Source organism: Nicotiana tomentosiformis, chromosome 5, assembly GCF_000390325.3.
Source record: "Nicotiana tomentosiformis chromosome 5, ASM39032v3, whole genome shotgun sequence".
Lineage (NCBI taxonomy): Eukaryota > Viridiplantae > Streptophyta > Magnoliopsida > Solanales > Solanaceae > Nicotiana > Nicotiana tomentosiformis.
Window position 1 is genome coordinate 33,777,526 of NC_090816.1, and position 72,089 is coordinate 33,849,614.

Below are 72,089 nucleotides of genomic sequence, written 5' to 3' on the forward strand. Positions count from 1 at the left end.
AATAATTGACTTCTGTTTAATTTAATTTGCTTAAAAATGGTTAAGATTATTTTAACGTTGTCTTGCCTAGCAAGTGAAATGTTAGGCGTCGTGAAAATTTCGGGTTCTGATACTAACAACTAACTGTGGAAGATCAATACTCGAAGACCCCATATGAGATCTCGTGGGGTTGTTGGTGTAATAGAACATGATGAGGGTAAAGAGTGCTTTGTCCTATAGTTACTTGATCAAGGGTCAATCAAAACTTTTTAGTGGATAGCATAATGTCATTCCTCCATAAACTTGGTTTAATTTAGCAAAGGATACAGTATAACAAATTTTAAACAATACCATCAAAATGGGTTTGGCCGTGCGACCAGCTTAACCTAGTCCACTGCTTAGGTAGGGTTGGGTAGGATTTTTTGAGCTCATTTGAAAGTGAGACTTATAATTGTGATACAAGTTAGTCCGCTAGCCTTTGAGACTTGACTGAGACTGGGTCTATGCCAGTCCGTGAGCCAAAAGTCTTGTTAAATTCAAATATAAATATTTAATATATAAAAGAAAAAGTAAAAAATTTTAAAAACTATTAACTAAAATCTCCAATCCTCAACCCTAGATTGTTCATTTGCCCTTCCATATTAACAATTAATGGATGATATTAGAATTTAGATTTTTGATATACATGTAGTATGATTAATTTTTCTTTGCTTAGTTAATAACGAACTAGGAAAGTTTGAAGTGGTCAATAATGATTCTTTTTTCAAAAAAAAATATTCTCAATGATCAGTTTGAATTATTTTAATATATTTTAAATAATTAAACTGCTCTCTAGTCCATGAGATGATTAATTTTCCATACTTAGGAAAAAATTTGACAATAGTAGCAAATTCCATAAATTTTAAAAGTTTTATGGATTATGATGATAAAATTAGCAAATAAACTAAAACCCAAATTAAAAGACCTCATTATATAAATTTATCGAAGCAATCCATGAAATTGAGGAATTTGAAAAAACAAGCATTAAAAAAATTCAAGTAACGTTAGAAAAAGAGCTAGAGATATAGAATTGCATTTTAATTACGATATTCATTTTGTCAAATATCAAGCTTCTTGTACGGCTCTAATAAAACAAATGTTATTTCGAGATTAGGCGATTATGTCACGAAGAAATCGAAGATTTGAAAAAAATAAAGGATCGGCCCGTCGTAGCTCGCGACCCTCTTAGAGTGGGAGAAATTCAAAAATAGCCAGATTTACAAGTGGTAATTGAAAAATAGCCACATTTTTAAAAGTAATCGAAATTTAGCCACTTTTCATGTAAAGATAAATCTGAACGAAAACACTATTCAAAATCCGAAAAATATTCTAGTATAATATACTGGAGTACTGGAACTCCAGCATAATATACTGGAGTTCCAGTATAATATATCGGTCCAGCATAATATGTTGGAAGTTTATACAAAAGTGCTCCAATTTCTAGTATATTATGCTGGAACTTTCTGCGTGTTGGAGTTCCAGCATAATATACTGGAAGTTCATACACAGGTGCACTAATCTCCAGTATATTATGCTGGACCGGTCCGTGTTGCAGTAAAATAGTTGCTATTTTTCAATAACTTTGCAAACGCTGGCTATTTTTAAATTACCAGTCCGAAAACTGGTTAGCCCGTGCTATTTTTACTCTTAGAGTTGGGTTGGGCTAACATTTTTAAGGCTCATTCAAATGGCGGGCCTAGCCCACTAAATTCAAAGGCACGTGAGGCTTGGACTGCCGTTTTGACAGCTCTATTCTTACTTCCATCTCTTTACAAACGATTATTTGTATATATAAACTACAATGTTAATATATAGAAGCTAAACTCTTATGGTAAATGGGGGCATTTTGCTGACCCGGTTAATAAGCAGAACAGGAAATAGAACATGTAAAAAAACAAGTACTAGCTGCAAACATGCTACTAGAATTAGATAAATAATTGGTGGCTGAAACCTTTTAAAGAGTTGTATTGCAGGAGAAGTGTGAAGTAGCGGTGGTCAATAATACAAATCATGTCTCCTGCGTGTTATGGTTTAGCAACGGCTTTAATTAGATGTGTCAATCGATATTTAAAAATCGACTAAACCGATCGAACCGTACCATATTGAATTGATTTTTAGGTTTTTTTTTAATAAAATCGTAGGTTTTTATATAAATCTACAAACGTACCAATAATTAGGGTTTTTTTAATGAAAATAAACTGAAAAAATACCGAACCGTACCGAATAAATTCAGATGTGAAAAATATATTTATATATTAAGTTTAAAAATATAAATTTTTTCTTGGCCCTTTGAATTATAAAAATAGTTACTAGCCAACAAGTAATTAAAATCAAAATCTTAATTCTCAAACCTATTATGCTACTCCTACTAAAACTAAGCCCCCGTTTGGCCATAGATTTTGCCAAATTTTTTTCAAAATTATTTTGACAAATACTTGTTAGTTTATAGATTTTATCCATATTTTTGCAAATATTCAAATCCCAAAACCAGCTCAAGAGTTGTTTTTGGCCCAAAATATTATATTTGGTTTTTTTAAAAAAATTCAAAAACTGCCCTAAACTTTTATATTTTATAAAAAAAATCCACTTTCTGTTATTATGACCCAACTAATCCATATCTACCTATTTTTCCCTCATTAAACTCACGTGGCTTTGCCCTTCTCTATAAACAAAAGAAAATCTTCGCCAAAGTTGTTGTGCCAATCTGTGGCAATCTACTGCAAAAATAAAATTTAAAGATAATTTGCTAAAATCTGCTAATGTTTGTATAAATTTTCTTCAGATTTGTTTCTCTTGTTTTGTATGAATTTTTTTCAGATTTGTTTCGCTTGTTTTGTATTTGTTGGGTATTTTTGATAGTTTTTAAAACTTATGGGTATAAGTCACATTTCATATTTTTTAAAGACAAAATTGAAATATGTTTTGAAAAATTATGTCCAAACAGATTTTCATCTTCAAACCAACCTTCATCCAAATCAGATATTTTAAAACAAATTTGGGAATTTATGGCCAAACGCTAGCTAAATTATTTCTAGCATATTCATTAGCAAGACACAAAGTATTCTAGCGATTATGAGTAGCAAACTACAATGTATTGAATATGTTTTCTTTCGTATGATTTAGATTTATCTTTTTAAATATTTAATCTTTTACAGACTTTATTCTTGAGTCTCAGCTTGGTTAATATCTTTCTACTCGTGTGATTTATCTTTTCTTTGTCTTTGTTTAGTTTATTTACGTTGTTGTAGAGTAGTTAATGGATTTATATTCTGGTCATCTTTCATATTTTCTTAATTTATCACCATTTAAATAGTAAAATTATCTAGAGAGTTTGCTAAGTCCTATGTATGTATGTATGTATGTATGTATGTATGTATGTATATTATTGCATTCTACTGTTACTAGTGACTTGTACATGATATTTAAAAAAATACCGAAAATTAAACGAACTGTACCGATACCAAAGAGCAAACGATATGATTGGTATGGTTTCGAAAAGTCTAATTTTAGTTATACATAATAGACTAATCGAAAAATTGGTATGATACAGATTTTATAAAATAATCGGCCGAACCGAAGCGTTGACACCCCTACTTCTTAGAACTTAGAGGTTGAACTCGACCTTCCCCCTTCTTTTTTACCAACTAGTTCCAATAATAGTTCACTTCACTTGGGTGAAAACTAATACTTCATTTGTCTCAATTAATTTGTTATGCTTTCTTTAGTTTATTCCGAAAAGAATATCAAACTCCTTTATTAAAAAAAATTTAACTTTAATCTTTTTATTTTAAACTTAATGAAATAATTTATTGTCAAACAAATGTTTACAACTTGTTTTAAACCTAAAGTAGTCTTTCTTTTTTTCTTATAACTCCGTACTCAGTCAAACACTATCACATAAATTGAGACTGAACTTTGAAATTGTGATGACCTAATATACCATCTTTAATTTTAAATATTTATTTCATTATTCTGAGATCTCAAAAAGTACTATTCAGTATTCCTCGACTTACGTGCGCAGTCCGTAAATTTTTACGAAAAGTTTTTATATGAAAAATTGATTAAAATGTGAAATAGAGCTTTAAAACACAACTGAGTTGACTTCGGTCAACGTTTTGAGCTAACCGACCCGGATCAATATTTATGACAGTTTCGGTTGATCTGTATCGTTATTTAGGATTTGGACGTATGCCCGAAATCAAATTTGAAGGTCCCTAGCTCAAATTATAGGCATTTAACGGAAACTATAAATTTAAAGGTTTAAGAATTTCTAAATTTGGTCATAATTGGGTTTTTGTTGATACCAGGTCCCGATTTAGATTCCGAGAGTTCGATCAGCTTCGTAAATATATTTATGACTTATGTACTAAATTTGAAGTTATTCCGAGGTACGTAGGCATGTTTTCCGTTAGTTTTTGAAAAAAAAAGATTTGATTTTATAAAGCTTGAATTTCTAAAGTTTGACCGGAGATTTGACTTTTGAGCAAATGACCCCGGAATGAAATTTTGATGATTTCAATAATTTTGTATGGTGATTTCGGATTTAGGCGCATGTTCGGATTTGGATTTGGAAGTCCGTAGGACAATTTGGCGCATTTTGGCGAAAGTTGAAAAATATAAGACTTTTGGAAAGTTTGATCGGGAGTTGACTTTATTGATATCGGGGTCGGAATTTGATTCTGGAAATTGGAACAACTCCATTATATCATTTACGACTTGCATGTAAAATTTGAGTTCATTCTGAATTGATTTGGCATGTTTCGGCGCGAGTTATAGAATTAAAAATTTCATAAACTCATAAGTCCGAATTGACGCGCGATTTGTAGTTTCGCCATTGTTATGTGTGATTTGAGACCTCGAGTAGGTCCATAATATATTTTGAGACTTGTTGGTGTGTTCGAAAGGGGTCCCGAGGGGCTCGGGTGAGTTTCGGAGTGGTTTCGGACCATTTTTAGGTCATTTTTAACTGTTGGTTTTTCACAGCAGTGTGCGAAATTTCTAATGCGCAGAGTTGACTTTGGAAGCTTATATCTCGCAATCTATGAGGAATCTAGAAATTATCAAAACATGAAAGTTGTAACCCTTTGATTCTAGTTTCTAGAAAGTAAACCATTCATCGTTTGGACATTTATACAGAAAGTTATGATCGATTGACTGAAGGTTGGTACCGTAATTTTTGGCTTGAAAATTTTGAGACAAGTCGCATCTCACATATGCGACTTGCCTGGACAATATATATGTCCAGAGTCCGATACTTTTGTTCATATTTAGAGTTTTAGACCTCGATTTTGGGCGATTTCATAGGCATTTTTTACGAGTTTGAGTTGGGTAAGTATTCTTTATCCGAAATTAGTTATATTTCATGATTCCATACTCATTTACATCATGAATCAAATTTTTATAAAATCTTCCAAAAATAAAAATTTAAGATTTGAAAGCCAATCCGATATCAGAATTCGATAATTTTTGTATGGTTAAACTCGTATCGGAACGGATGTTCAAATTTCGTGAGTTTTTCCTGGATTCGAGACGTGGGTCACACTGTCTGTTTTTAAAATAAATTTCGGATTTTAATCCGAAAAATTAGTAATTTCATATATAATTAATTCCTACGGTTCGTGTTCAGAATATTGAATTGTTTGTGACTAGATTTGAAGCTTTCGGACATCAATTCGCGAGGCAAAAGTTTATTGGAATCTTGAATTTGGTTGCGAAGCGAGGTAAGTATCGTGGTTAACCTAGACTTGAGGGAATAGAACCCTTGAATTATTGTTACGTGAATTTCATGTGTAACGACGTATAGGCGAGGTGACGAGTGATTATACGTCATCAAATTGATTGTTTGCACATTTATCTGAAAATCATAAATTATTTTAAATCATGAATTAATTATTATATTAATTATTTTTCTCATATTCCTTGCTCAATATTATGCCTTGAATCCATGCTATATTTGCTACATGCTTATTTGATTTATGTGACTTAATTATTACTTGACACTTAGCATACTAAATATTAAATTGCCTATTTCCTCCTTAATTTTAACAATTAATTGCTACTTGTCATCACTTGTTTCTAAATAAATCATAATTATTATATGCTTGTTGTCTTATAATTTCATATTAATTGTTGCATTTATTGGAATAATTTCTTTTATAAGAATTGGTAAATTATATTATTGAGGAGCGGGTTGCACGCCACAACAGAAATTAAAGTGAATATATTGGAGGAACGGGTTGCACGTCGTAACAGAAATTAAAGTGAATATATTGGAGGAGCGGGTTTCACGCCGCAACAGAATTGATTGAAAGTGAATATATTGGAGGAGCGGGTTGCACGCCGTAACAGAATTGATTGAAAGTGAATATATTTGAGGATCGGGTTGCACACCGCAACGAAATTAAATGAAAATAAATATATTGTGGAGTCGGATTGCATGCAGTAACGGAATTGAATATGAATATATTATGGGATCGGGTTACACGCAGCAACGGAAAGTGATTTAAGTAATAATTGGTTATGACTGCGGAGTTGGATTGATTGTTGATATGATTTACCGATTTAATTTCTATTCTTGTTCTCCTATATTGTTGTTGTTATTATTATTATTATTATTATTATTATTATTATTATTATTATTATTATTATTATTATTATTATTATTATTATTATTATTATTATTATTATTATTATTATTGCGTACATGTTAATGTAAGTGACATGCCTTAGCCTCGTCACTACTTCGTCGAGGTTAGGCTCGGCACTTACTAGGTACATGGGGTCGGTTGTACTCATACTACACTCTGCACTTCTTATGCAGATATCGGAGTTGGTCCCAGCGGCGTACAGTAGATTTGCTCGGATTCAGCTATCCAGAGGAAACTTGAGGTATAGCTGCACGGCGTTCGCAGCTCTAAAGTCCCCATCTACTTTATTTTAGCTGTGTATTTCTGTCGGACAATTTTACTTTCATTCAGACCCTTATTTGTATTATTCTAGTAGTAGTTCGTGCACTTGTGACACTAGATCTGAGATGGTATTTAGACATCGTTATTACTATGGTTTACTCACTTTATTTCAGATTGTATTCCAGTTATTAGTTTCTTTATTATTAATTAAATTAAATTGTTAAAAAAAAATAGTTAAAATTATTCCAACGTTGGCTTGTCTAGCAAGTAAAATGTTAGGCGTCATCACGGTCCCGAAGGTGGAATTTCAGGTTGGGACAGAAATACTCTGTTCCGATAATGAAGTAACTGAAAACAAGCAGAAAGTTTTCGACCGAAAATAGATGCATTTGCAATGAAGTGCCATTTATCTCTAGCCATTATATTGGGACTTCAACATTGGGAGGGCCCGACACAGTAAATCCTCTGTTAAAAAAATTGTAAACGTCATAGTGCAGTAGAAAGAAAACAAGAAAAATGTTATCCAGATTTCTCCATTTTACAAAATGACATACCAAGTCAACCCGAATTTTCACTGGTCGTAGCAATACTAACAAGATCCAGTGACCGGTTGACTATGCAGAGTCATTTGTTTTTCTAGGAGATTTACAAATTTTCTCATATCTACATTCAAAATGTTTTTTTTTATCTTGTTTTCTTCTTTGGGAAAAGAGGGGTTCAATTAATACAAAAAAAAAATGGAAGAAAATCTAGTAGTCTATAATGGGTTCTCCAATGGTGAGATTACGCTCCAATGTCCATGGTAAGTTGAAGATCTTGGCTGTAATGAACTTGAAGATCTTATTCACATTTATATTGTAGGTTGCACTTGAGAAGAATAAGGTTGCGTTTAGTGCCTTAGCATATGCTCTTGCCTGTTCAAAGAATCATTGGAACACAATGAGTACAAATTGAGTTAAGCTTAACCGTATTGACTGACATAAAAAATTACAATCACACCACTATTAAGTTAATAACTAGTAAATTTCTATGAAAAGTATTAACTGTAACCTAGTAAAAATAATAATTAACATGCAAATTAAACAACATTAACAATTGATAATCTGAATTTTTTTTATATTGTCGATGCATATTGTATCTTAAATCTATATCGAAATTCCTAAAACTTGTTAGCAAATGAACTTTATTTTTTCTTAAGCAATACTTTAGAATTCAATGCTTTTCATCCTTGATTGGTGTCACACATAAATTAAGAGAATGATACCTGTAAAGCTATCGTCCATTGGACATCTAATGGTAATTGGGCAAAATCATCAAACTTGGTCCCTATTAGAACTGGAATGGCTGTCTGAAAACAAAATGGAAATCACATTAACATATACCCTTTAATATTTCATCTAGAAAGAACAAATTACAGGAAACATAAATCAAGAAAATATAAAAGGAAACTTTCGATCTTCTTACCTGATTCCATTTCCGTGCGTGTTGATACCAGCTAATGACACTGTTATTCACCAAGATAATCACAGGTAATCATCCTCTAGTTAATTTCATCTTCTTAAAAAGGAGGAAAAAAGAGACTCATACCTATTCAACGTACACCGACTTGTGAGATCAAACATAAACAACATTGCTACTGAGTCTTTACAAGCTACTGGAATATGAGAAACGTCACCTGCATTATAATTATCGAATCGTCAAGATTAATTTAGAAAATCTCTCCTTAAACAATTAGTTCTTGTTCACATTGTTGTACCTTTAGAATGCTACTGCTTAAGATAAAATAAATTAAAGAAGGAATTGGATTTATATACCTTCGACTTCCCAAATGCTATAGGAGATCCTAGCACCTCTAACACACAGAGTTTTGTCCATATGGTTTAACCCTGTTATTGAAAAACCTTCTTCCCCTTTCTCCTTTCCTACATACTTTGTCTGAATGAAAAAAAAACATGATTACATATGGAAATAACGAGTTTCAAGCTAGAGAGATCCAATATATAAACTCGAATAGTAAGAATACACACGAATATATAGAATACTAGAAAAAATGTTCTAAAATATGCAGATGAATTAAGATGTGGTGAAATAAGGAATTTATATAATAATGGTTGATATGTAATTCAAAAAATTATTTTTCTCCTATTCCTGCAGTCTAATTTTCAAGCGAATGAAATTCATTAAACCTATTATATTGCCTTCCTTTACTTCCATCCCTGGGTGCACCTATTACATTTAAATTCTACATCTACCTCTGCATGCCGATAATGTTGCATGGAAAGATAATTCTAGTAGTAAGGACTAACCAAAAAACTAGTCTTTCCAATATGATAATCACCCAAGAGGCTGATCTTCAAAGCAACTAAATCCTCCATGGAATCCTTTGAGTTATTGGTGCAACATGGCGAGGCTAAACTACCAGAAAAACCGTTATCTGAGGTGGCGACACCGACCGGAGAAGACGACATTATATGACGCTGGTGGTGGTGGTTGGTGGTGATGGTGGTGATTCTTAAGGGTAGGATTTGTGTGTTGTGATAATTCTTGGAAGCTAACTGGTTTTTGGACGAGTAACGGTTGACCGATACCGTGGGGAGAAAAGTGTGTTTTTGGTTTGTTTATATATTCAAAAAGATTAGTGTTGAATCCGTGGCTAATTCTTGGGACTGAGTGAATCTCTCAAAGTTAGTGTTGATTTCTCACGAGTGAGAAATTCTTGGGAAATGAGTGACTATGTGAATGTTTGTTGGTTTGTTTTAGGCTGTACTACTAAGGAAGGTAGATCCAATTTTTTTTTTTTATTTTATCAAAGGGTCAAATATACTCTTGTATTTTCGAAAATGATCGGAGAATACCCCTCGTTATACTATTGGGCTATATATACTCTTCTCGTCATATTTTAGAACAAATATACCCTTATTTTGGATGGAGTGCCACGTGTCAGCACCAGATGAAAATGACCCATTTCATTTTTTTATCCGATCCGTTTTTAAAAACCCACCACCCGACCCGTTTTAAAATTCAGCTTTTTTAAAGCATATATTTTGTAAAAACTAGATTTTATTTTGTAAAAACTGGAAAAAAAAAAAGTTAATTTGCAAAATATATATTTTTAAGTCTTTTCAGTATTTTTAAAGTATTTTTATTGTAAAAACTGGAAAAAAAATTAAAAATGCTTTAAAAACTGAAAAATATATATTCCGTAAAAATTGGAAAAAAAAAAAGGAATTTATAAAATATATATTTTTAAGTCTTTTCAGTTTTTTTAAAGTATGTTTTTTGTAAAAACTGGAAAAAAAGACTCTCCTAAAGCAGTGGACTACATATGCATTAGTTTTAAAAAAATAAAAATATTTTGCAAAATCTTTTTTTTTTCAATTTTTACGAAACAAATACTTTCAAAAACTGAAAAAACCGAAAAATACATATTTTGCAAATTCCTTTTTTCAGTTTTTATAGAATATATATTTTTCAGTTTTCAAATCATTTTTAAAAAAAATATTTTTTTTTCAGTTTTTACAAAAAAAATACTTTAAAAAAAATAAAAAGACTTAAAAATATATATTTTGCAAATTACTTTTTTTTTTTCAGTTTTTACAAAAAAAAAAAATCTAATTTTTACAAAATATATGCTTTAAAAGAACTGAATTTTAAAACGGGTCGGGTGGTGGGTTTTTAAAAACGGATCGGATAAAAAAATAAAATTGGTCATTTTCATCTGGTGCTGACACGTGGCACTCCATCCAAAATAAGGGTATATTTGTTCCAAAGTATGACGGGAAAGGTATATATAGCCCAATAGTATAGCGAGGGGTATTCTTAGACCATTTTCAAAAATACAGGAATATATTTGACCATTTGCCGTTTCTTTTTTCTAGTCTCCTTCCATTCACTCTTGACCTTGCAAAACCTTCTAGATATTTAATATTGTTCTACATCTAATAATTTTTTAATTTACTTTATCTCAATTTATGTAATATACTTTTTTTAATCTGTTTCGAAAAGAACAATCCGGAGCTGCCGTAACTTGGGCTCATCATGAAGGAAAAACGAGCAATCTAAGACTAATATTAGATGTCTATTCAAACTATGTCATATAAATTAAAATAAAAGGAATAAATGTTTTTTGAAAACTACAAATTCACTAAAACTACTGTTAACTGTTAAGCCTGCTACCTTTTGTACCAACATCCATATGTCAAGTGTTATTTTGGTCTTCTATGTGTGGTGGCATTTCCACAGAGTTAAAGGAATAAGAAGGAAACATTGAGGTTATACATTAATTAAATTATTGGTGGGTTTGCGGTAGGTATGCAAACTGCTAGACGTCTTGACAAATTAGACAGTTTAACAGAAGTTGGTTCTTCGCCAAATATATATTTTTTAAATAAAAAAGACAAAATTACAGCATTTGTGTGACATTGATTCATAAACAAATCAGTATATAATCGTCCTTTACTTTCGTTTTCCTTTTAATTCTTTTGTATATCCATAGCTTCTAATCATGTTCAAACGCCTGGAAACATGTAGTGAATCATACTTTTGAGTTTTGACTGCCCTTTTGGGACAATTCAATGATCAAGAAATTACAAATTCAAATCACAATGTTATGAGTTTAGATTTTAGTGGCTTTTTTAACCACTGGTGTCCAGTTGCTCTTCTTATGTTAATTGTGTATATAAAAATATCATAGTTTGATTATTATAGTTTTCCCGACATTGAAGAATGAAGAAAGCTCATAAGACTCTTAATCCTTATATGAAGATGATATCAAGATTCACCCATTTTTACCTATTTATGCTATATTATTGTTGGGACCAAACACACTCACGCAAGTATACGTGGTCGTCAAGTAATAGAGTAGTGAATAGAGTATCGTTCCCACGAGGACTTATGATTAACTTTTGACTAATTCAAACTCAAATAGCTTATCGATTCAAGCGATTTCTTATAAAATAGATAATTGTCTAATTTACTACCTAAAGACTATCAAGTAATGAAATACTAGAAATCAACACAACACTTAAATAGTTTTAAATAACAATCAATGGGAGATAATATTCCAGGGTCACGGGTTATTTAACAATCATGTTCCATTCTTAGCTTAAAATAACTAATTGATTTATCTGGATTGTTGGTTGACAGGGTTGATATTACTCATAAGAATCTGTGGAGCCCTTATTCGCCTATTCAAGCTAACTTAATACCTATATGTCTATGGAATTAAATTTAACAAGAACGCATTTACAATTCCTGTATTGCAACCGAGCAAGGCAATTAGGTATATGTCTATCCCAATTGCAAATCCTTTCCCCGATGCCCGGGTTTAAGAACTTGCTCTATTTAATTCTATATGCAATCTAGAGTTCCCACTTTCGAGTTCAACTCTAGATTCGTAGATAGTATTTCACTGTTAGCTACTCAGCAAAATAATTAAAAACAGAATTAAATAAACAACCCAATATGATAAAATCAACTTCGTCAAATTAAACTTCAAACATCAACATTCATGTATACCCATGACCCTAGAACAATAGGGTTCTTAGCCACTCATATTCAGGCAATCATCAAAAATTCACAAGAGTGCATAAGAATCAATAAAAGAAAGAGAGAATAGGAACTCAAGACGAATTCTGTGGTTTTAGAACTTTGTTGTGCCTCTTTCCTCTTCTCCAATATGTTAGATAACCTAAAGGAGGCGTTTTTGGCTTATATATTGCGTACAAAAGTCGTGGGCCAAAGCTCTCCTATTCCTAGTCCAAATCGGCTTCAGGGATTGATGCTAAGGTGGATGCGACGCATCCACCTCGTCCTCCATTTCAATTTTGCCTGCGAAGGTGGATGCGACGCATCCACCTTGTCCTCTATTTCTCAGCTTTGCATGCGAGGGTGGATGCGACGCATCCACCCCTAGTTCCTCCATCTCAGCTTTGCCCAGGTGCGGATGCTATGGCGGATGCTATGGGCTGACTTCACTGCTAAGGGTGCGCGAAATCTGATCTTTTTTCTAGATTGGATGCTACGCATCCAATCTCTCTTCCTCTACCTAGAGCACCTTTTCTTCATATTTTTGTACTCCACACACCCTAATTCACCACACACAACTCAATTAGTCATAAAACCAATAATTAAACCATGTTGGGCATTTTAAAGATCAAATAACATCAAGAAGCGGTTAAAATATGGGTAAAGTAACATCAACACATATCGAAATATGCCAAACATCACTACCCCACACTTAAACCTTTGTTCTTCCTCGAACAAACCATCCTATAATAGACGAAACAAAATTAAGCTCTTATCATTCAAAACACACTGCACCTATGACCATGGTTATTTGCAACAATTAGGCTCTAGACTATGCATCACACACACTTCCCTTTACTTATGCCCTTCTTTAAACATATTCAAATAAAGACAACATGCTCACAACAATCCTAACCTCAAAAACTGACTCAATATCACAATGTACTCATGGCTTGAACAACCAACATCATAGAGAAGTCTAATAACATTACCTATCCCTCGTGAAACCATGTGCCCTCACAACAAGAACAAGAGAGCGAGTTCAATCCACACATTCGAATCTCATGATCAAATATTTTAATGACTCACATATATCAAAGAAAATCGCTCACTCTCACAGAGAAGTCACATGCATGCAATTGGTACCATAGGCTTGCCCTTAATGTAAATCTCTACTAATGTAAGCTCGCTCGATCTAAAATCAATTAGGACTTTTTCATGGTTGTAATGTGGGCTAAGGGAAAGGTAGGATATATTTTAGGAATAGTGACTCAACCTCCTAAGCACTTTAACACATCATCAAATAACTTAAGCGCAAATTCTTCAACACCACTTCAATTTCACAAATAATATCACCCCAACAATATTTCCTCTTTCTTTAAGCACTACTTTAATTCATACCCACTAGCAAGAACAAGACAACAATTTATTCCTCTATATTTTTCTTTTTTTCTTTTTTTTTTCCAGATTTTTCTCTTCTTTCCGCTAGTGGTGTATTATTTTACAAAATAAGTGCACCCTTCTTTCTTTCATTGGTTACACTCAAAAGTCACCCCACACTTAGTCCCTTCTTACTTCTTTTAGCGCTCATCTAACAATTAAAGTGCTTTAAGAGGTAAAAGGATCAAAACAATGTCAATTAAGAATAAAAAGGGTATAGGCTTGTAATGTGGGTACCAAATAAAAGGTCTACAGGCTCAAAAGGGTTAACTAGGGATAGATTTTATTTGTGATAAGCAATAAGCTCAAAAAGATCAAAGAAAGCCTAAAATTATTTTTCAAACCGAGCATCACCTAAAATTTCGCTTCAACTCACATACCGGGCAAGTTCTAGACACAAGTACAATACATGGACAACACAAAAATCTCACCACACATGGCACATGACTCACTAAGGACGATCACATTCCGACTCTCAAGTAATGCAAGTATTCATGGAGCCACGAGATATTGAGCATGAAGCGCAAAGTGAACACAAGTCAAGAAAACAAGAAATAGGTGCCACAAAACATGCTATCCAATTTATAAAGGCTTCATGATCAATTTTAAAACATAGGAAAGGCACTACACATGCCAAAACCTGAACATGCTACTATCAAATAAGTCAAGAACCCCTATGAATCTCATATTTCTTCCTCTATTTATTTTCTAAACTCTAATCTATTCTCAAAGGAAAGAAAGAAAAAAAAATTAAAATTTTTACTACCCGGTTCAAAATACATCCCATGGAAAAGAACCGATGCACAAAGAAAAACCACAAGGGATTATTACTACCTACACAAAAATTTTACTAATTACTCAAGGCTACTACTCTAAAAAAAATTATTATTTTTTTTTAATACTAAACTAATTTCAAGAATCAACTCTGAGAGTTACTCCATATAGATGAATTTATTACTATTACATGCCATTAATCCTTACAGCCCCCAACAATCAAATTGTAACAGTTTAGTACATTCATCCATACAAAAAACAATATGAATAACCTCCACCCCACACTTAGAACTGTGCGTTGTCCCCAATGCACACAAATAAGGTAAAGTAGGGTGAGAAGAAACTCCCTCAAGTCAAGGTGGAAGGCTCATCCGCAGTCTGTGGAAGAGCATCGGCATCCATGGCATTCATCAAGACCCCCTCCGGCCTTGCAACATCATCCTCACGCATATGGAGGGCTGTCATTATCCTATCATCACCAACTGGAGCTGATTCTGTAGCAGGTGGTACATCGACCTCAGTAGGCCTGGTGTGTGGAGCCTCAGGGACTATAGGAGGAACAGGAGTGGATGGTCCGGCAGTGGACGATGCAATCAGCTGTGAGATGTCTATATCTGTACGTTGAACTAGAGCTCTGAGGAGTAATGATATCTCCCTCATCATCGTTGCCTGCTCAATCTGGACTCGGCTTAGATCCGCACGAGTCTGACTCAACTCATCCCTGGTGGCACTCAACTCGACACGAGTCACTATCAACTTAGCCCGGTTCTCTTGCATATCTGCCTACATCTGCTCAAATAACTGTTGAATGGTGAGCTTAGAAGACCTTCCCTTGTTCGGCTCTAGAACATGAGTGACATCGTATGGTCCTGGAGCTTTAGCCTCAATGTCGTCATTCTCCTTGTCCCATATTACTCCCATCTCTATCAAGAAAGTCGATAGGGTATTTGCAAAGAACAGCCTCCACTTGTAATTCATCCTGGTGCGCTGCATTTGATCATGCATGATGGCTCCTAAGTTGAGCGGTATCCCCTCCAATAAAGCATACAATACTAGTGCGCGGTGACGAGGGAACATCAGTTTTGTGTTGGCATGGCATCAGGCGGTTGCATATGAAATTTAGAGCCACACGTGCTAACGCACTCATGAATTCCTTGGCTATAGAATGGTACTCCATACTCCCATGCTTCCAATCTGCATCCTTCCTGGTAGGGCATAGGACAGACTTAATGTGTGCATAATCTGGTGTTTTACATATGGAGTCAAACCTATCTGTTAGTGTGTGTGGCACCCCTAAGAAATTATTCAGAGCTTCAGCTGACACATTAATATCTACCCCTCTTACTCTCACAATATTGCCCCTGGCGTGACGCCAATTGGCGTAAAGCTCTCTAACAATAGTGAGGTTGGCTTTGCCGTGACCCTTCAAGATGGGTCCCTATTGTTGCACCTCGCGAATTGATTTCAGAAACTCTGGGTACTTTTTCTTAAGTGTTCCGATGTTGATCGGCTTTTCTGGAATGTACTTCTTTGAACCCAGTATCTTATTATAGGCTCGGAATGCCTTCTCATTAACAAAGTTCTTCTCCCAGGCAACTCGGTCTATGGGTTCACCCTCATCTTCATCACTCATGTCGACATGTAGAAGGTCATTATCCGAATCGGATTCGGATTCAGATTCTGCAGTAATCTTCTCCTTTCCCTTCTCAGTCGGATCACTCTTTCTGAAGGCTTTTCTCTATCCCTGTGCTTGGTGGATTTAATGATGTTTTTGTAATACCCTTCTTCACTGTCCTCCTGACTAATGGTTCCTCTTCTTATTGCTCTAAATCATCACTTAACTGCCTAGGCTGCAGTTCTTTTTCCTTCTCCATCCGCTTCCTTTTTTTCTGTGGATTTGGGGCACCTGCTGCCTTTCCGGTAGGCTTTTTGGGCGGTTGCTTGTTATTATCTTTGTCTTGTTGCTTGGACGGTTTACTCGTTGCTGCCATTTTACGAACCTAATTACCTGCAATGCAAAGAAATCAACAATTAGTGTATAAAACAGTGAAGTTTAGCTCTTAAAACAGTTGCAACAGCTTACACTTCTAATTATTCGCAGAGTCATGCCATTCAATACTTCATGAAACTATAGCTCATGGCTATATAGATATCATTATGCCCAACATGAGGTTTATCCGAGCGACGCTCACTAATCATGTTCAATTGCACATAGCACCTCACTCGACCCCACACTTATTCTCACGACATATTATTACGCATAGCGCTCACACAATGTAAATCGAGTAACACTTTATAATTCAAGATGTCTAGCATGGGCCGGATGTTCAATTCATTTAGACAATATATCATAGGCTCAAAACATTGTTGTACACAATCAACACAAACAACCTCACACTTATACACAAGCATATACCAATGTTGCTCGGTTACTCAGACTTCACCGGCGCCCAAATTTACCTCACGGTCAATTCATCGAACATGTGATATGCAACAGTTGTGCCTAGTTCATTCTATCAGTTGGGTAATGCGACTACCCTCCCAAAATTAACGAGATGAAGGGAATTATAGTTTATCATCTCGCAACCATTACAACTAACAAGAACGACAGCCCTAAACCTCAGGCTTTTTCAGTTCCTCTCTTAATCACATGTGTGATATTTGAAATTGGCAAAACCTAACTTGTTGCTACCATTGAGAGAGGGAAGAGAGGAGAATTAGGAGAGAAGAAAAAGAAAGAACGAAGAAGATGATGCGTACCTGTCACGTTTGGATGCGTCGCAATTGGGATTAAAGAAAGAACGAGGGAGACGGGCTTTTTATGTTAGGGTGTCGTGTTTGCTCTTATGTTTGAATTTTGTTTTTGGCCTACGATGTGTTAAAATATAGCACTTACCTGTGCGTGCGAGCTTGGACGCGACGCATCCCCTCTGCTTTCTCCAAAAATTGGTTGGACGCGACGCGGACGTGATAGACAGACTTCACTGCCTTGAGCAATTGGTCCGTCAATTTTTTTCATGCTGAGGGGGATGCGACGCATCCCCTCTGCTTTCCCATATCTAGACCGAGTTTTTTTTTATTTATTTTTTATTTATTTATTTTTTTACATACATGATCTAATTCCTACAAAACAATGAACTAACTAACTTGGGTGGCCTCCCAAGAAGCACCTGATTTAACGTCGCGGCACGACGCAACACGTTCTTCATGCCTCCACTAAATCCATCGAGGTCTTATGACGTGAAATGTCACCACCCCAATAGTGTTTTACTCTCTGGCCATTTACCAAGAATGTCGCATTGGAACCTGTATCACGCAATTCTACCGTACCATGAGGTTTCACACTAACCACTTCAAACGGACCCGACCATCAAGATTTAAGCTTTCCTGGAAAAACCTTTAGCCTTGAATTAAACAAGAGAAATTCTTGACCTGGCTCAAACTCACGATGTTGGATGTGCTTATCATGCCACCTTTTGGTCTTTTCTTTATACAATTTGGCATTTTCATACGCATGCAATCGAAACTCATCAAGCTCGTTGAGTTGTAGCAATCTCTTCTCACCGGCCAAGTCCATCTCCATATTTAGCTTTTTAATCGCCCAATATGCTTTGTGTTCAAGCTCGACGGGCAAATGGCATGCCTTCCCATAAACCAACCTGTACGGAGAAGTACCTATGGGGGTCTTGCATGCAGTGCGATACGCCCATAATGCGTCATCTAGCTTCCCGGCCCAGTCCTTTCTATTCCCACTTACTATTGTTTTCAAAATCTGCTTTACTTCTCTGTTGGAAACTTCTACTTGACCACTCATTTGGGGATGATAGGGAGTGGAAACCTTGTGCTTAACTCTATATTTTGCAAGAATATTGTTCAGCAATTTGTTACAAAAGTGAGTTCCCCCGTCGCTTATCAACACTCTTGGAGTCCCAAAACGTGTGAAGATGTGCTTCTTTACAAAGCTTACCACTACCTTTGCGTCATTAGTAGGAAGAGCAATGGCCTCCACCCCACTTAGAAACATAGTCGACCGCCACCAAGATGTACCTGTGCCCATTAGAATATGAGAATGGTCCCATGAAATCAATCCCCCAAACATCAAAAAGCTCTACTGCTAGAATATTTTGCAAGGGCATCTCGTGTTTCCTCGTGATAGTTCCGGTTCTTTGGCATCTATCACAATTTTTAACAAAGGCATGTGCATCCTTAAACAATTTTGGCCAATAGAAACCTGATTGTAGCACTTTTTGGGCGGTTCTATCCCCGCCGTGATGACCTCCATATGGCGAAGCATGGCAGTCATGCAGTATAGCGTTCATCTCTTCCTCAGGAACACACCTTCTCACCAACTGATCTGCGCACTGCCTATATAAGAATGGCTCATCTCACATGTAGAGCCTTACATCATTTAAGAATTTTCTTCTATTGTCAGGTGTCAATTCTAGTGGTGTCACCCCACTTGCAATAAAATTCACATAATCTGCATACCATGGGGCTTCACCTGAGGTGACTGCTAATAATTGCTCATCAGGAAATGTTTCTTTGATTGACCCTCCTTCAGCTACATGGTTCCGACTTTCTAATCTGGACAAATGATCCGCCACTTGATTTTCTGTCCCTTTTCGATCTCGGATCTCTAAGTCAAATTCTTGCAAGAGGAGGACCCAACGAATCAGCCTCGGCTTGGCGTCTTTCTTTTCAAACAAGTATCTGATAGCTGAATGATCTGTATAGACGATGACTTTGGTTCCCACTAGATAGGATCTGAACTTGTCAAACGCCCATACCACTGCAAGTAACTCCTTTTCAGTAACTGTATAATTCATATGAGCTGGATTCATAATTTTGCTCGCATAATAAATGGAGTGAAAGATTTTATCCCTCCTTTGCCCCAAAACCGCTCTGATTGCTATGTCACTTGCATCGCACATCAACTCAAATGGTTGTGCCCAATCTGGGCCAATGATAATTGGTGCGGTCACCAATCTTCCCTTCAGCTCCTCAAATGCTTTCAGACATGCATTATCAAACTTGAAGGTGACATCTTTCTCTAGAAGCCTGCACAAAGGAGAAGAAATTTTCGAAAAATCTTTAATAAAATGACAATAAAAACCTGTATGACCCAAGAAACTGCGAATGCCTTTGACGGATGTCGGTGGGGGAAATTTCTCAATCGTCTCCACCTTTTTATCCACCTGTAGACCATCTTTTGACACCTTGTGCCCCAAAACTATACCTTCACGTACCATGAAATGGCATTTTCCCCAGTTTAGCACCAAGTTTGTCTCTTCACACCTAGCAAGCACTATATCAAGGTTCATCAAGCAATTATCAAAAGAACATCCAAACACAGAAAAATCGTCCATGAATACTTCTACAAATCTTTCAACCATGTCAGTAAAAATAGCCATCATACACCTTTGAAAAGTCGCAGGTGCATTACAAAGGCCGAAGGGCATTCTCTTGAACGCATACGTGCCATAAGGACATGTAAATGTAGTTTTCTCTTGGTCCTCTGGGGCTATAGCAATCTGATTATACCCCGAATAACCGTCCAGGAAATAGTAGTATTCCTGGCCAGCTAACCTATCAAGCATTTGGTCAATAAAGGGAAGGGGAAAGTGATCTTTCCGGGTGGCATTGTTCAATTTTCTATAATCTATGCAAATTCTCCATCCAGTGACAGTTCTTGTAGGAATTAAGTCATTATTTTCATTAACTACTACAGTCATCCCCCTTTTTTCGGCACACATTGAACGGGGCTTACCCATTTACTATCAGAGATTGGAAATACAATACCTGCATCAAGCCACTTAATCACTTCTTTTCTTACAGCTTCTTTCATGATTGGATTTAGTCAGCGTTGATGCTCTACACTTGGCTTGTGTCCGTCCTCCATGAGGATTTTGTGCATGCAGAAAGCTGGACTAATGCCTTTAATGTCAGACATTGTCCACCCAATTGCTCGCTTGTGCTCACGTAGCACCCTTAATAGCTTTTCTTCCTGCAATTTAGACAAGTGAGAAGAAACAATAACAGGTTAAAGTGTCAGAACTACCCAAATAAGCATATTGAAGGTGAGGGGGTAGGGGTTTAAGCTCCAATTTTGGAGCTTCTTCAATTGACGGCTTTGGAGGGGGGCCACTTGGCCTATTCAGGGGCTCAAACGGGTGTATTCCTTGCATGTAAGCACATGATGCATCTAGGATATGCATCATTTTTTCAACCTCATCATCAATCATCAAGCTATCAAACAACATGATTGCTTTTTCTAGAGAGTCCTCTAGATATACACTCGTGTCGAGAAGTTGCGCATCCACCTCCACAACAGATATCATAGAGAGCTCCTCATAGTGGCGGGGAAGTTGTATTGCTTTGTAGACATTGAAGACTGCTTCCTCATTATCCACCCTCATAATCATTTTCCCCTCCCTCACGTTAATTATTGCATCACCAGTAGCCAAGAGAGGTCATCCCAATATGATTGGAACTTGTTCATCAGCCTCGAAATCTAGAATAATGAAGTCAGCTGGGAAGATAAATTTCCCAATTTGCAGCAGCACATCTTCAATCACTCCTTCGGGGTAGGCTATGGACCTATCAGCTAATTGCAACATCACCGTGGTTGGTCTCGGATCTCCCAGACCCAATTGTTTAAACAAGGACAAAGGCATCAGATTTATGCTTGCACCCAAATCACAAAGAGCACGACCCACATCAATATTATCGATTCGCACAGGAATGGTGAAGCTGCCAGGATCCTTAAGCTTTTGGGGAAGCTTGTTTTGGACCCTTGATGTGCACTCCTTAGTAAGTGCAACCGTTTCGAACTCAGACAATTTCATCTTGTGAGCCACTATATCTTTTATGCACTTAGCATACTTTGGAATTTCACGAAGTACATCCACTAATGGAATGTTTAATTGAACCTGACTCAACATAGAGAGAAATTTGTTGAACATGCGATCGTCATTCTTTTTCTGCAATCTCTAGGGGAAAGGTGGTGGTGGCCTTGTAGCCTCCATTCGCTCTGAACTTGCATCATTTTCCTTTGACTCGTGTATTGCCTTAGGTGTCAGCTCCCCCTCAGGTATAGGTTTTTCCTTTCTCTTCTTTGGCACTTCCTCTAGTTCCCTCCCGTTTCTAAGTGTAACTGCATTAACTTGAGGGTTCTTCTCTGTATCACTGGGAAGAGAACCTGTAGGTCTAGTATTTTGATTTGCTGCTAACTGCCCCATTTGCCTCTCAAGATTTCTGAAATCGGTCCTGAGCTGTTGATTGTCTAGCAACAACTTTTTCAGCAAGTCATTCGTACTCTCTTCTATTTGTTGGGGTGGCTTCTGAGGCTGATTAAAATTTCCTTGAGGCCTATACTGATTCTGATTCTGTTAATTTTCGCCCCATGAGAAGTTAGGATGATTCCTCCAATTTGGAATATAAGTGTTCCCATATTGTGCATGTTGATTCATAGGGCCTCTGTTTTGTTGCCCCACATAGTATATAGATTCAGGATTCGTGGGGCACATGTCACTCATATGACTGTCACCACATATTTCGCAACAAATAGACATCTGTTGTACATGTTGCATTTCTTGTGTTGTCATTCGGTTCATCTGATTCGCCAGCTTTGCAATATCTGCTCTCATGGCTGAGAAGTCATCAAGCTCAATCAACCCGGCTGACTTCTGTTTAATTGCTCTTCTTGCATCCCCATCTCCTTGCCAATTATGGTCATTGGCAGTGAAGTTATTTAGCAAGAATTGTATTTCACTATACGGCCTCGCCATGCAACTACCCTCACAAGCTGAGTCAAGATTCATCTTTGATGCTTCATCTAACCCATCAACAAAAGTGTGACCCAATACCTCATCAGTCTGACAATGATGCGGGCAGTCTCTGAGTAGCTTCTTGTATCTATCCCAAGCTTGACGAAGTGTCTCGCCATCCCGTTGTTGGAACCCAAGAATTTGGCTTCTCAGCGATTTTGTCTTCTTAGTAGGAAAAAACTTGATTAGAAATTTCCTTGCTAAATCATCCCAAGTGTGGATTGAGTTTGCGGGCTCCTTTTACAACCATTCCTTATCTTCCCCCAACAGTGAAAAGGGAAATAGTGTCAGCCTGACATAGTCCTTGGAAATGTTCGGATAATTGTAAGTGTCCGTAATTTCCAAGAAGTTCTGAATGTGCCTCTGCGGGTCCTCATGAGATAGACCCACATATTGTCCTGTGGACTGAATCAGCTATACCATGTACTGTTTGAGTTTAAACTGCCCAGTGATATCAAGCTTCACAATAGCCTAAGTCATATTCGCAAGATTGGGCCTTGCGGCTTTAATCACCGGACGCTCTTCATTACCTTCCATCTCTATTGGATGTGGTTGAACTACGATGTCCAACTCTCTTTCTATTCTCGTTCTAGCTTCGACTTCCTTTCTTACTCTATGAAGTGTTCGTTCAATTTCTGGATCAAAAGGAAGTAGGTTGTTTGCACTTCTACTCCTCCGCATTCAAGAGAAGAGCCTCTGAATACAAACAAGGCAAACTGAAAATTAAAACTTGAACAAATAAGTAATAACAGCTTAACTCAGTCAAGTAGCTAATTTTTCGGTCCCCGGCAACGGCGCCAAAAACTTGTTGGGACCAAACACACTCACGCAAGTATATGTGGTCGTCAAGTAATAGAGTAGTGAATAGAGTATCGTTCCCACGAGGACTTATGATTAACTTTTGACTAATTCAAACTCAAATAGCTTATCGATATAAGCGATTTCTTATAAAATAGATAATTGTCTAATTTACTACCTAAAGACTATCAAGTAATGAAATACTAAAAATCAACACAACACTTAAATAGTTTTAAATAACAATCAATGGGAGATAATATTCCAGGGTCACGGGTTATTTAACAATCATGTTCCATTCTTAGCTTAAAATAACTAATTGATTTATCTGGATTGTTGGTTGACAGTGTTGATATTACTCATAAGAATCTGTCGAGCCCTTACTTGCATATTCAAGCTAACTTAATACCTATATGTCTATGGAATTAAATTTAACAAGAACGCATTTACAATTCCTGTATTGCAACCGAGCAAGGCAATTAGGTATATGTCTATCCCAATTGCAAATGCTTTCCCCGATGCCCGGGTTTAAGAACTTGCTCTATTTAATTCTATATGCAATCTAGAGTTCCCACTTTCGAGTTCAACTCTAGATTCGTAGATAGTATTTCACTGTTAGCTACTCAGCAAAATAATTAAAAACAGAATTAATTAAACAACCCAACATGATAAAATCAACTTCGTCAAATTAAACTTTAAATATCAACATTCATGTATACCCATGACCCTAGAACAATAGGGTTCTTAGCCACTCATATTCAGGCAATCATCAAAAATTCACAAGAGTGCATAAGAATCAATAAAAGAAAGAGAGAATAGGAACTCAAGACGAATTCTGTGGTTTTAGAACTTTGTTGTGCCTTTTTCCTCTTCTCCAATATGTTAGATAACCTAAAGGAGGCGTTTTTGGCTTATATATTGCGTACAAAAGTCGTGGGCCAAAGCTCTCATATTCCTAGACCAAATTTGCTTCAGGGATTGATGCTAAGGTGGATGCGACGCATCCACCTCGTCCTCCATTTCAATTTTGCCTGCGAAGGTGGATGCGACGCATCCACCTTGTCCTCTATTTCTCAGCTTTGCATGCGAGGGTGGATGCGACGCATCCACCTCTAGTTCCTCCATCTCAGCTTTGCCCAGGTGCGGATGCTATGGCGGATGCTATGGGCTGACTTCACTGCTAAGGGTGCGCGAAATCTGATCTTTTTTCTAGATTAGATGCAACGCATCCAATCTCTCTTCCTCTACCTAGAGCACCTTTTCTTCATATTTTGGCACTCCACACACGCTAATTCACCACACACAACTCAATTAATCATAAAACCAATAATTAAACCATGTTCGGCATTTTAAAGATTAAATAACATCAAGAAGCGATTAAAACATGGGTAAAGTAACATCAACACATATCGAAATATGCCAAACATCAATTATAAACCTAATTATCACTATAGGAGAGGTTCTCATTTAACTACATATTATATACATAATTATCAATTATACATAAAGTAATATATTAGGTTCCAATCTTTCCCATTTTTTCTCCCTTTTCTTCCTCCCGATTCCACCCAGCTTATACGGCAATAGCAATAACCAACTTATATGAAGTAACAAAACAAAGGACAATTTCATAGAGTTACACGAATATTGAAGTATATCTTCTTCAACAAATGATCACACACAGCTTTAGTCCTAAAAAGGATAAGTGATCGCTGAAAATATAATTCGGTCTAAGAGTCTGGAGTCGAATCCCACAAAGAATTAAGGCTTAGCTACAACTGTTCAATATTGCTAAGAAATGCAAGTTCAAATAATTTTCTAGTTATAAAGATAGTGATTTATATTTTAATCTAATTAACTAACAAATACTAGAAAGTGGTAGAATTATCAACTCACAAGGATGAAGTTGGAGACAAGATTAAGGAGGCCTAGAGTTATGATTTTTCAATGTCAGAATTCTTCCCGCTACGTCTCATATAATTTCTCCTAAGTATTCTCTACTAATCGTGAGCATTTCAGGTGTCGTAATTCTCTCCCGAGCAACTAGAACAATTTACTAGACATATTCTCCCGCACTATGCTAGCTGACATTATCTTACCGCTCACTATGACCACATCAAGGCTTTGTTATTCATAAACTTACCTTTAAACTCACCGTATTGATTCCTCACATACGTTAGGAGTGACATTGCTCAATAACTATCAAAATATGTACTTTTTCCCAAGCAATACAAAATAAAGAGGCACAGTCAATCGATGGTCATTCAATCAACTGAAATAAGCATGTAGTTAAGCAAAGAAATCCAAAGGCTAAATTATATTAAATGTAACAAGAATTCATCCTACAAAAGCTTCCATCAAAACTCTAGATAAGAAATTAGCTACTCATAATAGTATGTAAAAACTATAATACTAGAATTCATAACTAACAATGAAAATAGGAAGAAGAAAATGAAAAACTCGTAGAAGAATTTTTTGCCTTGCTCCTTATGTGTTCTTGCCTCCAAAATAATTCTAACTCTCCCCAAAAATTGTTTAAGAAGGTGCTTATATAGTTTTGAGTTTGTATGGGACGTCCTTTTCCAAGCCAAAGTCGGACAAGCTGTTACAGGTTAGCTCGTTCACTCTCTTGTGTGCACGCGAGAATGAACGAGCGAAGTTCTTCTCTTTTTCTTTTCCTTCCAGCTCTCTTGTATCTTCCTCGCCTTTTTGCCTTAATCCATTATTTTTTTCAAACTCCCCTCAGCTAGTTTGTTGTGATGATCTAATAGATCGTTTTGAGTTCTAGCCCTTACTTATATGTTCTAAGACCTTGATTGGCTCTGTTTAGTATTTCTCGATTTACGTACGCTCTCCGTGTCTTTTTCCGAAAGATTTTATGTGAAAAATTGAAGAAAACATGAATTTTAGCCTTAAAAATGACTTGAATTGACTACGGTCAATATTTTATGTAAACAATCCTAGATCGGTATTTTGACGATCCCGGTGGTTCTATATCGTGATTTTGGACTTGGGCGTATGCCCGGAATTGAATTCGAAAGTCCCTAACTTGATTTGATTTGATTTGTTGAAAACTAATAACTTGAAGGTTTAAAGATTTTCTAGGTTTGACCGTAGGTTGACTTTATAGTTACCGGGTTTGGATTTCAATTTCGGAAGTTGGTATAGGTCCATTTTACTATTCAAAACTTGTCTGCAAAATTTGGTGCAAAACCGAGTTGATTTGATAGGATTGAGACGCTCGGATGTGAATTTGGAAGTTCTTGAGTTTTTTTGAAAATTTCATGCATTTTGATATCTGATTCGTAGTTCTAGATATTATTTTGGTATTTTAATCACGCGAGCAAGTTCATATGATATTATTACACTTGTGTACATGTTTGGTTTGGAGCCCGAGGGGCTCGGGTGAGTTTCAAACGCATTTCGGATGAGTTTGGATGGTTGAAGTCAGCTGGTGTTCTTCCAGCTCTGGTGTCTTGATGCAGATCTCGCATTTGCAAGGTCTGACTCACATTTGCGAACCTCGCTTTTGCGAAAAAGAAATCGCAATTGCGACATCTGCAGTTGCGCAAAAGAGGAGAAAATCGGGACTTAGCTCAAATTAATACCATTTCTCAACCCTAAATACTCTAGAGGCGATTCTTCAAGAGACTTTTTTTCCCAAATTCATTGGTAAGTTACTTTAATCCATTTTCTTTCAATTCCCCATTACTTTTTATTAGAGTTTAACATCAAATCTAGAATTTCTATGGTAGAAATTAGGGATTTGGGTAGAATTGAGATTTTTGTAAAATTAGGATTTAGACCTCAAATTGAGGTCGAATTTCGAAACAAAATATATAACCGGGCTCGGGGATAAATGGGTAATCAGATTTTGATCCGAACCTCAGGTTTTGGCAAGGCGAGCCCGGGGTTGACTTTTGTTGACCTTTTAAAAAATAATCAAAATTGATCCTCTTTCATTAATGGGTAGTTTCTAAAGTCTATTTTGAATTATTTGAACTATAATTGGCTAGATTTGATTGGTTTGGAGGCTAATTATAGAGGAAAAGCCGCGGTTGAGCATTGATTTGGTTGCGGAGTAAGGTAAGTGTCGTAGTTAACCTTGACTTGAGGGATTAGGACTTGTTGGTCTATGTGCTACGTGTTTTATGTGTGGGAACAACGTATATGTGAGGTGACCAGTATCTATGCATTGTCATTGGGTTAAAGCATGTGGATGAAAATTATTTCTTTGTATTAAATTATTTTATTAATCATGTTATCCATGCTTGGGTTAGATTATTACTTTTTTAAATTATCCGTTTCGTATTTATTATTTATTTCAAAGATGTTGTATATTTTAAAAATTGAGTTTGATATCGCGGCCCTATATTTGAAGTGAAATTGTTTCCCGCCTTGATTTCTATTGTTTGGATTTGTATCGTTGCTTGGTGAGGAAGAGAGAGAAGCACGAAGGATGTTGTCGTGCCTTATTTGAATTCATTATCATATATTGAGAGTTTTGATAGTAAAAGCGCGAAGAGTGATTCTATGCCAGTGAGTAAAAGCACGAAGGGTGATGCCGTGCCATTTTATTCATGATATTACATGGAAAGGATGAGAGTAAAAGTACAAAGGGTGATGTCGTGCCATTCATTTTCATATCATTGCTTTATCTGTTTTCCGATTTTGGTGATTTACTTGGTTATATTGTTGTTTAATTCGAAAGATGTTATTTTGGGATATCATACTTGCCGTTTTTATTATGTTCTCCCCTTTCGCATGTCCCATAGTAGTTAATATTTCATCATTCTTCTTGTTATTTTTATATATATATATATATATATATATATATATATATATATATATATATATATATATATATATATATTTGTACAGGGTTTTTACGTAAGTGTCTTGTCATAGCCTCATCACTATCTCGTCGAGGTTAGGCTCGATATTTACGGAGTATATTGGGTTAGTTGTACTCATACTATACTTTTGCACTTCTTGTACAGATACTGGTATCGGTCCCAGCGGTGCTTAGAGGTGTGTCGGCTCGAATCACTTTCATACGGAGACTTGAGGTAGATCTGATGGCGTTCGCAGACCTTGAAATCCCCGTCCATTTCCTACCTTTACTGTTTATCTCTTTCGAACAGTTGTATTTATTTCAGTCTATGTTTGTAGACTTCTAGTTGCTCATGCACTCGTGACTCCGGATTTCTAGAAGTAGCTAGTATCACGTTGTTTATATTTGCACTGTGTTAGATTAGGAGTTTATTTCTCGTTTATTGTCATTACTTGAGTTAATTACTAAAAATTGGTTAATTTCTTTATTAACGTCGGCTTGCCTAGCAAGTGGATGTTAGGCGCCATCACGGTCCCGAGGTTAGGAGTTTCGAGTCATGGCACTTTGTTCACTCTCTTGTGTGCACGCGAGAGTGAATGAGCGAAGTTCTTCTTTGTCTCTTGGTCCCGAATTAATTTCTTTTGCTCACCTTTCGTCCAACTCGCTCCTGCACATAAGAATGCACGTAATGAATATAATTCACTACACTTGAAATTATTTACGCAACAAAATATATGTTAAGCAGCTAAGTAAATTAGGCATGCTTGATTGCTTGCCCATGAGAAATGACCCCATGGAACTTGTTATTCGCTCCAGCCATATGCGTATCAACAGGAGTCAGCTTTAACAATCTTGGAGCAGGGATTTAATTTCCAATTAGACCTGTAAAATCAGTTCATTGATAGCCATTTAAAAGTTCTGAAGTTATGAATTTGAAAATTGAGTTTGTTAAATTATTAGTTGATTGGATTGATTATTGTTGCAAATGATTAAGAATATCCTTTGAAGTTTATATCTCAATTTTGATGGAGCTTGATGAAGATTCGAGGTGGTTTTGATTGGAATTTCATATTGAAAGTCGAAGACGAAAACAGAAATAAATTGTATGTATTTTGTATGTTGGGTGTACAAACGACATAAAAAATACATAGTGTTTGACCATTGTATGACAAAAATTGTATTTAAGTTGTATGTAAATTGTAACTTTTTGACCGGATTATATACAACTTGTATATAAGTTGTATATATGTTATAACTTTTGATCGAATTTTGTAGAACAAAAAAATTATATAAAAATTGTAGCTTCTGACTGAATTTGTATATATTTTATAAAAGAAAACTCTAGTTACTTTTTGTAAAAAAAAAAAAAAAAAAAACCTAGCTAAACCAAGTAAAGATTATACTATTTTGCATCTATAGAAAAAAATTCCATTAAACAACCAACTTAATTAGCTAATTAATTGGGTTACATATTCAATATAACCTGCATATATTAGAGTATTATATTAACATGCCCAAATTAAAAAAATGTACAATTTATAACTTTAATTAAGTACTTCACTAGCCTGCACTATTTGATGAATATACTGTCTCGTTCAAAGATATGATTTTTTAGCTATGCTTATGTATATTATTATGTATTTATTTAGAGTTTAAGTTATATGCATGATGGTATAAAAATTATTTATATAATCTAGTCATTTTAAAGGTAATTGCAGGTAAATTTATTTAATATATATAAATTAAATATAATTAAAGGTAAGTTTATATATATATATATATATATATATATATATATATATATATATATATATATATATATATATATATATATATATAAAAACTTAAATCCATATAATCATTGTGAATGAGTAAAAGAATAAGTCAAAGCGATATTTTAGAAATCAATATCTACTCATTTAACCGTTAGAGTATCCTTATTTGAAAGGGAAATCGAATCTCTTTTTGTTTCTGTATGTAAGTGACAATTTATGGTCAAAAGTGAAAAGTTTGTTTCTATTAGTGATGACAAACAAAAAGAAAAAAGAGACACTTCGGGTGTGTTTGCTATGGCTGGAAATATATTTCAATTTTATCATGTCTTGTTGGCTTAAATATTTGAGAGAATATTTTTCATGTGAACTTCCCTACTGAAAGGAGGAAAAATATTTTTCAAAAGTTTCTTACTCCCCACTCCCCCCCCCCCCTGCCCACCTCCCACCCTGACACCCCAAAACTCGACCTCCAATCGCCCCCTCGACACTTGACATCGACTTTGAAGCCAACTCTAACCCTCGACCCTGACACCCGATCCGACCTGGGACCTGACCTCGAACCCTGACCCCTCGGACCCTAACCTCAACCCGTGTTTGACCCTGACCCCCGATCTCAACCTTAACCCCGAACCCCGACTGTGACCGGACCTTTAATATTGACCCAGACCCGCACAAAACTCGACCCGTCCCCCAACCTCGATCACGGTCGTGACGCCGACCCCTAACCTTGACTGTGGACTCGACCCAACCTGAACCCCAACCCTTACCCCCAATTCTTGAACATCGACCCCGATTTTCAAACTTGACTTTGACTGGACCCTTAACCTCCGTGCCGACCCCCGACGCCTAACCCAGATCCTCGACCCCAATTTGAACTCAAACTAGAATCGAACCCCGACCCCTGACCTTGACCTCGCCCTGATTCTAGACCACTGAACCCCTACTCGACTCCTAAACCTCGACCCCTACCCCTAACTCATGACCCCGACCCCAAAACCCTGCCAGCATGCTCCGCCCTTATCCACCACAATATTTTTCTATATTATATAATTTTAAAAATATTTTCTGCTTACTAACTAAATACTAGAAAATAATTTTTAAAAACTATTTATTTTTTAAGAAAATATTATCGAGGAAAACACGAAAAATATTTTTCTTCGTAACAAACAAACCCTTCATATATGATAATGACATTTTAAGTCCAAGTCAACATTTTCGAAAAACAGTTCCCTTTTGTATTGGTTAGAACTTACAAGGGGATTTCGAGACTTATTTAAGTTGAATATCAATCTACGGCAATTAGTTTTTTAAGAGATGCTTAACTTGATATAGCAATTTGACCTTAGCAGTTAAAAATTAAAGTGGAAATACATCACTTAACCATATATGTATAAAAGATGCATATATTCATCCTTTTGGTATAAAAACCTTAGTGCATATAAGTTTTTACCGTTCATATATATCAACTTTATTTGTACCTCTTTATAGGATTCGTGCAACCCTGTGACCTACTACAGAGTTGCGATTATGCGACAATGAAACTCTATAAATCCCAGAGGTCAATCTGTAAACGGCTATTACCCTTGCGAATCTAAGTTCTTGTGAACAAAGATGAACAGATCATTCTCTCTCCACAAATAAGGGGATACGAGGAAAAAGAGAAATGGAAAGCTACTGAATTTATTACTAAAAATCAACCCTACCATACCCAGAGAAGGAAGATAATTGATTAAACTTTAGATACTAATGTATAACGTACATTTATACATAATCTATCCATGTTTTTCTATCTATGTTATTTTTTCCAACTAAATAGCATACAAAGACATTTTCATTCTAATCTACCACCTAGCCTTTTGTATGACAAAAAAGACCCAGGCAAGGAATTGTATATGTCATTTACATATGAGGGCAGATGCATTGAACAAAAGAACACCAACCCAAGAACAAATCAAGCAGGCGAGATCGGTTGCACATCTGAGCTGTGACTTATCTGTTTCTTGTTGTCACTGTTCTTACGCTTGAGTATTTCTTTAAGCTCGGTTTCTCTTTTATCAAAAACTTCAATCAAGTCCTTGAAGCTACGTGAGCGGAGGGAACGCCTACTTGACCTTGCAGATTCAGGTTCACTAATCTCCTGCTCCTCTGTCTCGGGGGCGTACCTGAGGAATTGACAGTAAACCCTGCAGAAAAACACTATAAGTGCGATGGCACAAGCAGCACCACAGATCACATACAGGCCCCAGAAGCTCTTGAGAGAAAGCCGAGTGTCATCGACTTGGTTGTTTTGTGAAGAGCATCCATTGTTAGATAGCCATTTGTCATGGATCCTTTGTAGTTCACCATTTTCTGACAGTTGAAGGATCGCAGTAGACAAATCAACAGCCAGAGGAGAATCCCTTTGAAATGCCTAACAAGGAAAGTTAATATCAGTCTTTAAGTACACCGGATTGCCCGTTCACCATTCCTAGCATAGTATCACTGATAGACATGATGTGTTGTAGTTTTTTCTTTCTTTTCTCATTTGAAGTTATATTTACAGTTTTGTGGCGAATTGTCAGCTCTACTCGTTATGGCAAAGCAAAGGAATTACTTACGAAGCCCCATCCGCTCTTTGTGAACTCCTGCCCCACAGTCCTGAATATGCATTTGTTATTGGACAAAAACAGCTCAACATAAGGGAGCTCGTCAACAATGGCAGTAACACCACCACCTTGTGGACCTTTCTGTAGGAAACTGACATATTCATCCTCGCTTTTTATTATTCGGAGCCGTGACGTTGAAACACGTAGCTCCTCAATGAGATAATTGTATGCAAATGACCCATCCTGGACTCCTATAGGATCGGAGCTTGAGATTAAACTGTCAATTCCTTCTATTCCCGAAGAGAGCTTCTGTACTGTAAGGATAGATGTCAAGCTAGCTGTATAACTTGAATTGATAATTAAAACCACAAAGAGCCAAAAGAGTAACACAAAGCGTCCCAAGGTGCTCAATGTGTTCTCTCCTGCATTCATTCACAACGGAGAGTGTCAGCCATGGAAAAGAAGAGCTAACTATCATAATAGCAACTTGCTAGAAAAGCTCAAGGAGGCTATACTTACTGTGTGCGAAAAACATGGTTGAGAAACTAAACCTGAAAGAAAAAATGGATCTTAGTACCAGTGTTAATATATGCGTACGGACTTGTATTTCATGGTAGAGGAAATACAATGCAATTGATTTTCATGCACATTGATGCTTTTATAATTAGCTTCATACTAAAACATCCAAAGAAGATAAACTTTAACTTAAACATCATACTGATAACCGTTTCAAGAGAGCTTTTAGCAGAAAGAGGTGCTAACCAGAAGACTGTAACGAGTTGTTGCCTTGGTGGACCACGGAATTCAGGATTCAACCGGTGCTCAAGAATCCAAACAACAAAGCCAACAAAGAGGAAGAATGCCCCAGTTACACACCACATTTGAAATGTAAATGGCCTAAGGAAAGCCCATGGACTGGATTTGATCTCTTTGACAGGAGTAACCACGACAAGCCCAGATTCCATGTAAGGCTGTGTGAAGTCCACAATCCTTGTCCGATTTGTCGTAATTGAAATATCCCCAACAGCTGCATCATATTTCTAACAAGCAAAGTGAATCCTGATAAGTGCTCTAGAAAAGTTCTCAATATTTATGTATTATGTCATACTATAGAGTAGGACAGAACCGGTCATACTTGAAGGGGGAGACAGGATATTACATTGGTAATGAATGCAGAAACAAGTAAATTTTCTAGGACTAGTCTCTCAATCCATCTTTAAGAAGTTTATTAGATGAGTGTACTCAATAACTGAATGTACCATATTCACCATTGCGATTGAACAAGCAATTCAGTTCAATAACTTATTTCTTGATCTTACTCTGTTATATCATGTTAGAAACATTTACAAACACATTAATTAATATCAGACTGTACCAAAAATTTAAGTTATTCATAACTAACTCTTTGAAAATTCATATTAGTATAAAACTAAGTTGCTCTGACACGGCAGTTTAGGTGCCGCACCCGTGTCGACACGACACTAGTGTGGGTATGGGATCCGTACCGGATGTGGTCAAACAATTTTGGGTACTTTGACCACGATTGACGGAAAAATTCGAGATGAGATACAATTTGATTCCCGATATCAAAACCAAAACTAAGGTAAATTTGAAGAAAACCTTATTTAGGAAATCAATCCTCTACTTATCTATAACTTGAGAATAAAAAAGAAATTACACTTTACAATTTATACGTAAATATTCCACAAAATTTCTTATAATTTAGAGATATTTTTATATTTGTGAATTATTTTTAGCCGGATCTCTGCACCCGTATCCGTACTAAGATCCATATCCCCCAATTTTAGAATTTACATCTCGAAGGATCCGACCTTTAGATTCGCACCCATGTCCGAGCAACTTAGGTATAAAATCTACTTCTTGGTTATGCATATTCACTTATCCTCTCAACAACTTGTTGGGTTTAAGCTTCTTAGAGCTTAAAAGAGGGTGAATGGGAAATAGAGGGAAAAATGAAATTTTGATTTTCCCTCCTTGACAAAGGGACATTGTCCTATATTGGAGGAGGAAAAGACTTTTGATGAGTATATATACAATTGCTCTTCTTCTAGCTCTTAAAGAGTTAAGAAGAAGGCAAGCCTCGCGCCGTCGTCATCGTCACTCGCTCGGCTTCGGCTTCGGGATTGATTAATTTTTTGGACCAAAATTATTTGTTAATTTTAAGATTAACGTAATATTATTTTAATCCAAATTAGCCGTTCTTTTTCTTCCGCGTTTTGATTTTCCGTTTTGTTTTGCTTAAATAGCCATTTACGTAATGGCCGTTTTACGTGAACAGTCATAACAGACATTTTGAAAAGCAAACTAATCCTAAAACTCAACAACCTCTTCGTTTAAACTCAACATGTTGGCTATAAATAGCAAACTATACCCTTAGATTTTCCTTACGAAAATTCTGATTTCTCCTTCTTCTTTCTGCATTGTTTTAACAGAAAAGAAAGCAGTAAGTGTGATTTACTACTGTTCTTTGCGTTTGTTGTCACTGTGGTTTGAAGTACCGCTACACCGGTGAGGTTATCCGTTCTATACTGGGAGGAAATAATCCTAAAACTCAGGTACTAGGAGGGGATTAAGTTCCTTAAGGAAACACTGTGAATTCAGTGGGCTCAGATTAATTCTGTTCTTCTGCATTTCTGGTTTTACATTGTTTCAATTTTTTGAATATATTTCGAATACAGAATACTAACAAGCTTAAGGAACGTAATTATTTTTTTTGTATTCATCTTATATTCTGTTTGTGGGAGACTAAATCCTAGTGATTTCTACTCTCAGTTTGGAGACTAAAATCTTTGGATTTTCTACTTATTGGTTGACATTACGAGATTAAAATCTTTGTGATTTTCTACTCGTTCTGTTTTCTGTTTGAAGAAATAAAATCTTCATCGTGGTATTTAATTTGTTTCTGTTAAAGTTATTCGGTTTGAAAATTTTAAATACTTCACCGTTAATTAATTTTGTTTGTTTTGTTGTTAACAGAAATGACCGAAACAGTAAACCCCGTGGTTGGCTCTACGAGCAATGTTGCTACTTCCAGTCGTTCTGTGCCACCACCGGCTCCGGCGGAAAAGCCCGAAAAATTTTCCGGAATTGATTTCAAACGTTGGCAACAGAAGATGTTCTTCTATTTGACTATTTTGAGTCTACAGAAGTTCATCAAGGAGGACTTCCGGTTCTGCCAGAATCAACTCCTGATAATGAACGTTTTATTGTGACCGAGGCATGGAAGCACTCATATTTCTTGTGCAAGAATTACATTCTTAGCATACTGGAGGATAATCTTTACAACGTCTATAGTAATGCAGAAACTTCTAAAGAACTATGGGATGTGTTGGAAAAGAAGTATAAAACCAAGGATGTCGGTTTGAAGAAGTTTGTTGCAGCCAAATATTTGGACTACAAGATGGTAGACAGCAAGCCTGTCATTACCCAAGTTCAAGAGCTGTAAGTTATCATCCATGATCTCCTTGCTGAAGGTATAATCCGAATTAATGCTTATGTTGAAAGTATTAATTTAGTTACTAATTACGAATCGCTGAAGGTTTGGTCATCAATGAGGCATTTCAAGTTGCAGCAATAATTGAGAAGTTGCCTCCTTTATGGAGGGACTTTAAGAACTACTTGAAACACAAGCGCAAGGAGATGAAACTCGAAGATCTCATCGTTCGATTGAGGATCGAAGAGGACAATAAAGTTGCAGAAAGAAGACTCGTGGGAACTCAACAATTATAGGAGCAAATATTGTTGAGACTGCTCCAACTAATCCGAAAAAGAGGAAGAAATCTTCTGGACCAAACAACTATCCCAGCAAGAAGAAATTCAAGGGAAACTACCACAACTGTGGAAAGGTTGGACACAAAGTTGCAGAATGTCGTGCTCCGAAGAAAGAGAAGAAAAAGGGTCAAGCAAATATGGTTGAAACAAATGATGATATTGATGACTTGTGCACTATGTTGTCTGAATGCAACTTAGTGGGAAATCCTAAGGAGTGGTGGATTGATTCTGGAGTCACCCGTCATGTTTGTGCTATTAGAGAAGCATTTGCTTCATATGCTCTTGCTGGACCCGACGAGACCATTTTTATGGAAAATTCTGCAACGGCCAAAATTGAAGGTTATGGAAAAATATTCCTGAAGATGACCGCTGGCAAGGTGGTGACCCTGAACAACGTTTGTCATGTTCCTGAAACAAGGAAGAACTTAGTTTCTATTTCACTTCTCGTCAAGAACGAGTTTAAGTGTGTTTTTGTTTCAAACAAAATTGTAATAAGTAAGAACGAGATGTACTTAGGAAAAGGTTACCTTACTGAGGGCTTTTTTAAGCTGAATGTAATGGTTGTTGACAATAATAAAATTTCAGCTTCTTCTTACTTACTTGAGTCAAATGATTTATGGCATATACGTTTGGGACATGTCAATTATAAAATCTTGCGAAAAATGATTAATTTGAAAGTATTGCCAAAGTTTGAATGCGACAAATCAAAATGTAAAATATGTGTGAAATCTAAGTATGTTAAATATCTTTATAAGTCAGTTGAAAGGAATTCAAATACTTTAGACTTAATTCACACAGATATTTGCGACATGAAGTCAATACCATCTCGCGCTGGAAAGAAGTATTTCATAACTTTTATCGACGACAGTACTCGATATTGCTATGTTTACTTACTTAATAATAAAGATGAAGCAATAGATGCATTCAAGCAATACAAAAATGAAGTCGAAACGCAACTTAACAAGAAAATCAAAATGATAAGAAGTGATAGGAGTGGTGAATATGAATCTCCTTTTGAACAGATATGTTTAGAATATGGAATTATTCATCAAACAACGGCCCCTTACACGCCCCAATCCAATGGGATTGCGGAAAGAAAGAATCGATCATTAAAGGAAATGATGAACGCCATTTTGATAAGTTCTAGTTTGCCATAGAACTTGTGGGGGAAGCTATTCTTACAGCTAACCGGATATTAAACCGAGTATCCCATAGCAAAACGCAGTCCATTCCATATGAAAAATGGAAAGGAAGGAGGCCTAACTTGAATTATTTTAAAGTGCGGAGGTGTTTGGCAAAAGTGCAAGTTACTAAACCCAAAAGGGTAAAGATAGGACCGAAAATCGTTGATTGTGCTTTCATAGGATATGCAACAAATAGTAAAGCATATCGATTTCTGGTTCATAAATCAGAAAATCCCGACATTCATAATAATACTGTTATAGAATCAGATAATGCTGAATTTTTCGAGAGTATATATCCATATAAAAAGGAATGTGAGTCGATTGGAAAAGATCTAAACGACTTCGGGAAGAAACAAAAGAAAGTACGTATAATCAGGAGGATCCAAGACGTAGTAAACATCAAAGAACGTCTACTTCATTTGGACCAGACTTTGTGACTTTTTTATTGGAAAATAAGAAGCTATGACTTCTTCCGAATCATTATTTTGGAAAGAGGCAGTCAATAGTGAAATAGAATCCATACTGAACAACCATACATGGGAATTGGTTGATCTTCCTCCAGGCAATAAACCATTGGGTTCTAAATGGATTTTTAAGAGGAAAATGAAAGATGATGGTACTATTGACAAATATAAGGCAAGACTTGTGGTCAAAGGGTATAGACAACAAGAAGGTCTTGACTATTTTGATGCATACTCTCCGGTTATAAGAATTACGTCCATACGAACGTTAGTAGCATTAGCTGCGGTATATGGTCTTGAAATTCATCAAATGGACGTTAAAACGACCTTCTTAAGTGGAGATTTGGAGGAAGAAATTTACATTGAACAACCTGAAGGGTTTGTGGTTCCAGGTAAAGAAAAGAAGGTATGTAGACTTGTTAAGTCGCTTTACGGACTAAAACAAGCACCCAAACAATGGCATGCGAAATTTGACCAAACAATGTTGTCAAATGGTTTTAAGATAAATGAATGTGATAAATGTGTGGATCACCGGTTCAACTGAATCTAAGTCCACAAGTGGATATGTATTCACTATTGGTGGAGGAGCGGTATCTTGGAAGTCGTCCAAGCAAACGTGTATTGCCCGCTCTACAATGAAGGTTGAATTTATAGCCTTAGATAAAGCCAATGAAGAAGCTGAATGGTTCCGGAATTTCTTGGAAGATATTCCATTTTGGCTCAAACCGTTGGCATCAATATGCATATATTGCGATAGTCAAGCGGCAATTGGAAGGGCTGGGAGCGTTATGTATAACGGTAAATCTCGTCATATACGACGAAGACATAAAACCGTTAGGTAGCTACTCTCTAGGGGGATCATCACAATTGACTACGTAAAGTCAAGCGACAATGTGTCAGATCCACTTACAAAAGGTCCAACTAGAGAGGTAGTTCAAAGATCATCGAGGGGAATGGGACTATGGCCGAGGACAAGTTATTGTGGCGGTAACTCTACCTAGAAGTATGGAGATCCCAAGATCTAGGTTCAAGGAGATCAAACAGAGTCATTAATGACGGTTCAACATTGTCAACTAAATTTTTTGGTCCATTCTTGTGATGAGACAATGTTCAGTACCAAGGATAAAACATTAAGGCTTTTTAATGGTTTCTAAATTTGATACGGGGTATATAAAAAAATGTATCTACGGGATGACACGTTTAGGAATCACCTATGTAAGTGAGAAGTGTTAGCCGCTTCAAGGAGAATTTTGCAAGGTCAGTTCTCTACGCACTTATGAAACCAGGCGGTGTTCATGGCTGAAACGAACACAACAATGAGAACCAAATACGGTTAAGGGTCGATTGTGTGACTTATGGTTGTCTAGGTATACACAAAGTTCGACGGTTCAAAGATATCAAATCTACCGATTGATCGAGTATATCCGACATAAGTTCACTACGGAAAGTCAAAGGGAAACCTACTTATCCAGATGCGATTAATCCTTACTTGTAAATCACACAGTTTTTCATGCATATTTCCATGATATAGCCATTCCCCATTCATGTGGGAGATTATTGGTTTTAAGCTTCTTAGAGCTTAAAAGAGGGTGAATGGGGAATGAAAGGAAAAATAAAATTTTGATTTTCCTTCCTTGACAAAGGGACATTGTCCCATATTTGAGGAGGAAAAGACTTTTGATGAATATATATACAATTGCTCTTCTTCTAGCTCTTAAAGAGTTAAAAAGAAGGCAAGCCTCGCGCCGTCGTCGTCGTCGCTCACTCGGCACGGCTTCGGCTTCGGATTTGGATTTGGTCAAATGATCGATTGATTGATTAATTTTTTGGACCAAATTTATTTGTTAATATTAAGATTAACATAATATTATTTTAATCCAAATTAGTTGTTCTTTTTCCTCCGCACTTTGATTTTCCGTTTTGTTTTGCGTAAATAGCCATTTACGTAATGGTCGTTTTACATAAACAGTCATAACAGACATTCTGAAGAGTTGCACCTCTTCGTTTAAACTCTAACATGTTGGCTATAAATAGGAGACTATTCCCTCAGATTTTCCTTACGAAAATTCTGATTTCTTCTTCTTCTTTCTGCATTGTTTTAACATAAAAGAAAGCAGTAAGTGCGATTTACTACTGTTCTTTGCGTTCATTGTCACTGTGGTTTGAAGTACCGCTACACCAGTGAGGTTATCCGTTCTATCCTGGGAGAAAATAATCTTAAACCTCGGGTACTAGGAGGGGATTAAGTTTCTTAAGGAAACACTGTGAATTCAGTGGGCTCGGATTAATTCTGTTCTTCTGCATTTCTGGTTTTACATTGTTTCAATTTTTTGAATATATTTCGAATACAGAATACTAACACAACTATGATCCTTTTAATAGGCACGAAGGATCTATATCACATTTCATGCATGTGAAATAGCAACCAGTTTAATTTCAAAATTAGCTAGTGATCCCATTGCAGCAAATTGTGATACATAGATATAAGATCTGAGTAGATACAGTCAGACCGGCAAGATAATTTCTGTCATAAAAACTAAATGGTTGGAAGTAGACTGTAAATTCAAGTACTCACATTTTGTGCAACATCATACACTATGTTGTTGAATGAGGGGTTTCTTTTTCCATCTCCATATAAAATGTAGACATGAGGGACAGGGTAAGCCAACAAGTCTATTGCAGCCTCAAACACATCAATGCAATATCCTTTCACTCCAGAAGGTCCTTTGTCTTTATTCACAAACTCTTCAAAAGTAACACGGAAAGGAACGGCAATTCGCAGGGGTTTGCCATTATTGGGGAACACCCATCCTCGAGGTCGTTTTATAGTTTCTCCTGGCCATATAGCATTATATAGATGTTGGTTACTTGTTGAAGTATTTGCAGGCATTGTGTATAAAACCTCTGGAGTTATAACAGAGAGACCAGAATAGTTTGACCAGTAACCTATCGTGCGTAATCCAGTTCCACCTATGTTAAGAACATCATACGCTGAATGAATCAAATTTTTCTGAGAATCAAACTGAATCCGACCAGTTAGACCAGTGATGTTCAGGCCAGTAAGTATCTCAAGTAACTTCTGCCCTTGGTCGAAAACTCGGAGGGATGACAAGTTCAGAGCACTTCCATTAGTGTCACGCAAACTGGGATCATCAGAAAAGGTGACATTTCCACCATCATTGAAGAAAAGGTCAAGAGCACGGGCAACCAACCAAACTGTATCATAAGCATAGAGTGCATAAGAATTAAAATTTGAAGTCTTTACACCCTTAAAAATTTTCCATCGAGATGCAAATGTCTTTTTCTGATTAGAATCCGGAGTGTGATGGCGAAGCGCCACAACCCCCTGTATTAGGTCCATAGTATCTGCATTAACTGAATCTGATGAATCCAAAACAGATGGAAGCCAATCAGTGGCAATCCAGACATAGCCACTGCTCATCATACCCAGATTCTTTGCCTTGGAGAAAAATGATAGTCCAGTATCAGGATTTACATGAATAATATAAACTCGTGCCTCCATAAGGTTTACGCTGGCTAACAAGTCATCGATCTCACTCCTACTAGCTCCAGGAGTTAAGGCTGCTTTATAAGAGATCTTGGCCCGCTTCTTTGCAAGGGCATCACCCAACACAGATATCCCATTTCTACCATTATCATCATCGACAAATATGGCTATAACCTCCTTCCATCCATAATAATCGACCAAATCAGCAATAGCATACATCTGGAAGTAATCATTTGTGACAGTTCTAAGGAAATATGGGTACTGCAGAGAGGAAAGAGTAGGATCAGTCGCAAAAGACAAAAGCGGGACACGAAGTTCATTCACGACATGAGAAATGACATGTGCTATTCCTGAGGACTGCGGACCCACTGCAGCAACCACTTCTTTCTCCATCAGCTGCAAAGCTGCAAATCAAGGATGCCTGTCAAATATTAAGAGGGGTATAGGGAAGAAAGCAATAGATACGAGTAAGGTAAATAACTTAACTGTGAAGGGAACACTAGCATCTGTTATGCTTTTAACCAAGGTTCTTGTCTATAACAATCTTTTATTAAGATATTGAACTATTCCAAAATTCAAACAGGCCATAAACTAAACTTGCTTTTGCATTTCCTAATAGTGGAAGTACTGCCTCATGGTCCATTTCTAGTCTAAATCCATTCGTGATAGTTTACACTTTTCAAAAAACTCTCGAAATACTCGATTTCATCCTTCTCTTGGGTGCCACCAGGACCACGATGTTTTAAATTAAGGATGTAGAAGGAAAGAAAAAACCCTCACCCCCTTCAATTTAATCAAGCAAGAGAATGGGATTGAATGTGTACATCCTATTCTAAAATTTATTAGGGGGAACAGCATAATTATGGATACTACTGCAGTTAAAGAAATTGTCCATAAGATATCATGTAGCAAATTAAAAGATGCTAATACTGCTGAGAATGTAGTTAAAATAAGAAACTTAATTTGCTTTAATACAAACAAGAATTTTATGGTGGGCAAAAGCTTTTACCATCAACAGTGCCAATGAATCCACTGCAATTTGTATCCTGCATTACGACGTTCAATCTGGTCCCACTGAGTACGGTAGAATCAGCATTAACATCATCAACTGCAGCTAGAATGGCTGGCATTATAGAACTACCGATGACTGAATTAACTGTGAATAAAGCTCCAATATTCACCACTCTTGGCCTACTAGACAAGGAAGAAGGTGAAGAGGAAGAGACAGTGGAATTCCTAGTCCCGCCAAGAACTGCCATAGGCATCCATATACCTAAAACCAACAAGAGTAATGCTCTCCTCTTCACTCTGGCCTCCATTTCTACTTGCCAGAAAGTGGCTAAAGATCAATTCTACCTCACTGTTTCTCCAAGAAATCAAGCTCCTGCCAACAGATGGAATATAAAGATGATGCTTAAATCCCAAATTTTGAAGATAAAAATCCAAGATTTTCAGCTAGGGTCCTCAAAAGATAAGAACTTGACCTAATAAGGAGTTTCAATGTGACTATCAGCAAGTGTCCTAATTTGTAAAACCTCTTCTAATCCAATAGCCAAAACAGGAAAGGGGAAATGACCAAGAAAGAGGAAAATTCATCACAAGAAAACAACAAAAGTACAATTACTCTGAACCTAAAATATCAAGGCTAAAGCAGATTGCCCCATTGTGATTTCACTCCTACCTGAAAAAGGATTAAAAAATCAACCTAAACACAAGCTGAAACAAGGTGATTTCACATCCAGAAGTACATATATTCTAGAGGATTTAATAAGCCAATCAGTCCAGTCAACTACCATAGTCATACAAGATAGCCCACATGCATAGACTAATTAAAAGTAATTAAAAAACAAGGCTAATAAAATGGAGGAAAAATGTTCCACTTTACCTTACGATTCTCGACAAGAGTAGAAGCAGGAGACTTGGACACACTTGAGTCTTTCCCATATATATCGACACACTTGTCACTGTGTGATACATATAAGTAATAACAAGAAAGTGGAAGCAGGAGACTTTGGACAGATGAAAAGACCAGCAACATTCTTGCAAGGTCAGTAAAGAATTAATATTATTATTATTTTCCTCTTTACTTCTCATTTCACTTTACAACATGAATATTTTGGCGAGATTGCATGATGTCCGATTTAAAGTCTTTACGGTTCAGATATTACCACGTCATCGACCAAATGCATAGAGCAACCTTATTGAAGGAGACATACCTTCCATCTGATAATGTTTTAGGTGGGACCTACTTGACTATGTGAAACACGTGGATTCCCCAAACTTACAATGCGAAACACATTGATTGGAGTTCTTCCAAAATAGCTTTCTATATTTGGAAGAATTAACTTAAATAGCCGACTAAATTGTTAAATTTAAAATAAGCCGGTAGATATATAATATGTATATAATTATATATAATTAATATATAATTTATGTATACCGTTTAAAAAAATATACAATAAATATGACCGACTATTTACATAAAAGTTTCTTTCTATTTTCCATTAGGCCCAAAATAATAAATACTTGTTTCACTCCTAACAAGGTGGAAATAGTACGGGCTAGCCAGTTTTTCGATTGGTCATTGAAAAATAGTCAGTGTTAGCAAAGTCATTAAAAAATAGCCATTATTTTAGTTAAAACACGAAAAGTTCCAACATTATATGATGGATTATGGAGCTCCTATGTATAAACTCTCAATATATTATGTTGGGACTCCATCATATTATGAAATTTCAACACATTATACTGGAATCTCATATGTAAAAAATTCAAGCTTAACAAATTATGCTGGAATTTTTCCGGATTTTTAAAGGTATGTTTTATTAGATTTTATTTTTATAAGGAAAAATGGCGAAATTTCAATTACTTTTAAAACTATAACTATTTTTTAGTTACCAATTGTAAATTAGACTATTTCTGATTTTTTTTTTGTTGAGAAAACTATCTTCTATAACTCCTCAAATTTTTAATAACCCATGTTTTTCCCTTATTGACACGAAATGGCCCTCCAGCCCAAACATATTACATCTAATAGCCGAAATGTCTATTTTGTATATGTTTTGTATAGTGACAGCCTATTTTATATATTTTTTTAAAAGTGACAGTCTATTTAGTATATATTTTATATAGTGGCAGTCTATTTTATATATATTTTGTATAGTGACAGTCTATTGTATATAAATCGTATAGTGACAGTCTATTTAGTATATTTTTGTATAGTGATAGTCTATTTTGTTTATATTTTGTATAGTGGCACTTAAAAAATCATTGCCACTCTTACAAAATATATACAAAATAGACTGTCATTATACAAAAATTATACAAAATAGACGGTTACTATACAATTTATATACAATAGAATTGTTATTCCAAACTTAATTTAAGTGTGTTACTATTTTTGCTATTCGGTTTCAGAGCAAAATCTGGAATCACTTTGCATAGTTCTAGGATAAATCTGAAACAAAGCCTTAGCATCACTGTATCGGTCGGCGTGATACATAGCACCGATGATAGCATTACACGTGAATATAGTCGGGCATGTGCTTGAGAAAACGGCGGGACGAGCAACGGCAACTGCGGATTCCAAATCCCTGGCGCGGATGAGAGACTGAACGCGATTGTGAAGGTTAAGTCAGTTGCCGGTAAGTGCCGACGTGGTATCGGGAAGGCAGGAACGAGGGTCATCAGGTGAAGGCAGTCCCCTCGGGAGTGGATCACGACGGAGGGCGTTGATTGGTGGTTCAATACGGAGGCGGTGTTCGGCAGCGGCTTCTTCAGCTAAGGAAAATGCGTATGATCGTTGAGGGAGAAGAAAGTTAGGGTTTTGAGATGTGGTGGTTGTGGTGTTGGGTGAGGATGAACGGATGGTCAGATTTGAATTCTGACAGCGGCAGAGGAACGACTGAGAGAGTGGAGAAGGATACCATAGAGAGGGGGAAGAGTGGCAATGATCTTGGGCTTTAATTAGTTTTGGGCTGTTAATTGTATGGGTTTTTTTGTGGCTATCTATTGCCATTAGTTTTTCCCGGATGGCTACAAATGAAGTTTGCTCTTTTTTTTCCCTAACAAGGGGGCATCTCACATCTGGACAGTGGGACATTAGTCTATTGATATGCCTTTTCTCTTTAACTAGTACTGGTATTTATTTTTTAAAATGTGTTCATGTGACAGGCAAAGTCTGCCGTAATCAAAAGGCAAGAGTCAAGACTATTAAAGATCAATGTGAAAGGACTATTTTATTGCATAATTAATATATGTATTCTTATTGTAAATTATAGTATTTACTGGATGTCCACTACTCTCACTATTCTTCTTCATGATGTAATTAATCTCTACTATTCTTCTCTGTTATGATTGTAATTCTCAAACCCTCATAATTTTCTCATAATCTTAATTGGTAGTGCAATGTTTAAAGTAAACTTTTTTGTATGCCTCTGTGGAATAGCATAAATAAAGGCATGAAATGTGACATATGACGCACTTGAAAGAAATAATAAGAAAGTTCTCTCTTCTTCTCTACATCTCTTGTTTATTTTCTTGTTTTATACAATTACTTTGAGCTTAATTTATTTTAACACGTTATCAGCACGATTCTAATCTTCTTCAAAGTTAAGTTCCAATTCTTCATCCAAAAGAAAATAAAATTCTTTAGCCTTCAATTGGATCCAAGATGAGTAATAAAGATATATGTCTTCTAGATATTGGCACAACTCACACATGCTAAGAGAAATGTTGGGTCCAAATGCACACGCCTGTATACACGGTCGATAAGTAATAAAGTGATGAGAGAGTATCGTTCCCACGAGAATTTATGATCAACTACTGCCTAAACTAAACTAGTTACGAGTTATTTGTTCAAAATTTTTTGAGGAAGATGATTATGGTCTTTACTAACTAAATTACTACAAAACTAATAAGAAAATAAGTGAATAAGATTGCATGTATGACAAGCAAACACTTGCAAAGATTTTAATGAGATAGAAATATTCCGGATTATGGGATTAATATCTCTCCTATTGCATTCTACCGATTGATTTAATCATTTGATTTATCTAATTTGTTTATTAGTAGGGTTTATTTTGTTCGCGAAGTTTTTTTGATACTTCGCTCGCCTATTCAAGCCAACCTAAGAGTATATGTCTATAGAATCAGAATTAACAAGAACGCATGTGTATTTCCTGCAAAAATAACCAAGTAAGGCAATTAGAATATGTCTATCCTAATCGTGAATCTATTCTCTCATGCTCGAATTCAAGAACTTACTCTATTCAATCTTATATGCAATTTATAGTTTCCACTTTCGGGTTCAACTATAAATTCGTAGACAATACTCTATTGTAAGTTATGCAAAAGAATAATTAAGTGCAAGATTGAATAAACAAATTAATATGATAAAATCAAGCAATATTATCAACTGGCAAACTGCAATAGTCAATAACAACTCATAACCCTAGAAAATGAGGTTCTTAGCCACTCATGTTCGTGACAATACTCAAAATATTATTTTTAAATATAAAAGATATGAAAATTAGATGGAATAGGAAGAATGATGGATTTCGTGCTCCATTTGTGTTTCTTTGCCTTTTCTTGCCTCTAAAATTGACCAACCACTCACTAATCACGTTTAGGAGGTATTTATAGGTTAGGGTCAGAGTCTCCAAACCCAAATCCTAGTAAAATCGTTTAAAGCGCGGACTGTGAAGACACCAAGGCTCAGAGCTCGCGAGGCCTGGTGTGTAGCGCGCCTCAAAGAAGGCGTCGCCCACTCCAGCGCCCGGTGGAGCTCACCCAGGACCAGGCGTCGCCCACTTTGGCACCTGGTCCTATTTTTTGCCTTTCTTGCTCGTTTGATGTATCTTTGACGTCCATGTGTGCAACCTTCATGTATTTTCATCTTTCAACAATCCTACACATAAAATGACACAATTAAGCTCAAAACGTCACACATTTAATCACTAAAACTTTAAAATGTACGGTAATCAATGCACTAAAAATATACATTTATAGCCAAACATTACTACCCCACACTTAAACGTTGCTCGTCCTCGAGTCAATCAACAAATTACACTATTCTTGAGCACTTTATATTTACTCAATCGAAGCACACTACACTAATTATTGCGGTTGATAGCAACAATTAAGCTCGAGCTGCAATCACATACACTTCCCCTTTACTTATGCCATTTTCAAAAAAATAATATTCACAACAAAGACAACATGCTTATAACAATCCTAGCCTCAAAACCCGATTTAATATCACAATGCACTCATGGCTTGAACACTCAACATTGTAGAGAAGTTTAATAATGTTACATATCCCTCGTGAAAGTATGTTCCCTTACAACAAGAATAAGAGAGTAAGTTGAACTCACACACTCAAATCAAATACTCAAATATATTTTAAGGACTCACATATATCAAGAAATCGCTTACTCTCACAAAAGAAGTCACATACATGTAATTGATACCATAGGCTTGCCCATAATATAAATCTCTACTAATGTAGGCTCGCTCAATCTAAAATCAATTAAAAAAAATTATGGTTGTAATGTGGGCTAAGGGACGGGCAAGATATATTTAGGATTAGTGGCTCACCCTCCTAAGCACTTTAACACATCACATAATAAACTTTAAGCGCAAATTCTTCAATCCGCTTTGATTTCACGACCAAGATCACTCCCCCAGAAATATGCCCTCTTTCTTTAAGCACTACTTTACTTTATACTCCCTAGCAAGAACAAGACAACAATTTATCCACCTATAATTTTTCTTCTCTTTTTCTTTTCCAGATTTTTCTTTCTTCTCTTTTTTTATCAATTTTTGCTAATGGTGTATTGTTCTAAAAAATAAGTGCACATTTCTTTCTTTCTTTGGTTTCACTCGAAAGTCACCCCACACTTGGTCCTTACTTCTTCTACATCTCATTTAACAATTAAAGTGCTTTTAGAGGTAACAGGATCAAAATAATATCAATTATGAATAAAAGGGATATGGGCTTGTAATGTGGGTGCCAAATAAAGTCTATAGGCTCAAAAAGGTTTACTAGAGATCAATTTTATTTGTAATAAACACTAAGTTCAAAAAGATCAAAGAAGGCCTAAAATTATTTTTCAAACCGAGCATCACCTAAAATTTCGCTTTAGCTCACATACCGAGTAAGTACTAGACACAATCATAATAACATGAACTATACAAAATCTCACATCACACATAGCAAATGACTCACTAAGGACGGTCTCATTCCGGCTCTCAAACAATGCAAGTATTTACAGAGTCACAAGATATTAAGTATTAAGAACAAAGTAAACAATAGTCAAATAAAAGAGACATAGGTGTCACGAGACATGCTATCCAATATATAAAGGCACCATGCTCAATTTCAAACACATAGGGAAGATATTACACATGCCAAAGCCTAAATATGCTACTATCAAACAAGTCAAAGGCGCCTAGGTTCATTATTCTTCCTCCATTTATTCCCTAAATATTAATCTACTCTAAAAATTAAAAAATAACTACTACCCGGTTCAAACTACATCCCATCGAAAAGAACTAAGGCACAAAAAAAAGCCACGGGTGATTATTACCACCTAAAGCAAAATAAAAGATATATTTTTGAATTTTTCTACTTCTTTTTTTTTTTTTGTATTTTGAGTTAGACTTTAATCCCTCAAGAAAACTGCCTAAGAGATCCATTGTCAGGAAAAGTCCAAAATATTCAATTTTTTTAAAATGGCAAATAGAAAATAAAAAAAACTAAATAAAAATTAAAATAAGAAGCTAAAGAGATACTAATATACAAATGTACAATCCAAAGAGAATTTCCCACACCACACTTAAAGTATGCAATGTCCTCAATGTATATAAAAGCAATAAAAATCCAAAATGGTGGTTATGAAAACTCCCTGGTCATTCTTCGTGATCCTCCTCATTAGCCCAACATGTGGTCGTAATGACCCCATACTTTAGATCTTAACACACGGTCCTTCAATAAAATCAAGGTTACTTAGACTTCACCTTGCAAAATTTAATCATGTTAGCGTCATACAATCAACACATTCACATGTAACCACACTTTTAAAAATATACCCCTGCTCCGATGAGCCATCCCCCACTTAAAATTTCATGTTAATTAAACTCACAAGCCACTAGTGTATCAATCCCAGAGACTCTGGCTTCAATTGGGACAAAAGTTGCCTTTGATGCAACTTAACAATACTTAGCGCGCACTAGTTGTGTGTAAGCTCTTGAATGGGTGAGGGATTGACTCACCCTCCCAAATCGGTTTGGGAGTTTTGAGTGTAAACACTCATGTACTCAACAATCACGTTCTTATGGGGTTTATCAGTGTGTGTGTGTGTGTGTGTGTGTGTGTGCTAGTGTAGGAATAGGTGAACTAAGGACAAATGAAGAGAGAGCAAAACCATACCTAAGTGTCGCGAGCATGAACGTTAGGCCCACCGCGCGACAGAGTGGGCGACACCCATTGTGGGGTGAGATCCAAGCCTGGTGACTCCAGATGTAACGCGCGCTTGACCAGTCGATGGTTTGGGCGACGCCTAGCCTGTGGCGAGATCCTTCGTATTTTGAACTTCGTTGTCAATGTATTTGACCGCCCATCACGCTCTTGTACCTATTCAAACACCAAAATTCAACCAAAAACTTGTTAGTACCTAAAAACAAACAGAAAAATCTAATTAAGCTAACTACACTATGAATTGGGTTGCCTCCTAACAAGTGCCTTAGTTAACGTCATGGCATAACAAATACAACATCACAATGGGTTGCCTCCCATGAAGCGTCGCAAAACGACGCAAATTTTCCATGAAGCATCCACCAAGTCTATCAAAGTTTGGTGACAATGAACGCCACCCTCCCAATAGTGTTTGACTCTTTGCTCTTTGACGAAAAATGGGTCACCATGTATGGGATCCCTAAGTTCCACATCGCCATGCCTTGTAGCACAAACTACCTCAAATGGACCACACCATCGAGGCTGGAGCTTTCCAGGAAAGTGCTTCAATCTTTACTTACGCACAAACACGGATTGACCCGGCTTAAACTCACAATGCGCAAGGTTCTTGTCACGCAACTTCTTTATCTTGCCCTTACATAATTTTACACTTTCAACCAACTGAAGCTTTTCAGGCTCACTTCTCTTTGTGACGGTATCAAAGCTCACATCAATCTCGGGCTTTATTGCCTTTCGTTCAATCACTGAAATCATGCACAAGTCCTCGTAATCTTTGGGCAGGTTGAGAACCTTGTACACATTAAATGCAACTTCTTCATCATGCACTCTCATCTTTAGCTTGCCTTCCCTCACATCAATAAGTGCTCCTCCAGTGGCCAAGAATGGTCGCCCAAAATAATTGGAACTTCCTCACAACCATGTAGTCAAGAATATTGAAAGCAGCGGGAAAGATAAACTTCCCCACTCGCACTAGCATATTTTAAATTATTCCTCTAGGCAATGCTAATAATCGATCCTCTAGCTGTAGAGTTATAGTAGTAGGCCTAGGTAGGGGTGTCCGTTGGTCGGTATGGTACGATATTTAGATATTTCGGTTCAGTTTTTTTTATATTCGATTTCATAAAATGCAATACTAATACAGTACCCAATTAAATTCGGTATGGTTTGATTTTGCTCCTTTCGATTTCAGTTTATTCAGTTTGAATACTAGCCAGTGCATAGAGTCATAGACTATAATATTCTCAATTAAAGTACTCACAAGTAAAAAACTAAAACATTTTTGACAAAAGTTTTGTCCAAAACTAGCAAATATCAACCTAGAGAGAGAAAATTGTACATAAAAGAATAAATATGATCATTAGAAATATCTTGTTACTTTCTTAGAGTTATTTGATAAACTTAGAGAATAAAGAAAAGTAAAATTTTAAATTTTTATATTTATGTTATAATTAATAATATGTGTATTGTGTATTATGATATATATTTCGATATAATATCAGTATGTCGATATTTTAAAATACCAAATACCAATATTTTTTAAAACTTAAATCAAATACCATACCGAATACCAAAATATCTAATACCAAATTCCAAAATTTTCGGTTTCGGTACGATAATTCGGTATTTACCAAATCATGCATAACCATAGGCCTAGGTGCTCCCAATTCGAGCTTCTTGAAAATAGATAAAGGCATCAAATTAATGCTCGCTCCCAGATCGCATAAGGCTCTACCAACCTTGTGTTTTTTGATCGCCAAGGGAATTGCGAAACAGCCTGGATCCTTCAACTTAGGTGGGAGCTTACTCTGTACTCTAGCACTCCACTCCTCAATAAGCACAACTGTTTCAAACTCTGTCAACCTTCTTTTATTGGCCACAATGTCTCTCAAGTACTTGGCGGCATATTTAGGAACTTCTTGCAGCACTTTTATCAAAGGTAGATTCACCCGCATCTGGCTCAAGATATCTAAGAACTTTGTACTTGGACTCATCTTTTGACTTTTGCAACCTTTGAGGAAAAGGCGGTGGTGGCCTTACCTTTATCTCTTGCATGTGTTCATCATCTTTCTTTTCAACTTCTACCTCTGATCTAGGTACCAATCTTTCAAAAACTTCTTTAGGCACATACTTTTTAGGTGGAAACTCCTCCAATTATTTCCCACTTCTTAGATTAATTTTTTGTACATGTTCAATTGGAGTTTTCTCAGTATCACTTGGGAGTGCTCTAGTAGGTCGGGTATTTTGTTATGCAACTAAATTCCCAATTTGCCTTTCTATATTTTAAAATTTAGACCTCAACTGCTGGTTGATAATAACAGCTTTTTCAACATATCATTGGTGCCTTCTTCTACTATTTGTGGTGGCTTTTAGGCTGATTGTAGTTTTCTTGGGGTCTGTATTGATTTTGTGTCGCCTGAATTCCACCCTATGAGAAGTTCTGGTGATTCCCCTAGTTAGGATTATAAGTGTTACCATATTGCGTATTTTGGTTCATCAGACCTCTATTCTACTGGCCCAAATAATAAATAGATTCTGGATTCACCGGACATTGGTCACTCGTGTGACCTTCTCTACAAATGTCATAACATGTAGACATTTGTTGCACCTGCTGCATATGCTGCGCTTGTTACATCGTCATCTTGTTTACCTGATTGGCTAACTTTGCTATATGAGCTCTCACGGCTCAGAAATCATCAAGCTCAATAACATTTGCTGCCTTTTATTTAAGTGCTCTTTGTGGTTCCCCATCTCCTCACCAATTGTTTTCGTTAGCCTTGAAATTGTTTAGCAAGATCTGGATTTCAGTATACGGCCTAGCCATGCAACTACCTCCATAGGCCGAATCAAGATTCATCTTGGATGCTTCGTCTAACCCATCAACAAAAGTATGACCCCAGGACTTCATCAGTCTGACAGTGATGTGGGCAATCTCTAAGTAGCTTTTTATATCTCTCCCAAGCTTGATGTAGAGTCTCGCCATATTTTTGTTGAAACCCCAGAATTTGACTTTGTTTTCTTTGTTCAACCACTCATTTGCTTTACCCAACTGAGAAAAGGGAAACAAGGTCAGTATGACATAGTCCTTGGGGACGTCTGGGTAGTTGTATGTATCTGTAATCTCCAAAAAATTATGTATGTGCCTCTGCGGATCTTCACTTGGCAAACCCACAAATTGCCATATGAATTGGATCAGTTGCACCCATGTACTGTTTCAACTTAAAGTGCCAGTTATATCAGGCTTCACGATAGCCTGAGTCATGTTCGTGAGACTAGGCCATGCGGTCTCAATCACTGGCCTCTCATCATTCTCTGCCATTTCAATTGGCTATGGTTGGACTAAAACGCCCAACTCTGAAGTTCTTACTCTTGCTTCCGCCTCCCTCCTTAACCTGTGGAGGAGTCGTTCGAGTTCAAGATCAGGAGGAGGAAGATAGTTCAAACTATTACTTTTTCTTAGCATTTAATGTGAACACCTGTCGAGTCAAAAATAGCAAAACAAATTAACTCTCGAACAAAAATAAATAAAAGCTTATTTTAGACAAATAGATAATTTCTAAATCCCCGAAAACGTTGCCAAAAACTTGTTGAGTCTAAATGCACATGCAAGTATACACGATTGACAAGTAATAAAGTGATGAGAGAGTATCGTTCCCACGAAAATTTATGATCAAATTACTACCTAAACAAAACTAGTTACGAGTTATTTGTTCAAGAGATTTTGAGGACGATGATTGTGGTTTTTACTAACTAAATTACTATGAAACTAATAGCCAAATAAGCGAATAAGATCGCAAGTAGGGCAAACAAACACTTAGAAAGAATTCAATGAGATGGAAAGTTTTCTGTGTTATGGGATTAATGTCTCTCCTATTGAGTTCTTTTGATTGATTTACTCATTTGATTTATTTAATTTATTTATTAGCAGGGTTTATTTTTCTCGCAAAGTTCTTCCGTCGCTTCCCTCACCTATTCAAGCCAATTTAAGACTATATGTCTATAGAATTAAAATTAACAAGAACGCATGTGTATTTCTTGAAAAAATAACCAAGTAAGACAACTAGAATATGTCTATCCTAATCGTGAATCTATTCTCCGATGCCCGGATTCAAGAACTTACTCTATTAAATCTTATATGCAATCTTTAGTTCTCGCTTTCGAGTTCAACTATAAATTCGTAGATAGTACTCTTTTGTTAGCTACACAATAGAATAATTAAGTACAAGATTGAATTAATAAATTAATATGATAAAATCAAGAAATATTATCAACCGTCAAAATACAATAGTCAAGAACAACCCATAACCCCAGAATAATGAGGTTCTTAGCCACTCATGTTCATGACAATACTCAAAATATTATTTTTAAACATAAAAGCTATGAATACTAGTTAGAAGATGGAAGAATGATGAATTCTGTGCCCCGTTTGTGTTTCTTTGCCTACAAAATTGACCAACCATTCACTAATCACGTTTAGGGGGTATTTATAGGTTAGGGTCGGAGTCCCCAAGCCCAAATCCAAATAGAAATCGTTTAAAGCACGGACTGGGAAGAGACCTGGCCTCTAAGCTCGCGAGGCCTGGTGTGCAGTGTGCCTCAGAGTAGGTGTCTCCCACTCCAGTGCCAAGTGGACCTCACCCAGGACCAGACGTTGCCCACTCTGGTGCCTGATCCTATTTTTTTGCCGTTTCGTGCTCTTTTTGTGTATCTTTGACATCCATGGGTGCAACTTTCATAGATTTTGCATCCTTCAATAATGTTACACATAAAACGATACATTTAAGCTCAAAACGTCACACATTTAATCACTAAAACATTATAATGTAGGGTAAGCAATGCACTAAAAATATACATTTATAGCCAAACATCAAAAATAAAAATTTTCTCCTATTTGGTTATTATAATGACCCGACCTGTCGTTTTGATTATTTAAACTTCTTTTCGGTAGTTCTAGGTTGCGAGTAGATTCATATGAAGTGTTATGACTTGTGTTTATGGTCGATTTCGCTGTTCGAGTGGTTCAGGATTGATTTGGAAGAATGATCCTCATTTTTGAAGTTTTAAGTTGGAAGATATGACTAAGTTTGACTTTTTCGTAATTGATCTCGGATCGGAGTTTTCTTCATTTTGTTAGGTTTGGATGGTGATATTGTACTTAGGCGTATGTACGGATGTGCATTTGGAGGCTCCTAGGTTGTTCCGGCTTGAATTGGCGAAGGTTGGATAGTTGATGATTTGGAAGGTTGATATGTTTGACCAAGAGTTGACTTTATTATATCGGGTTCAAATTGCGGTTCCGACTGTTGGTATAGGTCAGTTATGTCATTTAGGACTTGCATGCAAAATTTGAGGTCATTCCGAGTGGATTTGATATGGTTCGATGTGAGTTTTGGAAGTTAAAAGTTCATTAGTTCATTAGGCTTGTATTGAGGTGTGATTCGTAGTTTTGATGTTGTTTGGTGTGATTTGAAGCCTCGATAGGTCCGTGTTATGATTTGGGATTGGTGGGTGTGATTAGACGGGGTTCAGGGGGCCTCGAGTGTGTTTCGGTTGAGTTTCGGATCTTTTCTCTCATGCTTGGGTTGGAGATATTCCAGTGTTCTATTGTTAATCGCAATCGCAGATGAATTATCGTGATCGCAGAGTGTTATTTGGGTGGCTGAAAATTTTCACTTCGCATCATAGGGGTATCGTTGCGCATTTGGGCGATTTTAGAGTTAGAGAGTTCGGATTTAGGCGATGTTTGAGGGAATTTTCATGATTTGGACCGGGGTAAGTGGTTTTGATTCGGATTTGCTTATTATTCATGATTCTAATCTTATTTGTTGATTAGCAGAGTTTATTTTGCTCGCAAAGTTCTTTCGACGCCTCCCTCGCCTATTCAAGACAACTTAAGACTATATGTCTATAGAATCAAAATTATCAAGAACACATGTGTATTTCTTGCAAAAATAACCAAGTAAGAAAACTAGAATATGTCTATCCTAATCGTGAATCTATTCTCTGATGCCCGGATTCAAGGACTTACTCTATTAAATCTTATATGCAATCTTTAGTTCCCGCTTTCGAGTTCGTCTATAAATTCGTAGATAGTACTCTTTTATTTGCTACACAATAGAATAATTAAGAACAAGATTGAATAAATAAATTAATATGATAAAATCAAGAAATATTATCAACCGTCAAAATACAATAGTCAATAACAACCCATAACCCAGAATAATGAAGTTCTTAGCCACTCATGTTCAGGACAATACTCAAAATATTATTTTTAAACATAAAAGCTATGAATACTAGATGGAAGATGGAAGAATGATGAATTTCGTGCCCCGTTTGTGTTTCTTTCCCTTTTCTTGCCTACAAAATTGACCAACCACTCATATTTAGGGGGTATTTAAAGGTTAGTGTGAGAGTCCCCAAGCCCAAATCCAAGTAGAAATTGTTTAAAGCATGGATTGGGAAGAGACCTCGCCTCTAAGCTCGTGAGGCCAAGTGTGCAGCGTGCCTCAGAGTAGGTGTCTCCCAGTACAGCACCCGGTGGACCTCACCCAGGACAAGGCGTTGCCCACTCTGGCACCTGGTCCTATTTTTTTGCCGTTTCGTGCTCTTTTTGTGTATCTTTGACGTCCATGTGTGCAATCTTCATGGATTTTGCATCCTTCAATAATCCTACACATAAAGCGATACATTTAAGCTCAAAACATCGCACATTTAATCACTAAAACCTTATAATGTAGGGTAAGCAATGCACTAAAAATATACATTTATAGCCAAACATCAAAAAAGAAATTTCTCTCCTATTTGGTTATTATAACGACCCGACATGTCGTTTTGATTATTTAAACTTCTTTTCGGTAGTTCTAGGTTGCGAGTAGATTCATATGATGTGTTATGACTTGTGTGTATGGTCGATTTCGCTGTTCGAGTGGTTCAGGATTGATTTGGAAGAATGATCCTCATTTTTTATGTTTTAAATTTGGAAGATTTGACTAAGTTTGACTTTTGCGTATTTAATCTCGGATCGGAGTTTTCATCGTTTCGTTTCCTTAGGTCTGGATGGTGATATTGTACTTAGGCGTATGTCCAGATGTGGATTTGGAGGCTCCTAGGTTGTTCCGGCTTGAATTGGCAAAGGTTGGATAGTTGATGATTTGGAAGGTTGATATGTTTGACCAAAAGTTGACTTTATTATATCGGGTTCAAATTGCGGTTCCGGCTGTTGGTATATGTCAATTGTGTCATTTGGGACTTGTATGCAAAATGTGAGGTCATTCCGAGTGGATTTGATATGGTTCGATGTGAGTTTTGGAAATTGAAAGTTCATTAGTTCATTAGGCATGACTTGAGGTGTGATTCGTAGTTTTGATGTTGTTTGGTGTGATTTGAAGCCTCGAATAGGTCCGTGTTATGTTTTGGGATTGGTGGGTGTGATTAGACGGGGTTTAGGGGGCCTCGAGTGTGTTTCGGTTGAGTTTCAGATCTTTTCTCTCATGCTTGGGTTGTAGATATATTCCAGTGTTCTATTGTTAATCGCAATCACAGATGAATTATCGTGATCGCAGAGTGTTATTTGGGTGGATGAAAATTTTCACTTCGCATCACAGGGGTATAGTCGCGCATTTGGGCGATTTTAGAGTTAGAGAGTTCGGATTTAGGCGATGTTTGAGGGGATTTTAACGATTTGGACTGCGGTAAGTGTTTTTACTCGGATTTACTTATTATTCATGATTCTAACCTTATTTGTTGATTACCAGGGTTTATTTTGCTCGCAAAGTTCTTTCGACGCTTCCCTTGCCTATTCAAGCCAACTCAAGACTATATGTCTATAGAATCAAAATTATCAAGAACACATGTGTATTTCCTACAAAAATAACCAAGTAAGACAACTAGAATATGTCTATCCTAATCGTGAATCTATTCTCTAATGCCCGGATTCAAGAACTTACTATATTAAATCTTATATGCAATCTTTAGTTCCCGCTTTCGAGTTCGACTATAAATTCGTAGATAGTACTCTTTTGTTAGCTACACAATAGAACAATTAAGAACAAGATTGAATAAATAAATTAATATGATAAAATCAAGAAATATTATCAACCGTCAAAATACAATAGTCAATAACAACCCATAACCCAGAATAATGAGGTTCTTAGCCACTCATGTTCATGACAATACTCAAAATATTATTTTTAAACATAAAAGTTATGAATACTAGATGGAAGATGGAAGAATGATGAATTCCGTGCCCCATTTGTGTTTCTTTGCCTTTTCTTGCCTACAAAATTGACCAACCACTCACTAGCCACGTTTAGGGGGTATTATAGGTTAGTGTCAGAGTCCTCAAGCCCAAATCCAAGTAGAAATTGTTTAAAGCACAGATTGGGAAGAGACCTGGCCTCTAAGCTCGTGAGGCCTGGTGTGCAGCGTGCCTCAGATTAGGCGTCTCCCACTCCAGCACCCGGTGGACCTCACCCAGGACAAGGCGTTGCCCACTCTGGCACCTGGTCCTATTTTTTTGCCGTTTCGTGCTCTTTTTGTGTATCTTTGACGTCCATGTGTGCAATCTTCATGGATTTTGCATCCTTCAATAATCCTACACATAAAGCGATACATTTAAGCTCAAAACGTCGCACTTTTAATCACTAAAACCTTATAATGTAGGGTAAGCAATGCACTAAAAATATACATTTATAGCCAAACATCAAAAAAGAATATTTTCTCCTATTTGATTATTATAATGACCCGACCTGTCGTTTTGATTATTTAAACTTCTTTTCGGTAGTTCTAGGTTGTCAGTAGATTCATATGATGTGTTATGACTTGTGTGTATGGTCGATTTCGCTGTTCGAGTGGTTCGGGATTGATTTGGAAGAATGATCCTCATTTTTGAAGTTTTAAGTTGGAATATTTGACTAAGTTTGACTTTTGCATATTTGATCTAGGATCAGAATTTTCGTAGTTTCGTTAGGTCTGTATGGTGATATTAGACTTAGGCGTATGTACGAATGTGGATTTGGAAGCTCCTATGTTGTTCTAGCTTGAATTGGCGAAGGTTGGATAGTTGTTGGTTTGGAAGGTTGATATGTTTGATCGAGAGTTGACTTTGTTATATCGGATTCAAATTGCTGTTTCGGCTGTTGGTATAGGTTAGTTGTGTCATTTGGGACTTGCATGCAAAATTTGAGGTCATTCCGAGTTAATTTGATATGGTTCGATGTGAGTTTTGGAAGTTGAAAGTTTATTAGGCTTGAATTGAGGTGTGATTCGTTGTTTTGATGTTGTTTGGTGTGATTTGAAGCCTCGAATAGGTCCGTGTTATATTTTGGGATTGGTGGGTGTGATTATACGGGGTCCCGGGGGCCTCAAGTGTGTTTCAGGTGAGTTTCAGATCTTTTCTCTCATGCTTGGGTTGCATATTTTCCAGTGTTCTACTGTTAATCGCAATCGCAGATGAATTATCATGATCGCGGAGTGTTATTTGGGTGGCTGACGATTTTCACTTCGCATCATAGGGGTATCGTCGCAAATTTGGGTGATTTTAGAGTTAGAGAGTTCAGATTTGGGCGATATTTAGGGGAATTTTCAAGATTTGGATTGGGGTAAGTGTTTTTGACTCGAATTTGCTTATTATTCATGATTCTAACCTTATTTTTAGCATTTATTTGATGAATCTAAGTTAGGGAAATTTGGGATTTAGTAAAAGCTTTTCTAAATGAAATATGATGATTTGAAGGTCGATTTTAAGTCGAAATTGGATGAAATTGGTATGGTTCGACTAATATTTGAATGTGTGATCGGAATTTGTGCGTTTTATAGGGTTCCGGGGTTGACCTTTTGATTTTATTTAAAGATCAAAGCTTTCTTATTCAAAATTATTTCCTATGGCTTTTAATTATGATATTAACTTATTTTGTCTAGATTCGAGCCGTTTGGAGGTTGATTCGCGTGGGAAGGGCATATTAGAGGATTGATTTAGCTTGACTGAGGTAAGTATCTTGCGTAACTTTTTGTGGGGAAATTTTCCCTTAGGATTTGGCTTAATATTTTATTTGTGCAATGTGTGAACGACACGTACACGAGGTGACGAGGGTGTACACGGTCGTGTGTATGGTTTATGACCGGATTTGACCAGAGGATTTCTTTTATCGCTTTATTTTGATTGAGAAATCTTTGTTTTTACATGTTTTCACTTTGATTGGTTATTTGAGTTTATATTTCATCCCCGAGATAATGTTTTGAGATTCTAATTCCTTATTTGGCCAAGTTGGGCAATTGTGAGATTCTTGAAAATTTGAGTGGCTTTCATGCTTATATGTTGAAGACCCATCCGCATTTTTATTATTGAATTGTCCTTGTGCACTGCAATGACAGACTGTGAGTTTATGTCTTGATGACAATTGTTAGCATGTTGTATTGTTATGATTTTGTCACATGTGGACTTGTTGGTTGAATTGTTCGGGTGTTAGCACGAGGTTTTTGTCGTACTATTGTTATTGCTAATATTGCACATGCGTCGAATTAAGACGAACTATATATATCGGGTTTACGTATGTGGAGAGACAAGGTGGGATGATTATTAAAATGCATATGGCGAGACTAGGCGGTCATTTAGTTTATTGTTGCGTACGTGGTGTGATAAGGTGGCTATGTGGGGATGATATGTGATGGTCTGGGGCATGTGCTTGATGAAAAAAGAGCATTCTTGTTTGTTCTTATGACTTCCTTGTGTGTATCATGCATTTTACATGATTTGTTGCATTATTCCCAATGTGCTACTCTGTGTCTCTATTATTACCTGATGATTTGGTTGCCGAGATAGATTTACCTACATGGAGTTATTATCTCGTATTCTATTGAGTTGTTGGTAACATAACTGATTGAAATAAGGAAGTTGTTATCATGCATTACTTTATTTGATTCTTGATAAATTTCTCTTAAACATGTTATTGGTAACTGACACGGGTACATTAAATGTGGTGGCACTAGGTCTTTGTCATGCGGTTGTAGAATATGCTAAGGATGTCCAACGGGACGGGCCGTCCCATCCCGTCCCACTTAATTCTAAACGGGATGCGCCCATGTTAAACGGGACACGGGATGGGACGGGATGACCATTTCGTCCCGCCTGTCCCGTCCCGTCCCGTCCTGCTTGTCCCGCGTCCTATTTCTTTTTGTGCATTATATACAAGAAACTTATAATCCTGCTTTTCAAGGTTTTCCTAAGACCACAGTTAGAAATGATGTTTTTAAATTTCAAACCGAATATCTTCAGTATATTCGTTGTGTATTTTTTCACTTAGATTGTAAAGTGTCTATCACATTTGATATAGGTCGTAGTCCTAATGGTTGTGATTATTTAACTGTTACATGTCATTGGATTGATCATCACTGGAACATGCAAAAATATATTATTGGTTATAAATTTGTTGATTCAAAATATACTGGAGCATATATTGCAAATACTGTTCTATAAATTGTTGATTTTTGTGGACTCATTGATAAAATTTTAACTATCACCTTAGATAATGCTTCTGCTAAGTGCTAACACAACTACAACAACTAGCTTAATGAAATGATTTCAAAATTAATCCAACTTATGCACCATCCATTAATGAAATGATTGTAAAATTTAAAAAGTATTTTTTCCCTATTCCTCAACTTTGTTTAATTTCTACTATAGTTAACCTATCTTTAAAATTAAGAGGTGCAAATGGACTTGTTCGTAAAATTTATGAGAATTTAGCAATTCAAGAAAATGAACAACCATCTCTCGAAGACTGCCAATGAGATAAATATAAATCTATGAAACAACAGGTGGTGAAACTAGGGAAGAAGAAGAATACAATGAGATACTTAGCACTGGGAGCTATGACAGCATGGAACTCATGGAACATCAATCAACATTGCAAATTCCAGAACAATGTCCGAGAGAAATTATAGATAAGTTACAACAAAGTTATATAGGAGCTTACACATATTAGTATGATAATTTGTAATTGGCTACTAATAGGCCTAGTTCAAACAGAACCCTTCCTAGAAGGTGGCTGCGTAGATTAGGTGCTTTTCAAAAGAATTATATTTGTATGTGAGATTTGAAAGTTCTATTAATAAAATAAAAGGCTCTAAGCGTTGAATTATTTTTTTATGAATTGTCTTACACTCTTACTTAGTTACTTAATGGCTTGAAATTATAATAAATAAATTATAACTCTATTATAAATTTATAATTACTAGAATATTTCATTACAAGTCTTTTGTTTTAATATTTTATAATTTTTTTCTTAGTTTTCTAATTTTCGTTTAATTTTTAAGTTTATTAAATAAGTCAAAAAACTAACTGTTGCAAATTTTAAACACTTAGTCATTGTCAAAAAAATAGTCGTTGCCAAACTCAATGCTTAAATTTTTCCTCCTACTAAAACGGCACTTAAGGCCCGCGAACCAGTCCCTTCCCGTTCTGTCCCATCCCGTTTTTAGCGGGACGGGATGAGCGTCTCGTCTGTCCCGTGCCGTCTCATCCCATTTTTTAGCGGAACAGGATGGGCCTACCATTTCGTCCCGTCCCGCCATCGTCCCGGCTAAATGTCATCCCGTCTCGTCCCGTCCCGTTGGACAGCCATAGAATATGTTGAGGCACAAAGTCTTTGCCATGCAAATGTGACATATTTTGTTCCACGAGGTCTTTATCGTACATGATGTGACTTAAGTTGTGGTACGAGGTCTTTACCGTGCGAGGGTGGTTGATAGTGTGGGCACGAGGTTCCAAGTGTACGTGATTCTATTTGAGGACTTATTGTCGAAACTGGACTTTTATTTGTTCTAAATGGATATCGCTTATTCTGATGAATTTAAGTTATTGCTTTATGTTATTCTTCCCGTTGCTTGATTTTGATATTTTGTACAGGTTATTTAACTAGTGAGTATCTTGACTTGAACTTTGTTACTAATCTACAGAGATTTGTCTTGATACTTAGTGGGTAGCTACCGTGGTAAACTCATACTACAATTCTGCACATTTTTGTGCAGATCCAGGTGTTGGAGATAGCAGATGAATGCAATGAGAGATTCTTGATTGTGAGGATCCAAAGTAAAGCTTCTTTGGTCGTCACAGTCCCTTGGAGTCCTTTCCTTACATATATATACTTTCAATCCTCTATCCGAGCATTATTGTATTTTGAGACATTTTCTATATATTCAGTTAGAGTTTCTATACTACCTAGTTCTAGGAAATGCTGTGATTATCGTTGTGTTGGCTAGTATCACCTTTTTCCGCATTTCTGTTTAAATCTGTTCAGTATATCATGTCTTTATTGTTTTAAAAATTAATAAGTGAATGATTTACCTAGTTTTAGAAATTAGGTGTCATCACGATCGTTATGGTGAGATTTTGGCTTGTGACAACTTGGTATCAAAGCTCTAGGTTCATAAGTTCTATGAGTCACGAGAAAGTTTAGTAAAGTCTTGCAGATCAGTACGTAGACGTCTGTAATTATCTTCGATAGGCTACATAACTATTAGGAAAATTCCACTTTTTTTATTCATTATCGTGCAGACTTGTCTATTTCGGAGTTTGAACCTTTGTAACTTTATTCACTCACGGATGGTGAGGACACGCACTACCAAATCCGTTGAGCAGACACTTGCGCCCCCTGCTAGAGCCATGAGAGGTCGGGCATAGGCAGAGGCCGGGGAGGGTCATGTGTTACAGTTAGATCACTTTTCAGAGAAGTAGCTAAGGAGCTACTAGTAGCTCTACATAGGGAGCAGGCACCAAAAGGGCATGTTTCTACCCTTGGAATTCAGGAGACTTTGGTGCATTTTCTGAGCATGGCTCAGGCGAGATTAACCCCAGTTGCACCAGCTACTTCACAGGCTGGGGGAGAAGCTAAGACTCCCTCCGCCCGTACTCCAGATCAACATGTTCATGTTGATCAAGCTTCAGGTGTTATGTCGGTGTATCTTGTGACTGCAGTTCAGCCTTAGGTCAGGTCACTGGCGTCGGAAGAGGAGCAAAAAAGGTTAAAAAGTCTTAAGAAGTATTTTCCTCCTACTTTTAGCTGTGCAGTTTCTGAGGATGCCTAGATTTTCTTGAGCGGTGTCACCGTATTGTGCTTACTATGGGCGTAGTAGAGTTGAGCGGGTTTCCCTTACCACTTTCTAGCTGACGGGGCCAACATATAGATTGTGGCATGCTTATGAGGAGAGTAGGCCAGCTAGTGCAACGCCAATTACTTGGGCTCAGTTCTCTGATCTATTCTTTAGGGTGTTCGTTCCACAGACCCTTAGGGATGCGTTGCGTACCAAGTTTGAGTAGTTGCGCTAGGGGACTATGATTGTGTATGAGTATATGAGATTTAGTGAGTTATATCGTCATGCACCTGGTTTGATTTCCACTGTTAGAGATAGACTCCGTAGGCTTATTGAGGGGCTCAATTATGGTATCAGATTTGGGATGGCACTAGAGTTGGAGACTGACACTCTATTTCACGTGGTTGTGGAGATCGCTAGGAAGTTGGAGCGTATGTGAGGTCTGGAGAGGGAGGATAGGGAGGCTAAGAAGCCTCGTGGACCTGGATAGTCTACTAGTCCCTATTTTGGGGGCAGGGCGCGTCATGGTACAAGTTATTTTGGTCAGCCAGCTAAGTGTGCACTTTAGGTTTCACGTGGTGCTCTAGTTATCCATGGGTCCCAGAACACTTGTTTCGGACAAATCCCACAACCACATCAGCAAAGAGATTTATTTGAATGTGGGTATATCAGGCACATGCTGAGAGTTTGCCCCGGACTCTGGGCGGGTGTGCCTCAACATAGTACTCAAGCTATGGGTTCCACTTTAGCTATTACTCCACCTGCACAACCAGCTAGAGATGCGGTAGAAGCGGGTAGAGGACATCCTTGAATAAGAGTTTAGTCATGTTGTTATGCTTTCCCTAGTAGGACCGAGGTCGTTGCACCAGATGATGTCATTACAAGTATTATTCCAGTTTGTCATAGAGATGCATTAGTTTTATTTGATCCAGGTCCTACTTATTGGTATGAATCATCCTATTTTGCTTCATATTTAGATAAGTTACGTGATTCTTGTACTCTGTTTATGTGTCTACACTTGTTAGGGTGTTCTACTGTGGTAGACCATGTCTATTGTTTATTCACTATTGAGGGTTATGAGACTAAGATAGACTTTCTATTACTTAATATAGTGGGTTTTGACGTGATTTCTGAATGGTTTGGCCGCAACTGCGACTGTGGTTCTCTACAAGCATGGGATAGTCCGCTACGTGTTGTGGTTTTGTTATACAAAGTGATGTAGTGAAAGGTTTTCGAATGATGTGATGTCTATTCTACTTCTGATTTGGGGTTGAGGATGGGATCCTCGTGTTTTCATATGGATCAGTATATTTGGACTAGGCTACATGCCGCGATGAAGTTGTGTTATGATAAGTTTCTTTGTAATCTTTCCGTGTGTATTGCTTCTTCCTTATGTGATAAATTCATTGTAGGGTGCCGATGGACAGTGGTACCTGTTGGATTTGTCGGATAGTCCTGCTATATGTATATCTTTCTATCTTTATTTACATTCGAGTTGTTGCTTGTTGGGTGCGGATTGTCACGTATGTGAGTAGGTGGTGTTTGGTTTGGCTTGTCGGTCGAACAACTTGTACTGGATATGATGCGGTAATTGGGTCTGGGTTTAGTGCAATCGTACTTTGATAAGGTATGTTTGGATAAGAATATCGTTGATCACCTTAGAGCTTGGCGTTGGTTCTTATCGGGCGAGAGAACTTCGCGATTTGTCGATTGGGTGAGTGGTTAGGAGATCTACATGTTTTCTACATCCGTATTAGTGTGGTGAAGGTTTGAAACAAGGTTTCATTTGATATAAGGTTATTTACCGGTATCGGGTTCGATTATGGGTAGCTATTGTGGTCAAAAATATTACTATGGACTTATGAGCGATGTGTTACGTCGTGTGGTTATACCTTGTGGATGTATGCATGAGCTATTGTAGCTGGTTGGGGTCTACATAGTGTGTATATGTGAGAATTGGGTCTTGGGAGAAGGTCTGGATAATGAGATTGGGATCTAAGATTTGCGGACTAAGGTTGAAGGAAAGATCTTCGATTAGGTAGTGTTTGCAGGCTTATATGGATTGAGGTGATGTGGGATCATCGTGGATATGTGAATGGAGAGATTATATAGTGATTCGATGGCTCTAGAGCAAATCTTGGCACGTTTGAGGACGAACGTTTGTTTAAGAGATGGAGAATATAATGACCCGACTAGTCATTTTGATCATTTGCATTTCCTTTCGGTGGTTCCAGGTTGTGAGTAGCTTCATATGATGTATTATGACTTACGTGTATGGTTGGTTTCGGTCTTCGAGCGGTTCAAGATTGATTTGGAAGAATAGTCCTCATTTTAGAAGCTTTAAGTTGGAAGAGTTGACCAAGTTTGACTTTTGTATGTTTGCTCTCGGATAAAGTTTTGATTGTTCTGTTAGATCCGTATGGTGATTTTGGACTTAGGTGTATGTCCGGATGTGGATTTGGATGCTCCTAGGTTGTTCTGGCTTAAATTGGAGAAGGTTGGATAGTTGAGGGTCTAGAAGATTGATAGGTTTGACCGAGAGGTGGCTTTGTTAATATCTAGTTCAGATTGCTGTTCCGGGAGTTAATATAGATCGGTTGTTCATTTAGGACTTGCATGGAAACTTTAAGGTCATTCTGAGTTGATTTGATATGGTTTGACGCGAGTTTTGGAAGTTGAAATTTTATTAGTTCATCAGGCTTGAATTCAGGTATGATTCGTATTTTTGATGTTGTTTGGTGTGATTTGAGGCCTCGAGTAGGTCCATGTTATGTTTTGGGATTGGTGTGTGTGATCGGAAGGGGTCCCAGGGGCCTCAGGTGTGTTTCAGGTGAGTTTCAGATCTTTTCTCTCATGCTTGGGTTGTATATTTTCCGGTGTTCTATAATTAATCGCGATCGCAGATAAAGCATCGTAATCGCAGAGTGTTATATGGGTGGATGATGGTTTGCTCTTCGTGTTCCTGGGGGTATCGTCACGTTCACGAATAAGGAATTAGACTACATGAGTTTTGGCTTTCGAGTTTGCTGGTGGGTCATTACATTCACGAAGGTTGTTTGTTTGGATGGGAACTTTTTGTCGTCGCGTTCACAAAGAGGTAAACGCATTCGAATTGAGGAATTGGGGGCTATTGTAGTTGCCTTCGTGTTCGCGAGGCCAAGGCAGCGTTCATGGAGGTTTAGCACCTTTGCACATCGAGTTCGTGAGGGTTGTGCTGCGAATGTGAAGTGGTTTCTGTGGGTAGTGAATATTTGTGTTTCGTGATCGCGAAGCTGGTCCCACGATCGCGAAGAGGACGACTTGGCAGACTTATATAATACTCATTTCGAGAATTTTGACTTATTTTATCACATTTTGAGTTTTAGAGTTCGGATTTGGGCGATTTTGGAAGAGATTTTCACGATTTGGATTGGAGTAAGTGTTTTTGACTCTGATTCTTTATTATTCATGATTCCAACCTTATTTTGTAACATTTATTTGATGAATCTAAGTAAGGAAAATTAGGGATTTCAGTAATAACTTTTCTAAATGAAATTTAATGATTTGAAGGTCGATTTGCGATCAGAATTAGATGAAATTGGTATTCTTGGACTCGTATTTGAATGACTGTTCGAAATTTGTAATTTTTGTTGGGTTCCAGGGTGCGGGTACAGGGTTGAATGTTTCGGTTAACTTTTTGATTTTCGTTCAAGATCAAAGCTTTCTTGTTCGGAATCATTTCCTATGACTTTTATTTATGATATTAAGTTATTTTGGCTAGATTCGAGCCATCCGGAGGTTAATTCACGTGGGAAGCGCTTATTAAAGGATTCATTTAACTTGATTGAGGTAAGTAACTTGCCTAACTTTGTGTGGAGAAATTTTCCCTTAGGATTTGGCTTAATTTCTTATTTGTATTGTGTGAACGATTCGTACACGAGGTGATGAGGGTGTACACGATCGTGTGTATGGTTTATGACCGGATTGAACCCGAGGATTGCTTTTATTGCTCTGTTTTGATTGAGAAGTATTTGCCTTACATGTTTTCACTTTGGTTGTTTATTTGAGTTTATATTCCATGCTAGAGATCATGTTTTTAGATTTTAATTCCTTATTTGGCCAAGTTGGTCTTTTGTGAGATTGTTGCTAATTTGAGTAGCTTTTATGCTTAAATGTTGAACACCCATCCACCTTTCATTATTGAATTGTCCTTGTGCACTGCATTGACAGATTGTGAGTTTATGTCTTGATGACAATTGTTGGCATGTAGCGTTGTTATGATTTTGGAACATGCGGACTTGTTGGTTGAATTACTCGGGTGTTTGCACGAGGTTTCTGTCGTACTATTGTTATTGTTGATATTGCACATGCGTTGAATTAAGGCATACTATATATATCGGGTTTACGTATGCGGTGAGACAACATGGGATGATTATTAAAACGCATGTGGCGAGACTAGGGGCATTTGCTTTATTGTTGCGCATACAGTGTGATAAGATAGCTATGTGATGGCATGGGGCGTGTGATTGATGAAAAAGGAGCATTCTTGCTTGCTCTTATGATTTCCTTGTGTGTATCATGCATTTTACGTGATTTGTTGTATTATTCCCAATGTGCTACTATGTGTCTCTGTTATTACCTGATAATTTGGTTGGCGAGATGGATTTACCTACATGGAGTTATTATCTCATATTCTATGGAGTTGTTGGTACATAACATATTGAAATAATGAAGTTATTATCATGCATTACTTTATTTGATTCTTGATAAACTTCTCTTGAACATGTTATTGGTAACTGACACAGGTACGTTAAATGTGGTGGCACGAGGTCTTTGTCGTGCGGTTGTAGAGTATGTTGAGGCACGAGGTCTTTGCCATGCGAATGTGACATATTTTGTGGCATGAGGTCTTTATCGTGCGCGGTGTTACTTAAGTTGTGGTACGAGGTCTTTACCGTGCGAGGGTGGTTGATAATGTGGGCTCGAAGTTCCATGTGTATGTGATTTTATTTTAGGACTTATTGTCGAAACTGGACTTTTATTTGTTCTAAATGGTTATCGCTTATTCTGATGAGATTTCAGTTATTGCTTTCTGTTATTCTTCATGTTGCCCGTGTTTGATATTTTGTACAGGTTATTTGACTGGTGAGTGTCTTGACTTGAACCTCGTCACTACTCTACCAAGGTTAGTCTTGATACTTACTCGGTACTGATCATGGTATACTCATACTATACTACTGCATATATTTGTGCAAATCCATGTGTTTGAGATAGAAAATCCAGGTAGTGAGAACTTCTTGATCGTTAGGATTCAAGGTAGAGGTGTTTTGATCGTCGCAGTCCATTGGAGTCCTTTCTTTACATATATAGTGCCAATCCTCTATCCGAACAATATTGTATTTTGAGACATTTTCTATGTATTCAATTAGAGTTTGTGACTCTGTACAACCTAGTTCTGGGATATGCTGTGATTATCGCCGTATTGGCTAGTATCACCTTTTTTCTGCATTTGTGTTTACCTCTGTTCGGTATATCATATATTTAATGTTTTAAAAATTGTCAAATTGAACGACATACCTAGTTTTAGAGACTAGGTGTCATCATGAACCTTACAGTGGTATTTTGGGTTATGACAACTTGGTATCAGAGCTCTAGGTTCATAGGTTCTACGAGTCACGAGCCAGTTTAGTAAAGTCTTGTGAATTGGTACAGAGACGTCTGTACTTATCTTCGAGAGGCTACATAACTATTAGGAAAAATTCATTTATTTCATTCCTTATTGTGCTAATTTGTTGATTTCGGAGTTTGAGCCTTTGTATTTCTATTCTCACACAGATAGTGAGGACACGTACTACCAGATCAACTGATCAGACACTCGCGCCTCTGCTAGAGTCGTGAGTGGTCGGGGTAGAGGCCGAGAAGGGTTATGTGCTATAACTAGAGTAACTGTTAGAGCAGCAGCTGAGGAGCCACCACTAGCTCCGATTGGGGATCAGGCACCGGACGAGCATGTTGCTACCCCTGGAATTCAGGAGACGTTGGCGCATTTTCTGAGCATGTTTGGTACCTTGGCTCAGGCGGGATTGATCCTAGTTGCACCAGCTACTTCACAGGCTTGGGGAGGAGCTCAAACTCCCGCTTCCTGTACTCCAAAGCAACATGTTCATGTTGATCAGGCTCCATGTGTTATGCCGGTGCAGTCCATGACTGCATTTCAGCCTAAGGTTAGGTCGGTGGCGTCGGATGAAGAGCAGAAAAGGTTAGCGACGTTCAAGAAGTATTTTCCTCCTACTTTAAGTTGTGTAGCTTCTAAGGATGCCTGGGTTTTCTTGACCAATGTCACCATATTCTTATTACTATGGGCATAGTGATGTTGAGCGGGTCGCCCATTCCACTTTCCAGCTGACGGGGCCGACGTATTGATGATGACAGGCTTATGAGAAGAGTAGGCTAGCTAGTACAACGCCACTTACTTGGGCTTAGTTCTATGATCTATTATTTAGGGTGTTCATTCCACAAACCCTTAGGGATGCGTTGCAAACCAAGTTTGAGCAGTTGCGCCAGGGCACTATGATTGTGTCTGAGTATGCTATGAGGTTTAGTGAGTAATCTCGTCATGCACCTGGTTTGGTTTCTACTGTTAGAGAAAGAGTCTGTAGGCTTATTGAGGGGCTCAATTATGTTCTCAAATTTGGGATGGCATGGGAGTTGGAGACTGAAACTCCATTTCATCAAGTTGTGGAGATCTCTAGGAGGTTGGAGCGTATTCGCGATATGGAGAGGGAGGATAGGGAGGCTAAGAAGCCTCGTGGACCTGAAGGATCTACTGGTCCCTATTTTGGGGGCAGGGCGCATCACGGTATATGTTTTGTTGGTCAACAAGTTTAGTCTGCACTTCAGGTTTCACGTGGTGCTCCAGTTATCCATGGATCCAAAAGCACTCGTTCCGGACAGCTCCCACAGCCACGTCAGCATAGAGGTTGCTTTGAGTGTAGGGATATTAGTCACATGGTGAGAGATTGCCCTAGACTCAGGGCGAATGTGCCTCAGAAGAGTACTCAAGCTATGGGTTCCACTCCAGTTGTTACTCCACCTTCACAACCAACTAAAAGTGGGGGACAAGCGGGTAGAGGGCGTCCCAGAGAGGGAGGCCATGCCCGTGTTTATGCTTTCTTAGGTAGGACTAAGGTTGTTGCACCAGATGATGTCATTACAGGTATCGTTCCGGTTTGTCATAGTCATGTTATATGTATATCTTTCTATCTTTGGTTATATTCGAGTTGTTGATTGTTGGGTGCGGATTGCGACGTATCTAACTATGTGGTGTTTGGTTTAGCTTATCGGTCGAACAACTTGTACTGGATGAGATAATGCCATTTCACCTCCAAAAAAGAATTTTGTAGATTCTAATATTGAAGAACTATGGTGTTCTTAGGGATTAAGAAGCCAATTTTTGCAACAAAGTAAAAACCGAGACAATATTTAATGACCAATCTCTTAGGAGGACAATTACTACAATTCTTTGAGTATAATTAGATCATAACATCTACTAACCTTATCCAACCATCACATCACTTCTAGGTATAGTCCGAAGGTTCAGCTAGTTTATAGAGTCATCTCTTATTGAGTTTTTCAATAGCTGGAGTACTAACGCATCAAAACTGGACAACACAGTGACTAAAAGAGAATCTAACGTAATTATAGTGTTATTTGAAATTCTCTTTAAGAAAATCAGTTTCGATGCTCATGACGACCTTGTCCATAAAGAAAGTGCAAGCTCAAACTCCCGAAGGAATCGGTGGCGGGAGATGGGTACATTTTTATAAATAAGGCGAATGCTTTCTAAAGAGTAAGAAAAGCGTTGTCATAAATAACTGATCTGTGATAGTACTAGTATCAAGAAATTTGACTGCCATTATACATATTACATGGGTCGTTCAGTGCATTAATGTAATTTGTACAATAAAAAGCATGTTGTATCATGTTATTCATCGAGTAAAAGGTATTTTTATTTACATCATTTTTTTCACGAACTTTTACCTCAAATCGGAGAACTTGTACTTGGGTAAAATATTTATTTATCGAGTAAATATTACCGAGTAAGTTTTATCTGTAAGTGGGAA

General features: G+C 37.0%; 2 protein-coding genes across 5 annotated transcripts; both read right to left on the reverse strand.

The window, feature by feature from the left end:
- Window positions 1-7,394: 7,394 nt before the first annotated feature.
- LOC104111271 (septum-promoting GTP-binding protein 1-like) lies at window positions 7,395-9,527 on the reverse strand. Its single transcript, XM_009620937.4, has 6 exons — window positions 9,233-9,527; window positions 8,741-8,861; window positions 8,514-8,601; window positions 8,391-8,430; window positions 8,191-8,274; window positions 7,395-7,840 (listed from the first exon to the last, which is right to left on the reverse strand). The coding sequence occupies exons 1-6, from the start codon at window positions 9,392-9,394 to the stop codon at window positions 7,676-7,678; spliced, it is 660 nt and encodes a 219-aa protein (XP_009619232.1). The 5' UTR covers window positions 9,395-9,527; the 3' UTR covers window positions 7,395-7,675.
- Window positions 9,528-31,613: 22,086 nt separating this feature from the next.
- On the reverse strand, window positions 31,614-43,465 carry LOC104116523 (glutamate receptor 3.4-like). Of its 4 annotated transcripts, none has more exons than XM_009627399.4 (7): window positions 43,312-43,465; window positions 42,436-42,810; window positions 40,494-41,830; window positions 33,244-33,521; window positions 33,001-33,032; window positions 32,494-32,903; window positions 31,614-32,306 (listed from the first exon to the last, which is right to left on the reverse strand). In XM_009627399.4, exons 2-7 carry the CDS (start codon window positions 42,743-42,745, stop codon window positions 31,848-31,850), a joined length of 2,826 nt encoding a protein of 941 aa, XP_009625694.1. In that variant the 5' UTR covers window positions 42,746-42,810; window positions 43,312-43,465; the 3' UTR covers window positions 31,614-31,847. The 4 variants fall into 4 exon arrangements, with proteins under 4 accessions (XP_009625694.1, XP_009625695.1, XP_070030914.1 ...); XM_009627400.4 differs by lacking the exon at window positions 43,312-43,465 and adding an exon at window positions 43,108-43,235; XM_070174813.1 differs by lacking the exon at window positions 43,312-43,465 and adding an exon at window positions 43,058-43,107.
- Window positions 43,466-72,089: the final 28,624 nt, after the last annotated feature.

What these genes read in the sequence shown, in the direction of transcription:
- LOC104111271 (XM_009620937.4), bottom strand. Translation starts at nt 9,394, where the DNA reads ATGTCGTCTTCTCCGGTCGGTGTCGCCACCTCAGATAACGGTTTTTCT. An exon ending in ACGCACGGAAATGGAATCAG is followed by an intron (nt 8,275 to 8,390) that starts GTAAGAAGATCG and finishes TTTTGTTTTCAG; the next exon opens with ACAGCCATTCCAGTTCTAAT. An exon ending in AATGGACGATAGCTTTACAG is followed by an intron (nt 7,841 to 8,190) that starts GTATCATTCTCT and finishes TTCTTTGAACAG; the next exon opens with GCAAGAGCATATGCTAAGGC.
- LOC104116523 (XM_009627399.4), bottom strand. Translation starts at nt 42,745, where the DNA reads ATGGAGGCCAGAGTGAAGAGGAGAGCATTACTCTTGTTGGTTTTAGGT. An exon ending in TGTATGATGTTGCACAAAAT is followed by an intron (nt 33,522 to 40,493) that starts GTGAGTACTTGA and finishes TTTGCTTGTTAG; the next exon opens with AAATATGATGCAGCTGTTGG. An exon ending in CAACTCGTTACAGTCTTCTG is followed by an intron (nt 33,033 to 33,243) that starts GTTAGCACCTCT and finishes TTTTTCTTTCAG; the next exon opens with GTTTAGTTTCTCAACCATGT.